Raw genomic sequence first — 72,089 nt, 5'->3', positions numbered from 1 at the left:
TCCAATTAAACAAGATTATTATATACACTCTCAAGGAAATGTGCTCAGAATTAAAGGTTGGAAGCTGCTGTTTTCTAAGTTTGAAGATGGATCATGTTTCATTAACACTTGTCTAAACTAAAAATTAGGCCAGAAATGAGTGTAGATATGTAGAGTGTCAATAATGCAATGTGTTGCATATGCATATATTCACATAAAGACAAACTTATTTTAATTATATTAGAAATGAGAATTGCAAGGTTTCAGGGATCAACTAGACAACTTAATAAAAGAATTATTCATAAATTTCAAGTAAGGTCCAAAATATTTTTAGAAGAATTTTGTTGAATAAGATTCTTCCCTAAAACATTGATGAAATCCATTTTTTTTTCCCAGCCACTAAAAATAAGACTGTTAAAATGTGCCTGTTTTTTAGACATGACATGAGACTTAGTGTTCATGGGAAGTATCCCATTTTGAATTCCTGACATGCCGCAATTATTTTAAGACATTTATCTTCTACTGTTGCTGCAGAGATTGACACCATTTTATCCTGTTGCCATCTTGCAAGTATCTTGATGTGACAAACATGTACATACACATTTGTCCCAGTGGACAACATTCTCAAAGAGGTCATGCTCCATCCAAGACAAGCTTTGTACAGTGTCACTAAGACTCAAGGTATCCTTTATGAGAACAGTTCTGCAGCCCCAAAGACAAATATTTTATCTGATTACTCTTTATGATACATATAACATTGAACAAAATGAAGCCAGACACTGTTCACAAAGGAACAGTGTTTGATATTGAAAAACAGTCTGGACCAGGATGGAGCTTGTGGGATTTTGTTGAACTTGATATTTTCCCACAAACGGAATTGCTGATTGGAGAATGACCCTAGTTTGATTTTACGTTGTAGATAGACCGTAGATATAGCTTCTTTAGATCCAATAGTTTTAGAGAATATAGTTTCTCTTACTACTAATACTTAGGGCTTCTGCTGGTAGAAATTGAAAAGCTGTTCATGGAGACTTGGGGTAGCTCGTGTGAGAGGTGGTTATAGAAAGTACCCTCTTAAGTTTCCTATTTCTTACAAGGACTTTTACTTTCTAGAATCAAATCTGTTTCCCCCTCCTTTTTCCAATCAAGATGGCAGCCCACGTGAAATGCAGTTTCCTATGGAAAAAAATACTAACACGCAGGATCCTTAATCTTTTTTATAGTGCCCCTTGAATACTGAAGTCTCTAAGAAAAGATAACTGCTTCACTGTGGTCATAGCTCTAGGACAAGACACCTTCATTTCATTAAATATCCTATGTTGTCATCATCTATGTGGAATCCTACCTTTCCACCCTAAAGTGTGAAGATGTCTTGAAGCAGATGGTTGATGCAAATGGCTTGAAGGATTTTGAGCCAATTAGTTTCCTTAAGGTGTTTTGAAAGTAGGAGAAAGTCCCAAAGCTTCTTTTCTGTCCTCCCATGATAAAAAAAAAGAGAACTTTCCCTCCTACTTTCCAGTAACAGAAACATATGTTTAATTTCAGCTGCTTCATTGTTAATATCTCTCATTGGAGGGTCTCCCCTCCTTACCCCCACTCTACATGGCTCATCAAGCTGACTGGGGATAAACAGCAGAGTCACAGCAGGAATGCAGTCCTAAACCCCTTCAAGCTGTGATTAAACAAAAACAAGGCTCAATAAATCAAATGTATTTCCCTTGGGTTCCCTTCATCATATTACTTGATTTTCTGCAGTGATAATAATAATACTGGAATTACACCAAAGAATAATTTGTATTGTCTGCAGCCAATCAGAAATTTTCAAATTTCCTTTCCTCTTACACCAGAAACAAAATAAAACCCCCCAAAATCAGGGTGCTTCCCTGCTCCTTAATTTAAGAGACACATATAAATAAATAAAACAAATAGTGTTCCATTTTTGATCTGTTTCTGATAGGTGTTTTTCCCATTAATTTTAATTTAGGTTTATTTATTCTGAAATGAGTCCTGAATTGCATATATTTGCATAACTATCCTTGACTATATCACTGCAGAAAATCCACTGAATTGTAAAATGAGGAAAGAGCCAACTCGAAATATCTGAGGGAGCTTTTCTCACTTTGTTAGTCTCAAATCATTTCCTGAGGGCTGTGAATACTGCGACGTGGTAACAGTGCGCCCATCTCCTCCCCATCAACTTGCTTGTGCACAGCCCCTCATGACGGACATGCACCATACAGGCTCTCACCTTTAGAAGGACCGCAGGTGCAGAGTGAGGTGAGGAAACCAGCCTCGGGAAGTTAAAAATAAAGGGAAAGAAGAGAAAAGGACAAGGGCAAACCACCATTGTTGTGTGTTTATCACCCTCAAGTGAAGAATTCCCGTGAGCTCAAGGCTCTCTGGTCGCAATCGCTGCCACTTAAAAAAAAAAAAAAAAATTAACCCTAGAATCTGTCTCCTCTGTTTGCCTCCCATCTGATTATTTATCCCAAGTGAACAGCCTTTCCATTCACTAACCCCATGTGGCGAGTGGGTTTGGGAAATATTGAGATTATCTTCCAAGTTCAGGCACTGCATTGGTTTGTTCACAGCTGCTTGCCATTCCGTTCCTGTTTTTCCATTGATAAAACACATTGCACATGGCTGGGTTTGCATGATTAATACAGCTGTCTAAAGCTTGCTCTGAAAACAAAACAACCCCCCCTCCCAAATTAAAGTTTGAAAAAAATTAAAATCCTGCCCACAAACAAACCAGGCTTGTAGAAATCTGCAGTCCGCCTGGCCTGCTTCCTCCCACAGGGAGACCGGTGTTGCTAAGGGCAGGCCTGGCATCAGAACAGCCAGATTCTATATCCAGAAAGAGGAAGAGACGGACCTACCCTCACCTGGCACTCCCAGAATGGGTTCTCAAGTCAGACCACTGGCGTGGAAGGAAAACTGGGGGAAAAATCCTCCAAAGATCCTAGGCTGTGAGGGTGCCTGGACCACCTCTACAGCTTCATTTATTTTCTGTAGGATATTTTCCCAGGTATTGAAGAGAGAATGTTTCTTTTCAGCTCCTTATTATAACAGCAGTGTCACCTTGTCTAGTAATAACAGTAATAATAATAATCATTAACATAGATAGTGGATTTCTCATGTAACAATAGCGTTCTAAGAGCTTTTGCATGTACTAATCCAATTAATCCCCACACCCCTAAGAAACTTACATGCACCTTCTCCCACACTTTTAACCATCAAATTCCACCCAAATTTCAGTCTACTCCTTGTTGCACCCAGGCACATATATAAACTCTAACACATTATAAATAGCCATTACATATGCATTCATGTTCATTAGATATGTATTAGATATATCTGTCTAATGAATTTTAAATACTCATCTAATTTATTTTATGTATTATAATGCTTATAATAAACAATACAGTTGCCTTAATATCCATACACCTTTACAAAGTTCATTTCCAGACCCACTCAACACACAGAGATTTGAAAGCTTCATCTTTAAAAAACATGAGCAGAGCTATCTGGCATCAGGACATCTAATTTCACACACTTATTCAGGCTAATTTACATATACACCTCTATTAATCATGGATAATTACTAGCATTGTTCTCTTTAATTCAGTTTTTCCAACTGTGAAATGGGAAAGAAATTATATTTTTCATGCCTACAAACTCAAAGTGGTGTTTTAAATAATATGTAAAAGAGAGCTTCAAGTTCCTCAAAAGAATGCTTATTGAATTCAAAGTAATCCTATTCAGATACACATTTGTCTTATAATTTTTAAAGATATACTTGTATCGAGTATTATGTTGCCTAGATATTAATTTGATAAAAATTTGGTTTGGCTTCATTATGTGCTTGTGCATAGTCACTCAATTGTGTCCAACTCTTTGCAATTCCATGGACTGTAGCCCTCCAGGCTCCTCTGTTCATGGGATTCTCTGGGCAAGAATACTGGAGTGGGCAGCCATTCTCTTCTCCAGGGGATCTTCCTGACTCAGGGATTGACCCCAGGTCTACTTCATTGCAGGATTCTTTACCATCTGAGCCACCAGGGAAACCCTTGGCTTTGTTATAGATGGCTGTATTTTGGATTCTAGGGGTGTCTGAAATACCCACACTGTTAACAATTTAAATACAGAAGTTTCCTAAGGCCAAACAAAGTATACTTTTCATTATTTTTCGCCACTGTCGTAATGTTCCACTTTAGAGGAGCCGCGGCTACACAGTTCTCTACTGTGAGGCACACACTTGCGGTAGATGCCTGATTGGGCATTAGCACCTGTCAGACTAGTCTATAATGATCAATCTGAAAAACCTGCCCATTTTTTCTGGTCAAAGGTGTAAAGCATGTCCTAGGAAAAGCTTCAGTGTTTAAGTGCATTGCTCCTTTCCCACTAGCCAATGGAAATAAGGGCCTTGATTTTATGGACAGAACTTAGGTAGCCATGTCAACACGAATTTACAGTAGAATCAGGAGCCCTGATTAATTCACATGAAGATAACTGAGAGTTGACATGAATATCTGACAACCATTCCCTGGCTCCTTTCATGGGAACAAAAGTCTAACTTCCTCCTGGTTTATCCCAAGGGGGATAGTTGGGCCTATACTTCACCTAGAATCAATACTTCACCCACCAATTCAATGATTTAGACTCAACTGTAACAGGTGGGCCACACTACCAATTTGGACCCAATTGTAACAAGCACTTCTCTCTGTTGAATCCACTTCTTGTTTTGCTCTTCTACCTTTTCTTTCTTCCTTTTGCCTTGTTTCCTAAGCAATTCTTATTCTCTCCCCGTTAAAGTTTTCTAGCCAGAATAATTCTGAAATTTATTCATACTCTTATTTAAGTGTGCAAAAGAAGCTTGGAAATCTTAACCTCTCTTAGAATTTACATTTAGCTTCAAGTGAAATGGCTAAAATTCCTATAGCATCAATTTAAAGGCAGGAGAATTTTTAGTCCTCGGACTCTTTCCTAATGCTTTTTCCTGTTTTCTTAGTCTGGATCTGCCTGTATCAGGCAGCCTTTCATGGTGATCCCCGTACATAAACTTTGCTGTGCTATTTAGATTTCTATAGCCAGCAGGGACTTAAAGATGAATATATATATTTTTTGAAAATGCAAGCTCCCACTAAATTTTAATTAGATGGAAATATTTCTCTTCTATGAGCTTTACGAGAAAAAATATCTTTCAAAGTAACAATTACATGTGGGGATTAAGTTTAAGTAATTGACAGTCTTGTCTTTTTAATTAAAAGGAATAAAGCTGCCTAAGAAGAGCTCAAAGAGATTTGCAGCAGAAAATACTGGCTTGCTGCCCCAAAGTGTGACAAGACCAGGATCTTGAATGGACAGAAAATGCTCATACAGGTCCCTTTGGTCTTTGGAGAGCACCCCCAGGGGTGCTCACCCTGGTGTTTGCATCAAGTGTGACATTTAGCAGGGGGGTAGCTCAGACAATAAAGAATTTGCCTGCAATGTAGGAGACCTGGGTTCAATCCCTCAGCTGAAGGTTAAATAGCCATGTACTATGAGGAGAGTTGCTGAGTGTAGATGGTCCTTTCTTTGGAAGTTTTGCTCTAGGGTCAGAGAAAAGATCAAGAGTCCTTAAAGGAAGTGGCACTATTTAAGAGTCAAAAAGATGTATGTATATGTATAATTGATTCCATTATACAATATAAACACAACATTGCAAAGCAACTATGCAACAATAAAAATGAAAAAAAAAAAAGTAGAAAGTTTCAAAGGAAAAAAAGTCAAGAAAGAACACATAGTCTTCCAAGAATTCAATCATCAGTGCAGTCTTGGCTCCTGACAAATTTCATAGTATAGCCCTGCAAAACTATAATCTCTCATTTCAGTCTGCCCCTTGGCTCCCTCTCTTTCTTTTTCACCTGAAATTCTTATTTTTGTTATCTGTATTTCTTGATCTTCTTTTTTTCTACATTTTCCACCATATTCACCTTGCATTTTGTATGCACTCTGTCTTTGACATCCTTCAAACAAAACGAAAGAAAAGGTTTTGATGGTGTTAGTATTCAGGTCTAAACACTGGATACCACCTAGGGAAGCACCACAAAGCCATTATCCCATTTATCTGGAGAGGCTAGATACAAATGAACCTTCACAACAACCTCCCTTATACAGTCACTCTGTCCCCACAATGGTCTTTAATCATCACAAGTCATTTGTAGGCATTAAATTAAACAAGCACTGCCATAGGGGAAAAATCCCCAGCTTAAGGAGTCCCACCTTACATCTCCCCTTGTACACTGCTGTGAAGAAACACACCTGCCAAGTCAGGACACAGCGTGGCATAATGAGTTTGGAATTCCAATTTAAGGTGTTCATTTGTACCCAGATATATGATAGGAGTAGGCAGACCACTCACTAGGACTCCACCGAGAATCGTCAGCTTATATCCACTGCAAATCAGTAGGAGGAGAGACCTTACAAGTCATTTATCATGCTTCCTAATTGGACCCTGGGGAACTGAGCACTGCCATAGTTTATTGCACTATTTTACTCATCACAATGCTGGTTGTAAAAGAAAACGCTTCCCACATTTCTGTAACACATATGTATGTTTTAATACCTAGACATTACCACTAACAGAGTATCTTTGCTATAAATCACAGCTATCAGTCCACTCTACTTTATCTGCCCCATACTCACACTGGAGATTCTATTTTAACCACTTACCTTCCAAACCTTGTAGTTCCAGTATGACTTTTCTTTTTTAACTACTTAAGAGAATCTTGCTTGGGGCAACAGTAGCATCCTGTGGTTTAAAAAAAAACAAAACAAAATGGATAACTTTGCCTTGACTGAGTACCCATCCTGTGTACCATCCCATCCTCTTTAGCCCTCAGGATACTGAGCATCCCCACCCATGTGCTATGTTGGAAAGTTGCTTGGCCATTCTAAAGTGCTTTCTTAATTGTTCATGTGAATGTTTGGAGGGCAGAAATGACTAAGGAAAAAAAGGAAAGCAAGAAAAGCAGTAGCTTTCACTTCTCTTTGTTGAATCACAACTTAGAGAGTAACTTGGGAGATGTGTTCTTGTACCTGGAGTTCCTGAACACAGGTAAGTTCGTTGTGGAAGATTGTTTACTTCATGTCACAGTGCTGAAACAGACGGCATGCTCTCACCCACTGGAGGTTGGTCTTCTTTAAGGATCAACCTTCCCTTTCTATTCTGCGTTTAAATGTACTCTCCACTTGCCTTTGCTCTGTAAAGTTCCTTTTTTTTCTGTTGATGTTTTCTTTTCATCTGATTTTCAACCATTAGGAACACCAGAAAGAAACTTCATTCTCGATGGACAGTGAAAACTAGTTTCTGGCCCAGACGAAGTTTATTTGACAATACACAGTATTGTGGTTACACTATTCATTCTCTCAAAAAAAAAAAAGTACCATCCTAGTATTTTCTATGTGTCAAGCTCTAGCTCTGAGCTAAGTACTTGGGAAGGGCTGTGAAAAGAAGCCAGACACGACCTCCACAATAATAGACCTTACAGACCTGCCAGGGCAGTAGTTGTTGATGAGCAGTTATGAGAAACTATGCTAAGTTGAGGAGACCTGTGTGGTCTGTGGAGAACTCAGCACAGGGACATCTTAGCTAACCTGGACCAGTCAGTTCTCTGACCAGTGAAAGTCAAGTTTAAAATTAAGGCAGAAAGAAGAGAAGAGAGAAAGGAGCAGAACATCCCAGGATTGCAGAGGATTAGAATCCAGAGACAGCTCAAAAATATGGGGGAAAAACCCACATTTTTTTCCTAATAGTTTCTTACTTTTCCTCATTTGCATCTAGCCTGTTTAAAAACAAAAGAAATGTGATAAACCAGTGGAGTTAAAAGAGAAGAGATGGGCATTACTACCTGTTACACATTTAAGATAAGAAAGAGCAGCTGTCAACTTGACTACAGACATGTGTGGATAGTGTATACTATGTGGTAGGTGTTACAGAGGTGAGTTTTCTGGAAGATGCTGAGAGCCATTCTCTATCAGAGTATCTAGAAAAAGCTTTCAGCCTCTCAACAAGGAGGTTTGACGGTAGGCTTTTAAGTTAGTTGTAGGGATGGTCAGGTCAGTTGGAGCCATCTGTGTTTTCCAGGAGCTGCTTGCTCTAGAACCTGGAGGTATATGATATTTCAGGTCAGTGACACAGCAGGAATTACAGATAAACCCCTGAGGGGTCCTGGCACTGCCAAGGTCCCAAAGCAGAACCGCCCTCACCAAGTTCTCTGCCCTGCGGTGGTCAGTGCTACAGACGCAGGCTCCAGGGTAACTCTGAGCATGCCACTGTTTTTTAATCCCTTATCTTCTTATTTGTGAGAGCCTTAAAATCCCAGGAAATCTCACAAATTCACTTATTTCCGCATTCAAATTCCACAGCGAGTTACCTTGTTTCATGGTATTTGAATGTTTTTAGTTTCAAAACATATGAAATGAAAACACATATTACACGGATTAAGGACAGTCTTGAATCCCTTAGAATTTAAATCTAAAATGTATTCTGAAACGGATCTGCAATTCACAATTTAGAGCATGGAAACAGAGGAAGAAAACCAGACAGGAGGCGAATCTCTAGAGACCTACACAAACCTGTACTTTTTAAATCCTTTTTTAGCAAGTCAAATACATGAAGGCACAGAAGGCTTCAAAATATACATAAAATTATGTTTTTTCAACTATAATCTACTTTACCCCAACAATAAGTAGATTCAGGGCTAGGAAGTAGCTCTTTATGAAATTAGATGACTGTTCTTTCATTCCAATGAGGGCCAAATACCAGGATTTTACCCACAGGTGCAATAGGTGTGTTATGGGCACAGGAGCATAAGCATTTGTTTCTTCTTTAAGGCAAAGAGTTTGTGTCTAGCCCTAATAACTTACTGATTCAAAAAAATTTACTTCTGGAGTTTTTCTATCTTATATGTATTTTTAGGTGGAGTGGCCCAGGGAAATTCCTTTATTAAACTTACCCCATTGGGCATTCTCTAACATTTTAATTCACTGATTATTAAAAATTAAACCTCTCAGGCTAAATAAGAAACCTGCAGGATTTGAGCAGGCTGGCTTGCTGTAAGAGACTTAATGAAACCCTCTCTTTATGCTGGGAATGCTTAGTGAGCCTGTACTTTCTGGAACAGTCCGTATCACCATTGAGCAGAGCCTGTAGCACTTAAAGTCAATTCATGTACCTGTACTTACTCCACAGGGCAATTACTTCAAGTGTGCAGTCAGAAGGACCTCATAAACCCATATAATACATATTTTATTACATTGTCATTTCATGCTGTAAAGACAATGTTCCTTATAGAAATTAGACCTCACCTATCTTAGCTTCTCTTTAGTTTCACTGTATAATACTAGCCAACTAAAAAGTGGGGGGGGGAGGAATTCAGTTTCCTTGTAATGATGTCAACTCAAAGCTAAAGAATCAGAAAATTATTATTTTCTTTTCCCCAGATTTAGGGGATTATTTTCTTTACCCCAGATTTGTTTTTATAAATAGCTTTCCATTCTGATAATAAATGTTATGTGTTTTCATTATGGAAGAATTTGAAAATATATGAAACTATAAAGAAGAAAATAAAGATTATATATAATCTCTCTCCTCAGAGATAACACCATTAATATGATAGAAACAAATGTTTTGTCTGAATCTTTGAGTTGTTGTTGTATTATAACATATTCGAGTGAAAACACCTGACCCGTTCTCTGCGTTCTGCCCCTCTGAGGCTGGCCTAGCCCTGTGTCTTGCTCAAGGTCACAGAACAATCAGGTCCTGGAGTCCTGCCCCCAGGCCCCTGCCCGCTCCACAGGGACCGGCACACCCTTAGCTCTTCCAGGTCCAGAGTCAAACCTGACTCACCCTACAAGACATTTCCATTGAGTCACCTCCAGGGTTTCCAGTAAGAGTCCCCCTTACTGAACCTCCTACTTTCTCTCTCTAAATTGGGGTATAAGACAAAGTTGTCTTCTTTTTAATGAAATGAACTTTTATTTTAAAAATATTTTCTCTGATTCTCTCTAGTATAGAACATAGTGGAGGGTTGGTCCACTAATTGATGAGAATAAGGAATGATTCTCAATTATTTTATTATATAATGAGACATTATATCAACATTCATTTTGATTTGGATATACTCATTCATTCAACACTGAATTATCACTAGAATATCCAAGGTGGCAAAAAGCTTGATACATCATTCATGTCTCTGACTCACTTTGAAACAGCATCAAACTATATGAAGTTCATTCCTGGCCATGGTCAATGATCAGAAGCCCCTAGGAGTATTTGAAAGTAAAGTGTAAGAGTCCTTTCTGACCCAAATCTAGCTAAAGGGGAGGCCAACTTGCCTTCTCAAATATTGATGACATGCTGAGCTAAGACTTATTTAGTTTCCCCAGCCAGTTTGACATATTTCCCTAGTAGTCAGGATAGCGATTGGCCTATGAACTAGGTAAGAAAACTGCTATAACCTTAAGGTTGAGGATTAGACCTATTTCTCTATGTTGGCTTTTCCCCAGAACCAGACCCAGAATGATCACTGATATTCTCAGAGAACATTACTCTATAAATATTAGGCATTAGAGTTTACCCAACATGGATATAGTACAAGAGAGAAAATTAAAACTCTAACAATCCAAATAGAAATCACAGGCATGTTTTTTTCTATGACAAAAGGAAAAATAATAATAATTCTTGTAAGTAGAAGCTGCTAATCCCTAAAGCCTCCAAGTGGAGAGGAGAAACCATTGAGAAAGAAATTAACAACTTTCAGAGTGTGGCTTTGAAAATTGAATTAAAAAAATATCCCCCCTTTAAGCCAATAGAATAGGAAAGGTTTTATTTTTCAAAATCTTGGCAAAAAAAAAAAAAAAAAAATCACAAAAACACATAAATTTCCACGGAGGACACTTACAATGTTATGCTTCAGGTCCTCAGCATCAGTGAAGGAGGAAGTGGCACAGGGAATATTCTTATATGTTTATTTTATTAAACTTCTTACTGATTTTAACTCCATCCCTCTCTCACTTTCACCAGACAATTGGAGGATAAAACTCCTGTTGAATTCAGACCTTCCCTTTCTGCTGAACATACATTCTTATTCACTTTGATATAGGAAACAAACAAAAAAAAAAGTCCAGTTAGTTAAATCCACTAATATGTTATTTTCAAAATTCCGGGCTCATCAGAAAGCTTAAAAAGAGTTGTGCCATAATGCAACAGAGAACGTTCGTTGTTCCAATGACTGTGGCAGGTTGAAAAGTGAGCCGTTTATGTTCAAGTAAATACCCTGGAATTAGAACAAAGGTGCAAACAATATAAACCCTCAAACTCTATATATCCTACCCGTGAACTGGAATGAATGCCTATAAGCAGACGATCAGAGGTAAGTTGTCAGAGTACTAAAAATCAATTCTTCTCCTCATGGGTTTGTTGTACCCTCACCTCCTCTCCCAGATAGAATTCAAAGAAGGCAAAATGCGGTAATTCTTCATAAATATAGATACAGAAATTTCCTCAGGTAGTGAGGGAGTCGGACACGACTGAGCGATTTCACTTTCACTTTTCACTTTCATGCATTGGAGAAGGAAATGGCAACCCACTCCAGTGTTCTTGCCTGGAGAATCCCAGGGATGGGGGAGCCTGGTGGGCTGCCATCTGTGGGGTCGCACAGAGTCGGACACGACTGAAGCGACTTAGCAGCAGCAGCAGCAGCAGTGAGGGAGTTACCAAACTGTAAACTCTAGAGCTTCCACGAAGCATCTCTTGCCTTCACAACACTCACTTTAATGGCAAGAGGCCTAGTCATATCACATAGTGACAGATGAAAGGTAAGAAGAAATCTTCTGGACTTTGAAACAAACCAAAAAAAAAAAGCTTGGGTTTTTATTTTCTAGGGTTTAAATTTCATGAGGATATTCATAAATAAAGCTCAGTCCTCCAGAAAATGTTCTACCTGCCAGGGATTTGGAGACTAACGAAAGAACCTCCTGCTGCTGCTAAGTCACTTCAGTCGTGTCCGACTCTGTGCGACCCCATAGACGGCAGCCCACCAGGCTCCCCCGTCCCTGGGATTCTCCAGGCAAGAACACTAGAGTGGGTTGCCATTTCCTTCCCCAATGCATGAAAGTGAAAAGTGAAAGTGAAGTCGCTCAGTCCTGTCCGACTCTTAGCGACCTCATGGACTGCAGCCCACCAGGCTCCTCCATCCATGGGATTTTCCAGGCAAGAGTACTGGAGTGGGGTGCCATTGCCTTCTCCCAAGAACCTCCTAGCCCCTTATTATTCTTTCAATGACTGTGAATTCCCAACAGTCATTTTGCCTTTGTGTTAAGGCATGGTGGTTTCAAAGAATAATATTTCCACCTACCTAGAATTTTAGAGAGGGAAGTTCTTGAGGTATTGATGGATTAATTCACTCAGTTACTCATTCATTTATTCATTTATGTATTCAGACACTTATTCACCCAATCTATTGAATAGAGACTCTGTACTGAAGAAATAATGAGGCGGAGGCTACAGTAGTGAACAAGGAAGACGTCCTGCCAAAGAGCAAGGCCCACTCAGCTCTTTTTGATGCTGTGTGTGCTGTGTGCTAAGTCTCTTCAGTAGTGTCCGACTCTGTGTGACCCTATGGATCATCACCCGCCAGGGTCCTCTGTCCATGAGATTCTCCAGGCAAGAGTGCTGGAACGGGTTGCCATGCCCTCCTCCAGGGGATCTTCCCCACCCAGGAACTGAACCTGTGTCTCTCTTGTCTCCTGAATTGGCAGGCAGGTTCTTCATGACTAGTACCACCTGGGACATTTGTCTAACACAGCTGGTTGCAAAGAATCTGAAAGCTGGAAGTCAAAGACATATTGACATAAATAAATTTATCAAGGCACTTGCCTTTTCTAGTATTAAATTCTTTTCCCCATTGCTGCCTCCTACACCCTCATCAGGAACTGAAATCTAAGCATATGACAATAATGCATTCACAGAATTTTAGAACTTTCTTTGTACTTGAACCCCCTAAAGTTTTGTCCATTGAACTGCTGCTGTAGATTTATCCTTTTATTTCATTGTTTAGACTGGCACTACCATGCTTACTTGTTAAGTCTATTTGCTGAAGCAAAATTGACGTGTGGAGAGAAGTCTTCAGGAGAGGCATAAAAATGGTAGGTGTCAAGTATATTCTAATGAGTATATCCAGGAATCCCTACAGAATTGGTGTCCCTGGCAAGGAAATTTTACTCAAGAACTTGAGAGCGTCTTCTTGTTGGAAAAGAAAGAATTATTGTCAGTTGTTAAGGACCAAAACTTTTTTTTTTTTTTTTGGTCTGTAATAGGAAAGACTCCTTTTGAAAATAACAAAAATAACTTTTTTCACTACTGCCACCTGACGGACAAAGGTTAATTACTTTAGACAGCGCAGAGGAACATGTCTTAGTATTACCACCAGATGGCAGCACACAACCAACTTTTCAAAGAGTCCTCCTCCTCAAAAGTATTCAAAATTTTGCTCCTCAAAAGAGAACGGTCTATTCCAACAGAAGTGGACGAATAAGACATAGTAATACAAAATTAAAATTCCATTCTCTTTTTTCTAAATACAAGTGGAATTCCAAGTCTTAAGATCGTTAGTATTTCACAAACTGTCATTCATTGCCATAGGGAAGACTTCCTAAACTTTAACTGGCAGTTTGCTTTTTAAAGATAATTTAAACAAGAGTATATTTTTTATCTGATTTTTAAAAATAGTTTCTCCATAGAGTGTAAAGTTTGAGCAATGTTTTTAAATTCTTTTGTTAAATTATTTTTAATCTGTGTGTCTGTTTAAGGCAGTGTCTGTTCCCATTTAGGACACTCAGACTTTTGCTCAAGTCTCTTCCCTTTACTGGTTAACTTATTGCTAGTTTTCTCCTGACCAAAATGCTCCCTAATCAGTCTGCTTCATTATCACTTCAGTGTGCTAGCATCTTGTTTTGTTCATCCGTAGTGCTGTAGATTTTTTTTAAAAAAACTTTTTTGAAACAGTACTGCCATGGCTGACTTTGAAGATCTGTTTTTCTCTTTTTCCACAAAACTTTTCCTGACAGTCTCCTCTGTAAGGGATTTTTATCATAAATCTGACAACAACAACTCTTATTTATTAAGCAATTAGCATGTGTCTGGCAGCATTCCAAGCAGAGTATGATAACTATCTAAGTGATCGAACAAAGCTGTTGTTGTTTAGTCACTAAATCTTATTGATCTCTTTTTTGACCCATGGACTGTAGCCTGACAGGCTCCTCTGTCCATGGGATTTCCCAGGCAAGAATACTGGAGTGAGTTGCCATTTTCTTCTCCAGGGGATCTTGCCAACCCAGGGATTGAATCTTAAAGACAGATTCTTTATCACTGAGCCACCAGGGAAGCCCCAGAACAAACTTAGAGGAAGTATTTCATTAAACTTACTTTACAGTTGATGAAACTGAGGCAAAAAGAAATGAAGTGATAATTTCTAGTTAAGCAGAACTGTTGGTTTCCCTGCCTGCCCAGGTTCTTGAACAATTGCTTGAAATTATTCTATGAGACCTGGGATGGACCATGGGAAACCTCAGGGGTTCTTTACATGGAGATGATCCCATCAGGGAATCTAAACCGCTTAGGGTGAAGAGCATCACTCTGTGACCCTGATCTACTGCTGCTTCTGTGTTCAGTCATGTCTGACTCTTGCAACCCCGTGGGCTATATAACCCACCAGGCTCCTCTGTCCATGGGATTTCCCAGGCAAGAATACTGTGGTGGGTTGTCATTTCCTTCTCCAGGGTAGAAGAGACCAAACTTACATCTCTTGCGTCTCCTTCATTGGCAGTTGGATTCTTTACCACTGCACCACTTGGAACCTTGAGAGGTCCTTATAAATTCTAAAGAATGATAAACCAAAGAATTTGAGTAAAGAAAGAGGAGAAGTTGTACTTTGCACAGGAGCAGAGCCAAACTTTCCCCAGTCAATATTGAATCATATGAATGTCTTAGTGATAAGCCTAGAGTTAATGTAGGCTATACTTACTCAGCCTTGCTATCATAAAAATTCCAGAGGGGTATTATGAATAATGGACAGAGTTCTGCCTGGAGAAGTGGAGCCCTGAATTTCAGTCTCAGCTCTGCCTCTTGCTGTCTGTGTGACCTTGGGGAACTGATTAACCTGTCTGGGCCTCAGCTTCCTCATATTTTGATGAGCAGTTCTCTACAGAGACTTTGCAATATTTGAAGGCAATATGCTGATGTTAAAGAAAAGTTGTGAGAACAGGTATTATGAAAGAAAACTAGTGCCAACATGTTTCATACACAAACGAAACATTGCCGGTCAGGTGATCTGTGTGGTCAACAGGTGGACACCAGCATTTTAAGTCTTAAGAGAATCTGACTTCACTTCTAAGGTGACAGTGACCTCAGTAGCTGACTTCTGCTAGAAGAGGAGCAGAAATCATGCTCCAATCTTCTGAATGGACCTCCATCCTTCTGCAAGTAATGGACTAGCTCTTCAGGGACAGAAGGGCAGGTACTGACGGCTTTGAGTGTCTTCAGAAGTGCACCAGCAATCACGGCATAAAAGAACATTCACATACCCCCACCTGCCCCACCCCACATCTGTCCTCACTTGTGGACACAGTTCGCTCTATGAACAGTCCAGCAGATGCTGAATAGTAGCCATTTTCAAGACTTTGGATGCTAGGGCAATGGTGCCCTTCTTATAGCCATCATGAGAATGCTAGAAAACATCAGGCTGTTTGAGATTTCTCCTTGTGATCTCCTTAGATCATAAAAGCAAAAGGAAAATCTGTGAGGGAGAGGATTCATAGATTGCACTGAACCTCAAAAACTTTGCAGACCTGATTCTGAAGCTCTACCCCTTTGTGCTAAATCAGAGGATGATGATTTTAGCTACTCAGATTCTCTGTTGTTTTAACAGAGTCTCAGCTCCTCTGTTAGGAGGATGCCTGGCATATCTTTATTCTTCTCATATTTCAGAGATTTGGCCCATTCTGCTTTGATCCATTGTGTACTTAGAATGCCGTCATTCACTTGCTGTGCCAACAAGGAAGCAGTAACAGACACAGTTCCTGCTTCCATGGAACTAATAGTCCAGTAGTGAAATAAGCATTCATCAAAACACCAGACAAATACATTTGAAATTAAATATAATTATATATATATATATTTCAAATTATATTGTTTATAATATATATATAAACAATATAATTTGAAATTAAAACTGAGATGAGTGTTATGAAGGAGAACAGAGCTTATAATAGAGGGACTTCATTTTACCAAGGAGACTAAGGAAGACTTCTGTGTGGAATTTGTAACTAAATTTTGATGGGTGAGTGGGATTCCTAGTAGAGATATCATTAGGCCATAGACCCCACAGCAAAGAAAACGGGGTACCATGGAGCATCAGGAAGGTTTGTGGGCTGGGATGCAGAGATAATAAACATCTCCACATGAGATGAGGCTGGAAAGGTGAAAGGGCAGAGCCATGAATGTCATGCTAGGTATTCTGGTCTTTATTCTGGAAGTCATGAGAAAGCATAAGCCAGTTTCAAGCAGGACGGTGAAGTGACTGGGTTCCAAATCCGAAGCTTCTTTTTCACTTCAGAGTCCAGGTCACTTTATGCCCTTAGTGAAAGCATGACACTCAGGGATGCAGGGCTGCGTCCTGATCCTCACAGGGAAGAAAACCTATGTCCAGCTCCCATGGTTCGGGCTCTACATCTGATCAGTCATCCAGTTGGTCCTGAGATTCAAAGTATCCTATGGAAATTTTCCATATTTACTTCTAAATACCGAGGAGTACTGTGCTTTAATTAATCAAGATACTTAAAAGGGAATCCAAGCATTTTACCTATAGAAGCTCTCTCAACACTGAGAGTTATTAATACACTCAACAAGTATTTATTGTATACCTGCTACATGCTGGGCTCTGATCTAGGCACCAGGGTACCATGGTTGACAAGATATGCACTGTGACTGCCTTCATGGAGGAGAGAAACTGAACAAGCAAATGTGTTAACATGGTGAAAAGTAGGGATCAGGACTATTAATATTTGCAAACCAGGGTAAGATAACAGGAAGTCAGAGAGGATACCGTTTTTGAGAAGATGATGGGGGAAATCCTTCCTGACATTTCAGCAGAAATCTGAACTAAGTGACTGAGCTGGCCAGGCAGAGGCCTGGGGAGGGGTATTCCAAGCAGGTGTGAGGGTAAAGGTTGTAATGTTGGAAGGGATTTAGTGTATTAGAAAATAAAAAGGTAGAAAGGAAAAGGAAGAAAGGTAATCGGTGTGAGTAGAGCAGACCAGATGCAAAACGGTAGAATGAGGTTGAGGGTGGGGAGGCAGACACAACCTCTCCGTGGCTACATTGCAGTCAAGAGTCCTTTCATCTGCCACACTCAGAGTTCTCGTACTTGTCTGCGCTCATCACATGTTACATCAAGTATCTGAAGCTGCAAATTGTTTTTGCCGCCTCCAACTGCACATTTGTTCCAACAAAGCAGTCTCTTTCTATGTATGTTTCTTTCAATCTCTACCGGTATATGTTCCTATGAGCATGTTCTTCTCACCTTTCCTCTCATTCTCCTTTCAGTGGAGAGTACCAGACTACCTTTGTGCTTACTCTCAATTGATTCAGAATTTTTTACTTGTTTTTGTTTTGCTAAATGTTTCCTTTTTAGAAATTGGCACCACCGTGCACTTCAAGCAAAAAGGTATGGTTCTCATTTCTGATTCCCTTCTGTATGTTAAAATTAAGAGTCCACAGCAATACATTGGAGCTTTCTACACACGATTATTCCCTATTGATAATTTGTGATAATAATTTCCATGACACATTTGCCACTATTTTTCCCAAACTGTGAACTTTCTCATTTACAAAAAGCCTCTGATCCAACAAAGACCCCTCTATTGCTTTTGACTTATTCATTTTTGAATCTCTGGAACTGAGCAAGTTATTCCCTCTCCCATTGTCCTTAAGTTCCCTTGGTTAACTCCTGCAGAGCTGCACTTTTGGAAATGTCCACTTCCCAGTGACAGGACTCAGCTGAGACAGAGAGTCCACTTCATCACCCCTCGTTGGCTGTTGAAGCAGATATATTGCTCAAGGAGATAGAGTAGGGGCTCCAACAATGAAGCACTTGAGCATTCCCTATGCCTTCCTGCCAGAACCTTCTCCCAGGTCTTCATATACCACCACCCTACCACCCTATACCCAGGCTGCAGGGACATCTGGCAACTGCCTTTTCGTGCCGTCAAACTGCCTCATGTAGCTCTGTCAGCCACGTGGCATGTGATTCACACACTTTGCCCTACAAAGACAGTATAGTCAGGTCAACACTTCATGACATGGACCCTAAGATTCAAACAATTGCCAATTCTGATGTGTTATCTTTACAAGACCAACAGAAATCCCTAACAGTGTCTGTTCACATACCAGAGTCATAGAAAAATCTGTGTGGCAGGCACCACCCTGCATAAATTTTCATGGCCACCCACTTGGATTGATGAGTATCTCCTATGAAGATATCTTCTTGTCTGAGTGTCAAAGGGGCTGAAGCTATCAAGATAACTCTCAAGAGCTAAAACCTATTCTTATGGTCCTTAGACCCAACCAGGCAATGAGCCTCAGAGACGGTGGACCAGCTTTGTTGGTTATACCCAGGAAAGGGCCAGCACCTAGTTTATGACCAGTGCTAGCAAGCCCTCACAGAATGCAGCAGGGAAGACGTGACCAGAAATATGTATATAGGATCAAGATTATTTGGGACAAGAAGTGTAAACTGCTGTCCTCTTCATACCTTCTCTCTGCATGCCACGATTGTCCGTTATATTTGAATCTTAAGTAACTGGTGTTGTTAGAACACAATGATACCACAGAGCTTTGGAATGGAGGGGAAAATAGAGCACGTGATTTTTTTTTTTTAATTTCAAAGATCAACGAGAAAATTCCTAGTGTCACTCAAATGAAACTAATGGCCTAATGTTTCAAGATTTTGCAAGTCAAAATATTTGATGTTGTTTTGATGGAAAAGGTGTGATAATTCCAACTTCATTGTGAGAATACTTCAGACTTACCCAAGACAGTCTTTACAGAAAGGGGAGATAATGCATAAAGAATTATGGAGATGGAACCCAAATTTATTTCCAAGACACACTGCTCAAAGAAAACATCAGTATACCCACCTCTTACAATTTGCTCCAGCCTGAAAATTACAGGCTCTCCTCTCCAGCAGATTCCTTCACACAGAGGAAGCTGTACTGGCAGAAAATGGTCAGCAGGTGGCACCAAAGTCAGTCTTTTTCCCTTTTCAATCTGGCTCCAGGCCACTGAGGGGGCCTCAGTCTGGGCATCTAGATAATATCTAGGAGACATTTAGTAGATTATTTTTCTCCTTTGTTTAACAATTGCTTTGCATATTGTTTATGTTTTTATTTTAGTCATTTTGTCAATCCTTATTAATTCTAAGAAGAGTTTGAGCTTAAATTCACCTGGCCCTTCTTTTCTTGTATGGCTGAACTATGTATAGGAATAAAATGATAAATGATCTGGATTCCTTAATGACTAGAAGGAATTCCCAAGGATTGCTGAGGGTGTGGTTAATTATTATTTTGAATAAATCTGATCCCAAATCCTGCAAAAGAGTCCGAAGTACTCAGCAGGAACAACAGAAATGTGTTGGTCACATTGAATCACAAAGTGTCTCCAAGGACACACTCTTTAAAGCAGGGGCTGAACAATCACCTTGTCCTTTTGTTGAGATTTTACTGAAAGACAAATCAATTGGCTTAGCATCGTGCATCTGATTTGTAGTGTAGAAACGTGCCCCCAAATTCTCAGATCTCAGAATTTCAGGATGCTCTATCAATCTTGCCCTTAATAACCAATTCCCTTGGATAAGCATTGTCCTGGCAGAGCGCTGTCCAGTGTTCACCGTAATACAGAGTCTCAACCATCTTTGGAGTTGAAAACCTTGACCTGGAGTGTTGACTCAAGATTCCCACTCCCGCTGCAGCTAAAGTTTGCACTTTTCATGTCAAACATTAAAAGCCTTGACCCAGTTCACAAACCAGTGTCTTTGATCCAGAGGTATTTCATGCCATCCTATAACACAGACTTCCAGAGTTAATAACAATAATGACAATCTTGTTGCTGTTGTTCAGTCACTAAGTCATGTCTGACTCTTTGGACTATAGCAAGCCAGGCTTCCCTGTCTCCCAAACTTCGCTCAAACTCATATCCATTGAGTTGGTGATGCCATACAACCACCTAATCCTCTGTTGCTACCTCTTATTAAAAGTTTACTAGATAAAAACACATACACACATATACATATATATATAGGATGTGGCTAAATACCAAAATATGATTTTTTTCTGTTATGTGAAAAACATGTAGCAATTTTTGAATTGTGGTTCTATTTGCCCATCTATTCTTAAGGCTAATTTATGTTTGCAGACTCTTGCTTTCATTATATCTGTCAGTGTATAAAAGCACTTGCTGAGTGTGGCCATCTGGTGTGGGAAATAAGATTTATCATTTGCATTTCCACAAATAAGCAGAAATTTCGTAACTATGAACTAAAATATAATTAATGATTTTGCTGATGATTCTTCCATGAAATAGCCATTAACTGAAGTAGTCTCCTATGTGGTCATATATACATGTATCTGTAACTGTATACACACTTGTCTTGATTCCCCAGCTACCACCCATTTACCCTTGTATTTCTTCAAGCCCATTTATTTACTCTCAAAACCAATTATGAAAAGAGCAAGTCATATAAGCACATCAAATAGCTATATGAGAGCACTTAATGCACTTAATAAATAATAATTGATAGAGATGAAAATATCATTCAGAGAGCCACAAAATATATTTCAAACATGTAATAATGATTATATTAGAGATAAAATTAAAGATTATTAAAAGAGGCATACTAAGATTCCCTATGTATAACATAGAATAGCATGTAAGAGTAATAGCTAATTGTCAATTTTGTGTGTTAAAAGAACTTTAACGTGTGTATATCATATGTGTATATGAGTATGCATATAACAAATATACTTCTCTTGGTATCTCCATATATATGTGTACATACATTAGCAAGAATGTTATATGTGAACATGTGTATCTAGGTTCATATATGCATATATCATATTTTTCAGTGATGGCATTTTTGTTTTTTCAAATATTTACTATCCTTCAAGTAAAATGGTTTAAGACTAGACTTTTTAGGTTCCCCCAGGTACCACTCAACTCCAAGATGTCTGAAAGATAATTCAACCTGTCCCAGCACTAAAAATGAGATTAAGGAAATAGGCAGAATTGAGTCTGAAAACCTGTTTTCAAAGGATCCCTGGGGCAAAACAAAAATCATCCTTGCTTAACCCCGTCTGGCCTCAATTTGTGTGTAGTCTTTCTCTGTTTGGGAAGCATCACTGACACACTAATCCAAACAAATGTGCCACAGAACTCATGACATCTAAAGCTTAGAGAGAAATTAAAATGATAGGGAATTGTATTGCCATCAGGCTGGAGGCCCTGAGGAGGGGCCATTACAGGAGCTTAAAGGTCCCCAAAGGCCAAAAACAATGGTGTGTGTGTGGGGGGTGTGAATTAGGAAAAACATTGACTTAATACCTAGACTCTAGTGCCTGGTCACCATTACTAATCAGGTGCTTTATGCAGAATGCATAATCTTCTTGAACCTTAATTCCTCATGTAAGGCATGAACCTGAAAGTAGCTAAAGTGTCTTATTAATATAATCTTACAGTCATTTAGAAAACTTAAAGAATTGACTGGATATTTAAATCGTTTATTCTGTGTTTCCACAGCTCAACACATAATAACACTCAAACACTCATTTTATACTGTAACTATGCTATTCAAACTTTATATATAGATTATATATTAAGTAGCATTTTTAATATTCTCAATAAGACATTTCAGTTACAAAAAAAAAGATCTATTGAAAATCATTTTTTCAAAAATAATGGATACCTTCCTGTTGCTTTGTTTGTTTTGGGCTACTGTTTTCAGCAAACCCAGACCTCATTTGCCAAATGTTTGGCAGGAGGCTCAGGGCACCACTTCACTTCATAACCGCGCTGAGCAGCAGTGGCAGGCACAGACTCCAGAGTCGGTCGCTGGGGAAAGCCCAGCTCTCTGCTTACTGTGTAAACTCTGTGGTGAACTTAGCCTCTCTGTGGCTTCCTTATCTCCCTGGAAAGCAGGGTTCACTAGAGGACCTGCCTTGTAACATGGTTGTGTGCTTATCTTTGTGAAGCATTTTTAACAGGACTTGTAGTAAGTGCCATGTAGTTGTTTCTTGGTTGTCTTTGGTTGCTGTTGTTCCTATAATATTATTTTTATTGATATGTGAAACATAGATGGGAGAATATTTTTATATTCAACATTTTCCCAGTTATTTTATATCTGACCTGGTATGTTTGTAGACAATTTTGGAAATGTTCACATGCCAGAGGATGCCTCCATTGCACTTGCACAAGTACAAACACCCACACTCACATACACACTCATTCACACATACTGATCTCCTTAAGTGCCCTCAAAACTTCCAAGTGACCCATAGTTACAATGACACCATTTTTTCCTTTTGAATGTCATGTCTAAGCATACAGTCTTAAATCCAAAAGTCTCTGTTGTGAAAACTTGTTTTCCTCTTGTAATGAATCTAAATGAATAGAATTATACAACAGGAAAAAATGCAACAAGCAAAGCATAAGAGGCAAGCTCTAGACCTACACTCACTGCCTCAATTCTTTCTGTGTAAATACACAAATCCCTTACCCACTCTCTTCTCCATTTGCACACCCACATCCCCCAAATTCTGTCTATGTTGGGAAAACTCAGGTTGGCAGTGGGAAACACATAGATAGCCCCTCAGGATGAATTCTGGGCAAGTGCAAGTCTCAGCTCTGCTCCAGTTTGGACCTGCCTGGCTAGGTTTGTTTGTTTTTGTTGTCATCATTAGTTTTTAAAGTGTCAAATGAAGGGTTTGGACCAGATGACCCACTGCTGCTGCTTAAAATCCCACCATGAGTTGACTTATTTTCTGCCTTGCAGCTAAGGTGCCACCCAGCCAAAAACGTTAGTTTAAAACAATTCCTCTTCCCATTAACAAATAAATAGCTACTGCTAGCACCACCACCCCTCCCCCGCCCCCTTGAGAAGAGAGCGTCACAGACTGGTTCCACGTTTTGTTGATGGAGACGCTGTGGTGAGTCAGCTGGAGGAGCCCGGGTCTGGCTGCTGAAGGACCCTCAGCAATGCTTAGAATCTCAATGGGTGCTGACATCCTACTGCTCTGCAGAGCAGAGAGTTCAGGATAAACTTGGGCGGAGAGGAGACTGATCCAGCATCACAAAAGACACCCCTTAAGATACTTATAGCTCAACCAGAAGGATTTAGAAAAGATGGTGAGTCCTTCTTAGACTGTATATAAGTGCCCTCCCTGACTTTGAGATGCTGGTACATGGCCCAGTTTGGGGCCATGAGATAAAGAGATAAAGAGCTTTTACCTTTGAGATAAAGAGCTGTCAGTTGTGACATAGAGTGGACCGAGGGATGTATTAATTACTTTCTTTTCTCTCTTTTGCACTGCAGGACCTGGGTCGGTGAGAGGAATAAATGGATCCATCAGTCTGGCCGTACCACTGTGGCTGCTGGCAGCATCTCTGCTCTGCCTTCTCAGCAAATGTTAATAGAATAAAAGTTTAAAAATAATTAAAAAAAAACACACAAAAATGCGTTACACAGGATACAGAGCGAGAGAGAGAGCGAAATGGGGGGAGACTGTTTCTTTCACATCTTTGTGTGTTTATAAATGAAGGGGAAAATAAGAAAATGAAGAAGAAAATACAACATTTAAAACAATTTTAACGTCCATCAATAAAAATTGAAGTATAATTCCAGGTGGGAAAAGTTCCACCAAGAAATGTGTATATCTAAGCAAATGTAGACTGTGTAAAGACTCCATCATATAAGGAGATTTGATGTTATGAAAAAATGACAAGTGAAGAAGTACCAGATGGGTATTAACCCCCCACCACATGCACACACACACACACACACACACACACACTTTATCCTTCCTTCATCCTTTTTCATCTGCGGGGAAAGAAAAAAATACGGTCTTGCCTCGGTGTTTATACTCCCAACATCATTTTATTCTGTTTTTTACTTTGAGCTGACGCATAGCCATTCAGACTATCAATGGAATCCATGCTGGAGTCCTACCCTGACCATTTATCTGGCTTTCCTGCCTCCACCCTCCCTCCAACTTTTAAGACTATCTCCGTGTTCGATCTCCCCCGCATCCGTGCGGGATATCTGCTCTTCATCCTCACCTTGGTCGCCTCCCTTCACTCCCACCCCCTAACCCCCACCTCCCAGCACTCGTCATGCCGCAGATGCTAGAAAGTGCCATTTAAAATCTCTCCACTGTGCGCGCGTGCTGTCTCTCTCTCTCTCTCTCTCTCTCTCAACGTGGATGTACGTGTGTGGGCGTGTGAGCCTCTCTCTAAAGCATGCCGAGGGAATGGGCCAAGTGTACATAGACTCATTGTGCTGTAGATACTGTCCCTCATTGTAATCTTGAGATGCGGCTGTGACGAGGTGCTGGGGGCCATGGGAGGGGAAGGAGGCAAGGAGCAGAGCCGCTCCCTCATCCATGGCTGTCGCTGGACCTCAGCGTGTATTTCAGACCAAGCTGTACCCCACCTATGGGCAGAACCTCATCTTTCTCCCAGTCCAGTCATCAGAACCCAGTCCAGAGTCACTCAGATTATCACTGTCAATGAAAGTGCCTACTATTGATGGGGTGAGCAAACAGTAGAGAGAATCAGTGATGCGGATGAGGTGACCTAGGACAGAAGTTTCTGATTTCACTCTTGTTTCACGAGTGAGTCTGAAGGATTCATGTGTTTCCCAGCTTTGTGCAGACTTGGTTCTGCTCTGCCGCAGGAGTAAGCAGGTATGGAGCAAATCCCCAGCAGTGGGAAGCTCTCCGAGGGTTAAGTCCTAGTGAGAGGATGCTGAGCCACGCGGAGATCCTTAGCAGCCCTGTTTTGCCCCCTCTCCAATCTTCAGTTAACACTGCATTTGCTCCCATGGATTTCCCTGAGCAGAGATTTTTCCATATTTCAGGTAAAATACAGTGAGCTGTGAGCAAGGCAAGAGAGGTACAGAGACCCAGGTCCCTACTCATGTGGTAGAAATACTGTGACAGCCCCAATACAAAGCCTTGGCCATAACAAAGGGGACATCTATTATTTGTGCTCCTTTGCAACTCTGTCCTGGTGTTCTAGGCTAAGACTTGATTTGATTGCTCACGTCATCTCCCTTCTCATCCACGGACGGTGTTTGTAGCACTGCTGTTGATAATACTCCATCCTTATCCTACAACAGGCCACTAGTAACAGCACTGTATTCCATCTTTCCTACTTACTCTTGGCTTCTAGTCTCCTGAAAAAGATACAGTGGGAGATATGATGTTTAAGTTTACATATACAAGAGACATTGTTAACACTGAAATATGAGTTAGTTCTCCACCAGAGGAGCTGAGAAACTTGTAATCATTTAGGCAAAAACTATATATGTGCCACAAAACTTGACATCACCTCCACACCAGAAGGATTTTCTTAGGAAAAGCCTTACAGAGAGAGCTCCCCGTGTGTAGATATCTTTGTCAGGAAACCAGCCGTTGCTTTTACTTAGACTAATAGGCATTGGAAATGGCTCATTAGTGAGAAGACATAGGATTGTTATTGAGGTCATAATGGAATGTATTGCAGCAGAGCCAAATATGGTACCTCACCAAGTCTTAGAACTTGTAAAATGGCTGCTATATGATGTAAAACAGGAAGCTTCATAACTGCAAATCAGAAAAGGAAGGAAGGGAAGAAAGAAGGAAGGGAGGAAGAACTAGAAAGAAAGGGAGTGAGGAAGAGAAATAGGAAGAAAGGAAAGGAGTACAGAAGGAGAGTGAGGAGAAGGAAGGAAAATAATAAACCAAATTTATCTTGATAGATTTTATTAATTGAAGGCTCTGCAATGGGTCTTGTCTTTAAAGGCAATGATCTCCTGATGAGTTGTACTTGTAATCTCTTCTAGGGGATTCTATTGTTTTAAAAGCCTATCACCAGACTTCTTTTATGATTTTGCAGTTTAGACATGAAACAGAAGGACAAATTGGACTTGGGAGTGGGTAAAAGTATTTGTGGCAGATCCTGGCATAGGACCAAAATTCTTATCCAAGATGGTAGCTACTTAAACATAGGGAAGGTGAGCCTTCTTCCTAGGCAGCGTCAATTTATTGACAATCAGGGATTTCTCTAACAATTTAGTCTTCTTAGTACAGGAATAAAAGCTTATCATCCTTGATGATCAATATTTCCCATATATTGAAGAGTCAACCACATCCTTAAGTGGAAGCTTTAGTGGAGTGCATGCTAATTTAAAGATACATAAGAAAAGAAAAGTAATAGGAGTTAATTCAGTTTAGTATCAATTTCAGAAACAGATCCCCATGGCATGTCACAGATTTTTCATCACACACCTAGATTTCTTACTGCCTCTACCCTATCCTAAGGACAAGGTCTTGGCTTTATGGAAGGAGATTTTCCTTCCAGGAAAGGAATGTCTTTGCCTGTCAGCACCATTTGTTCCCTGAGTTTTATTAAAATGGTCCGTATATTAAACGTAATTAAACATGTATTGCATATTGTGCATATTGTGGTGTTTGCATATATCTCTGGTAGGATCTGGGAATTTTGTCCTGTCTCCCATTTCAGAGTCATCATTGACTCCAGAAATTTCATAGGTTTGAGGATGATTTTAAGCAATGTGAAAAATGGAAGAGAACATAGTTTGGAAAAGGGTCAGGTAAAAGGTAGAAGCCAGAGTACTGACATCGAGATAATAAGTTTAAACATGGGACTTCTTGGAATTTAGTTCATCACAATGCGATAACTCTCTTCAAGACGTTTGTCCATTGGTAATCAAAGCATGAAACCCTGCAATGAAAAGAATCAACTGGCTGGAAACAATATACTGAGAGGAGTGAAATACATCAATTAATCTGAATGGCTAACACATTTAATGTCCTTTGTATGCAAACTGAAACTCCACTCTTCATAAAATAAAATCCTCAGACCTGAATTACAGTTAACCAAAGCAGAAATGACCTTGATGAAGGGTACTTCCTGAAGAATGAAAACTATCCTAGGTTTTACAACTGCAGAATTCTTTCCTCTGTGCAGTTGTTCATCAGAAGGTTTTGCCCTGTTGGAGGAACAGCCTTCTAGTTTGGACACAAAACATCCCTCTGCCCTGAAAGAACCAAGGCTTAGGGAGAGGTCCTTGCTTTTTCTGTTGGGAAGAATTGTCCCACTGACCTTTGCCTTCTCTTCCAAGTCAGACATCACCCTTGCCCTGGGCCTTTTTTTTTTTTTTCTACTACATCTTCAGACAATTTGGGCTATTCATAGAGACCTTGTAAAAGTACTCGTGATTTTCATGTTCTTGGAGGACAGAAACAAAAATCTGTTTCTCCTCCAAAAGTGGACTTACCTCCTTTGCACACAAAAACTAAACTCCTCAGCATGAAAATATTTCTGAGTTATTACCTACTGAGTTATTAGCTTCTTAACTGTTCCAGAATCACAGATTCCATCCCCAGGTTGGTTGTGGTTTGAATGTGTCTATTGGCTTGCATCCCAGAATTTCCCATTTTGTTTTTTGCAGGTCTTGAATTATTTGTGGAAATATATATATATGTGTGTATGTATTTTTTTTAAACATTATCTTTACAGATGCTATATTTGCAATATTGTATGTATTATAAAGCAAATCTAGAATAATGATTTAAACTTAAAAGGAAGAAAAGTATACTGAATTTGGTTTTTAAAAAGAGTTATACTTCATTTTGAAAGATGTGGAACCCCATTTTTCCACACTGTAATGATTTGTTTGAAAGGAATTTGCTTATGGATCATGTTCCATGGGAATAACCATGACCTTATTTTAGCTCTTTGACTTCATAACTTTTCAACCTGTATTTAGTCTTGATTTCTAATAAGTATCATTTTTATAGATATAGAACTGCAATGCTCTATCTGACCTACAATTAATATTTTGAAGACAAATATTAAATATACCACTGAAACAGTTAGCTAAGACCCTGAGTTAAAAAATGTAAATCCAATTTAGGAAGTCTCCTTCTTTCTTAAATGCTTAAAATATTTATTCTCTAGTGCATTTGCTCTAGTGGAGTAAATTTTCTATAGCAACTAGCATAATATCTGTAAATATCTCACTAAATGCAAAGTGAAGTTTACATTTATGTGCATACAGTGGAAGAGAAGTAAACTGTTCTCATTTGCAGCTATGTTGTTAAATGTGGCCAAGTGATATGCAAGAAAGAATTTATCTTCACCCAGCAACCAGTGCATAACTAACCCGTTGACAAGCAAGCTGGTGTTAACATTAGGTGTTGGTTTAACATTTACACCAGCATAAATGTTTATGGATATTATGGAAAACTTATTTTAAAACCTTGATTTCCTTTCAACGCATTTACATTCTGTGTGCTGATTAATAAATTAGGCACCAATCATGTGTAAATCAATGTAAATCAGTAGTTTATGTACATAATATAAACTATGTAAACTTCATTTTTCATGCAATGCCCAAGTTCAACTAAACATATGAATCTGAAAGGGAAAAAAATCAAATAAAAATAAATAAAAACCAAAGCCTGTCACAGGTCAGAATGGGATGAAAGATGACTAATGGCCCAAACATAAGGTTGTCTCAGCAAAAGGAAGCAGACCCACAGAACTGTTATAGGCTCGAATCCTACTCTGTTCCCAAGAGGTCACCTCTTTGTTCCTTCAGGACTTAAGTGCTGACTTAGGACTTAGGAAGTCAGGACTTCCGCCCAACACTTACCACAGCTGTCCCACCTGACCCCAGAGCAAGGGGAATGAAGAGACAGGGAGGACAGAGTTTGAAGGGCTCATGTGTTTGTTACATCAACTGTCAAGTGTTTTTTTCTTGTTGTTACTTCTTACTTACAACCTAAAAAGTCTCATTTCAATTGCTCCATGGAGAGTAAGTCACCTTGATGAGCACAGTATTACTTAGTCTTTATTTTCCATTCAACAGAAACATTGGGATAGTTTCTTTATCATTTCAATCCTAAGAAATTAAGGGATATTGAAAAATGTTCTTGAGAAATATCTTGCTAAATCACTCTAGGAAAGAATTATTCTTGCTTAATCTGGTGGATCTATTTCCTATATTTCTATACTGACTATTGCAAATGAGGACAGAATCATTTTCATTGGGAGTATCTCTCTCAGCGTGTTCTCTTGAAGTCTTTTTGAAGTGTCTGATGTGTTTAACAGAATGACATATATAAGTCTTCTGTGATCAGCACAGCTGGTACATAAGGAGTCATCAAAGAGATCTCTTTAGGGACCACATGAATTTTCTGCAAAGATTGTTATCGAAAGAAATTTGGGTCAAATTAATATTATGCTTAAAGTATACTCCTCTACCCAAGACAAATGACAACTTTATAAAGCAAAGTAGGTGGAAAGCGGATTGGGAGTCAGGAGAAATGAGTTCTAGCCCCAGGTCTGGCCTATGAGCAAGTCATACGACCTTAGGCAAATTAGTTAAACTTTCTGAGTTTTGGTTTTCTCACCCTGAAAGTGAGAAATTTGAATGGTTTCTCTAAAACCTCTGCTATCTCCAAACTCTCTGATTCTGAATAAGAATTGAATCTTCATGTAGCACCATGCCCATCTTATCATTCTAAGCAGCTATTTGTCATTTCTGGTGTGATCTCTTTGATTTAGTTTGATCTTCACTTCTTGAAACCATCCTTCCATCATCTCCATGTCAAAATCCAAAACTTTCCAGAATACAAGGTCCCTGGACTGGTTCTATAATTCTCTCCTGATCAAAATTTCTTAGAAATGTAGAGAAGGGACACATTCAAATTATACTGATGGCATTGAGAGAGCTGGAGTTGTTTCTTTAATCGAAATGTTATAAAATCTAACTGTTGGACTATATTCTAATAATCTTTCATAGGGAGAAAATAGCCAGACTAGGTATTGGTCACATAAGAGGAAGTTGTTCATGTGATGGGAAAGGAAACATCAGTCTTCTCCTGGGCCAAGTGCCTCGTGATAGTAAATTTGTCCTTGAAACCTCTTTGCTTGTGCAGGTGGCCATAAGCAAGTGATCCCAGATAGGTTCAAAAGTCTATTCTAGGAGCAATGAGCAAGATAAGACACTGTTTTGGAAGAAACATCTAATGGCATAAGTTTCTCTAAATTTGACTTATAGGCTATGTAGTCAAGTAAATGGATGGAGAGAAAACAAACCTCATGTTTGCAAAATACAAGTCAATACAATTTTAAAGAAACACGTTGAAAACAAGACAAAAATAAACACATTTTAGCAGGTTACAGAGCTGAATGCAATGTGAGTTGTGAAGGTCAAAATCAAATGTGAAAGTTAAATACTCCAAGCAGAGGGTAAATAAGATGGTTTCTCAGGCGGTTAATGAGGAATTACCATCATGCACCATGTTCTGGATGGCCTGAGCCCAGGTGCACTTGTCTTGACCCATCAAAGTATAGCACCACACTATCCTGGATACTCAATTTAGCATCTGTCCAATGGTAGCTTTTCATGCATTGCTTAAGAGAACAGAAATCATATAAGTCTCCAGTGCACTGAAAAGCAAGGATTATTCATAACTTCCCGGCATTAGTATCACTTTATATAGATGATAATTTGCAATGTGCTTAGAGTAGGTCTGAAACTCTCTTTAAGTGGGAAAGTGACCTGCCCATGGACAACTCCCCACTTCCAGGGTGATTTCAGAGGTGTGTTTGAGTGATGTTCCTGGACCAACTCCTACAGCTATGTTCTTCTCTGCATAAGCTTTCTCTATGTAAATCCAGGCACAGAGTGAAAATCTGTTTCTTGCAAACAAAGAAAACGCTTGGGACCACTAGCTTTCTGGCACGCGGCAGTAATTCTAAGCTATTTGGAGCCTTTACAAAAAACAAAAACTCCCTTATTTAGTCTTTGTTCTTCACTAGAGAATGTTAAAGGTTCATCCTGATGAATTACCACCAAGTTTTGTTCCCTAACTATTTACTGGGAGTGGGAGAAGGGTGAAGCGGAAATTACAGAAGGAGAGAAGCATGGGAGAAAACCTCCAACTTCCTCCCCCGGCACTGGTTCACCCCTTCCTTCTCACTGCTCTACTGAAGGTCCTTCTCACTGCTCTACTGAAGGGTGTATAAATCCTACTGTTGGTTAGAATTCTCCTTATTAACAGTGTTATATACATATAAATATATATATATATATGAATATATTCCTTTTTTCATCCCTGTAGACATAAGCAAAACTTTCCTTGATGACAAAAACTCATGGCCATTTTTTGTTTGGGTTTTTTGTTGTTCAAGGTTTTTTTTTTTTTTAAATATTTGTTTATTGGGGGGAGGGGCGGTTTCCCTGGATACTAGCTCTGTGAAGGAAAATAAAAAGCGCAAGTGTGTGTTTAAAAAAAATTAAAATTAAAAAAGCTTTTTTCCTTTTCTTTTTAAATGTATTTGAATTCAGTTTCTCTTTTCTGTTACTTTACATGTATGAATGCTCTGCTCTTCTGTGATCTTAAAACAAAATGAAATAAACGTGAAAAGGAGATGTGTCTTCATTGACCTGAGTCAGTGATCTTGTGGTTGACTGCACTGCTTCTTGGAAGTTTTTCATGAATAAGACAGGAAATGAAGCCAATGATAATGAAAAATATGTGAAGAAGGGATAGACCAGACACTGAAGAATCACTTGAAGGCCCTCTATCTGTGTCTTTTCTGTCACAGAAGGGAATGTGGTATTTACAATAATTGTCTTCATCTCAGCAAAGAGAGTTTCTGAAAGTTTTTCTTTTCCTCCCTTAAGGGATAATAAGAAATAAGGAGAAATTACCATTGGGAAGCTACAGATAAAGCATTAAGACTCTATGAGTTTTAGACTTGAGTGAGACCTTTGGATATGATACCAAAAATCATTAGGGGGTATACGCCTTTAAAATCTCCGTAATAAAGGTCATCCTTTAAGGTTTGGTTTTAATAAGATCCAACCCGATAGCAGTAGGAGGAAATAAATTATCTTCTAAAGTCACTTTTTTTTAACTTATGAAATAAGCTGCTCTCTGTTCTTGGTGAGAGCTGTTATTACCTTCACAAAATGTCTTCAAAATCTCCATAGAGCCCCAGCAGCATTACACAGGACAGACAGGAGATGGTGGCAGAAAATGAGAAATGAGCAATCCAAACCGGTGAGGCTGATTAATTGTGCATCAGAAGTGATCTGGAGGGTCTGAGGTTTGACCCTAACCTGCCAAATTGGGTAAAAAAAAAAAAAACCTGAAAGAACTGATCCCAAATTGGGGTGGGTGGCTGGGGTGAAGGAGTTGAGCACTAATGATTGCTTTCAACAATCAGCAGAGGGTCTCACACAGAAGCAAAACCTCTGCTCCCCTCCAGTTCAAAGAGACAGTTTATGGGCTCATTGCCCCAATCTGAATTTTATGTAAAACTCCTTATAATGCCCTTCTTCGATGAGTTTGCCAAACTCAAGCTTAAGACAATTCTCAAGAAAGATTGCCCTCACAGCAGGTGTCAAACACAAATTCAGCATCCTCAGGCTGACTATAATTTCAGGAGTTCTCATTAGCCTCTCAGGCTTGATAATTTCTAGAATAACAGAAAACTCAGGAAAGTGTTATACTTATGATCACAGTTTTATTATACAGAAGGATACAAATCAGAGTCAGCCACTTCCCTGGCCGTCCAGTGGTTAGGACTCTGAGCTCCCAGTGCAGGGGGCAAAGTTCAATCCCTGGTGGGGAACTAAGACCCTAAATGCCATGTGGCCAAGAAAAAGTATTTGATGACCACTAGGAATATATTGTCTGAACATTTGTCACAGTAAAAATGTTTACAAAAAGAAAAGAATCAGACAAAGGGAGAGATGTGCAGGGCGAAGTCTGAGAGAGCCCCAAGCATGAGTCCATTGTCCCAGCACGTTGATGGGTGACAATGCACAGTGTCGCCAGCTGAAGTTCTCCCAAGCTGAGGTGCCCAGTTTTTATTGGACTTTCATTGCTTTTAGTCATGATTGATTGATTCACTGGCTACACAGTTGACCTCTGTCTTCCAGGTCCCCTCTCCTGCCCCAGTGCTCTAATCACGTAGTGGGTGGGTCTTTCTGGCATAGCCAACCCCACCTTGAGTCATCTTGTTAGCATAAACCACCTAGGATCCCACCATGAATCCCCTCATCAACAAAAACTATCAAGTGTGGTCCAAGAGAGCCCAACAGGAACTGACAAAGAAACACCTATAGCTTAGAAAAATTCCAAGGATTTAGAGGTTACCTCCCAGGAACTAGGGACAAAGTTTAGCTAAGTCTTTATTATACACCTCCCTTTACTGAACTTGTGAAAAACCACTTGTGTCTCAATGAGCATTGTCCCCCAGCTGATTTCCTTTAAGTTCTATTCTATTTCCTTTAAGTCACAGAAGTTTCATGTTAAAAAGTTAACACCAGCTGAAGGCTTTGCTATCAAATCAGAAGTTTCTTAGTAACCCAGAAGAAATTCCTTCTTATACACTCCCATTTTCTACCCCCTTTATACCCATCCATTTAAAAATATATTCAAAGCAGTAGGTGAGATTGGGAAAAAGGTGAGTCTGTGATCTCTTAAGGAAAGGACCATGTCTTTTCCACTCTTGTGATTCTTTCAGACCTGGCATGGTAAAAGGCCCCAGTGGCTTAGCAAACATTTGTCAAAATAGAATTGAAGCATGTTCAATGCAACCAACAAATTTAGTCCATATGGAATTATTTTTTACCAATCACTATAACCTCACCACAGCTGTGGAAGATGCCCAAATTTAAAACTTGGGAACAAAAGGCAGATCCCTCCCTTACACATACACAAAAATTGTTACACAAATATGGAAACTTGGCTGCCTAGAGTCCCAAGACTGAAGTTGAAATGGTCTTTGTTGTGAAGAGGAAAAGGTCCTCTTTCCACTTCCTACCTAAGTTGTTCTCTTCTACTCCCTAGACTGGCAGCTGAACAGTTAGGGTAGATTTCCATCAGTCAAAGCTATTTTCTGACCAAACAATCTCAAACTATTGAGGAGGTATAGTGAACCCTGGGAGCTGTATGTGAGAACATGCATGGAAACGATGCACCATCTAACTGAACAATCTCTCATAGACCCAACAATTCTCAGTGAGAAGGTGCTAGCTGATTTGGCATGTATTTTAAAACAAGACATTAAGTTTTCACTCCATAAGATAGTGTGAAATTTTCACTGGCCATGTTATCTTTACTTTGTATCATTCTATCTGCTCACCCTGCCCTATTGAATCTCCCAAATCAGACTAGACATCCACTGATCAGGTAGCAAAGGTTCCTATTTCCCAAAGAACCTCTACCTCAGGTTCTGCATGCCAGGAGAAGATGTTCCTACTAATGGGAGCAAATCCAGAGGTGGACATGATCAAAAACCTCAAAATCAGAAAGGATGCTGGTCTGGTTAAGAGAAATGGTGCAGTTGTAGCTCCAAGCAGCTCCATCTTAAAAGCCTTCAAAACTCCTGGGCAACTGTCAATGAAAAAAATGTGGCAGCAACCACAGTCTCCATCCATAGACCTCTATTCTGTAGACACTTTGACTCCAAATCCTCAGACTATGAACGTGCCTTTCTGTCCTTTCATTATTTTCTGGCTACCAGATAATTAGCCTAACTTGCTCTACTGAGTTTTTACCTTAATATATAAGCTCCCAAGCTCTGAACCAACAATCCTGAGATTACATTGCCTTCAAGTAGCATCAGTTCTCCCCCAGATACATTATTATTTTCATAAATTCTGAAAGAAAAAGAGAAAACAAAAGCTCCTAGAACCAAGAGGACTCACCAAGGGAAGGAATGAGAATTCCTACTGGATGGAGTCACTTCCTACAAACAAGAGAGTTAGATTGCACACTTGAAAAAGCTCCTTATAAACATGCTTACTGCATCTGGCTAATCCCTCCCCCCATAGCCCTTCGCACCATGTACTAGCTACCCTGCTCTGAACTGATTTAGCCTGGAGAGGTATGTAGCTCAGCCAAGAAACTAGAAGGTCTAGGAGGCCTGGGTCATAACCATTAAATACACATGGGCTCTCCCAACACACAGACATCCCTTGACCCTATCCTGGTTACCATGCAGCCACATTCAGAGACCTGGAGAATATGTTTTAGGTGCAGGAAAGAAAGATACAGAGCTCTCCCTGGGCATCTATTAATCCTTCATTAGACAAACTCCATCTTCCCATGGGAAAGCCCAAACTAGGCCTCTTGATGTTTAGGAAGGATCAGGTATTCATTCCTAAGTAGCAACATCCTGGTATTTTTCCCTCTTTGATCCTAATCTGTGATAGAATAATAGTACTTTCACAAAGACCATATTTGGATATTAACCAGTTGAACTACCAATAACTCAAACTGCTCAATTTTGCTCAATTAATTTAACTCAAACTGCTCAATTTTGACTCACATCCTAAATGAACACTGAAAAGAAACAAGCGATGCCAACCACAGGAGAGTCAGTTTCCAAGTATGGTCAGCATTAACAAGGCAGGCCTGCAGTCCCTGAGCTGCAGTGACATTGACCTTCACTGTGAATCCCTTTTTCTTGACTTTGCCTACAGACACTACATGTGAACTGCAATGAACTGAACTGTTCTTTTTCTGTTTAAAGCATCTTAAGTAGACAAAAGGCTTCTCCTCTTCCCAAAGTCCTTTTGAAAACAAGAAGTAGTAAAACCAGAGGTTAAAACAAAATTCCTGATAGATACAGTCTCTGTTTTCATTAGCATTTTAAATGGTTATTTTTAATGGTACATTTAACTAAAGCTAACTTATCCATGGGAAGAGAATGTAGCCATTAAAATCGGCATCTGTTGAACAAACTGAGGCTCAACATCCGGTAATGCATGATTATAAAACCAAGAATATTACATGCTAACAGCAGACTCATTAGCATTAATTGCTACATTTAGTCCCACTTAAAACCTCCTGCATATATAACATTTGCTAAGTACACCCTTTTTGAAATGAATACACCCTAAAATATCATCACATAAATAACAAAAGAACTAACTGGAGATCAACACGTGTGATGTAGTGGGGAGAAGGAAGGAAAGCTGAAGACATCCATGGCCAGTCGAGGCAGAGAGAGAAAACCACCATTTGTTGACATGGTGCAAAATTCAACCTGGAAAGGGAGGCTCGTGCAGAAGAATGTGGCAGCTGCAGGTGCAAGGTTATGGCTTAGTAATTAACAAGTGGTTCAGTGAGAGTGGTGGAAAAACACTCTGGAGAAACACGAAGACCACTCTGGAGAAATACAAAGATACCAACCACTGTGGTCTTTGTTCTTCATGAAAAGGCTGTAGTGGACTGGGCACCATGCTCAGTTAGTCACTTGTTCCTAAAGGCAAGCTTGGATCGACTTGGATCGAGTTCAAATCTGGCTGGAAAGACAGGTATTTGACAATGGTTTATAAGTCAATTCTTTCATGATGCAGATATGCCATTTTAATGACCCTTTCAGAGCCCTGCTGTCAGGACAGACTATGAATGCCTAGAGCTGGGTTCAAGTTAAACTGGGATCCCTAAGAGATGAGGCTGTGAACGTGGTTTATGAAGAGAAGATGCAGCTCTTCAGAACTCTTTATCATGTGCTGTGTCCTGATTCTTCCTTTTCCTTTTAAACTATTTGATTCTTAGAGAGAGGGAAGGGGAGGGGCAGTGTATGGGTAGGAGAAGAAATGGGTTGTTAAAGGTTTACATGAAATCATGTGTGTGAAATGTTGTAAAACATTGTAAATTATAAAAATCGTTCATTCAATTAAAAAAAAAAAAGACTATTTGATTCCGAACTATACTTCCTGCTCCATTCCCTCTTTCATATACACACAACGTTTCCTTAACTCTAAGCTTCATGCTGCCCTCCATCATCATCCCCTCTGGAACTTTCCCCATTTATTATCTGTCACTGAAAAGACAGGTTTAGTGTTTTGGCTACTCTCTTGTCAACACACCATTTGTGTAATCATTCATTACCCAAGTATTTGTTGGTTCTTACTACTTGCTGGGTGCTCTGCTAGGTACTGGGAGGCCCTTGTGAGTGAAGAGGAATACTGTTGTTTATTTTTTTTAATCCTCATCTCCAGCTGCTTCCTCAAGCTTCAGGTTCAGGTTGAGAGAGATGTTTTGAAAGATGCTAAGTGAGATGCCATTGTATCTGTAAATCAGCATTGCATAGCAGAAGAACTGCATACAACGCTCATGCGGGATGTGACATGAGATTGCTTTAAGGAACTGGAGATGATGTTGTCTGAAAGGAAATTTCTTTAGTGTTTTTTCCATCTTTACAAAGGCGCAGAGCTTCATCCCACTGAAAGCTGGTTAGGGAAAAGGAGAGAGATCTTACTGAAAAATAAATAGCTATCATTGGCACAGAAGGGTGTCATAAAGATTATTCAGGAACCCCAAATCAAGAATAGGACTGAATTCCATTTGGAGGTGAACATAGTGTGGGAAAGGGAAAGATTTTAAGGAAATACATTGCTGACAGTGGTGATAAATAAACCATCTTCAAGCCCACACATTTTACATACATTATTTTCTTGAATTGTCCTATGAATTCTATATGACTATTTCCATGGTATATAGAAAGAAACTGAATCTTTCATGGGTAAATGATAGCCTAAAGGCAGTGAAGAGACTGGAATCCAAACTCAGATTGTACACCTCCGCAGGCACTGCTCTTTAACCACAATATTATCTCCGAGCACAAGGGAAAGTTACCATTCGGAAGATTCACTATAAAATACCATATATTGAAGCAGCACATGTAATTTCACAGAACTTCTTTACATAATTATCTCAGGGCATCAAATAGTAATAATGCAATAATAATTAAAGGTGGGATAATAAGAGTTAGTACATGTTTCATAGATAAGGAAACCAAGCCTCAGAAAATTAACTGCCTGGCCAACATCACAGAGCTGGCACAACAGTGGTACCCCAGGTCCTGGTCTCTATGCCTTTTGGTCTAATATTAGACCTCTCTCCCTGTGGAACCTGGAAGAGAACACTTAATGGCCTGCTTTACTAGCCCATGTGAATTTGCTTGGAGGGAGTTATGGGCTGAATAGTGTCCCCTCAAAATTCACAGTTGAAGTTCTAAACACAAACCACACCACCCCCCCACCACCAACCCCAGGACCTTGGAATATGACTGTATTTGGTGATAGGACCTTTAAAGAGACAATCAAAGTTAACTGGGAGTCATAAGTGTGGGGCCTGAATCCAATATGAATGGTTTCCTTATTTAAAAAAAAAAGAGACAGCAGGGATGCAAACACACAGGAAAAAGACCATATGAGGACAAAGCAAGTATGTGGCCATTTGAGAGCCACAGAAAGTCCTTAGGAGAAACCAACCCAGCTGGCACTTTGATCTTAGACTTCCAGCCTCCAGAACTACAAGAAAATTAATTTTTGTTGACTAAGTCACCCAGTCTTTGGGATTTTGTTTCAGTAGTCTCAGCAATCTAGTACAGAAAGCAGGCTTACTCATCCATGTGAGATTTTTGCTAAATGTTTTTACATTTCAACCCTAGGGTGACAATTACTATGTGTGCTAAGTCACTTTAATCATGTCAAACTCTCTGTAGTCCCATGAACTGTAGCCCGCCAAGCTTTTCTGTCCATGAGATTCTCCAGGCAAGAATACTGGAGTGGGCTGCCATGCCCTCCTCCAGGGGATCTTCCCGACCCAGGGATCTGATCCACATCTCTTATGTCTCCTACATTGGCAGGAGAATCCATATGTGTAGAATCTAGAAAAATTGTACAAATGAACCTATTTGCAAAGAAGAAATAGAGACACAGAAGTAGAGAACAAACAAACGTATGGACACCAAGGGGAGAATGGGGAGGTAGGATGAATCAGGAGATTGGGATTGACATATATACACTATTGATACTGTGTATAAAATAGATAACTGAGAGAATACTGTGTAGCACAGAGAATGCTACTCAATGCTCTGTAGTGACCAAAATAGGAAGGAAGTCCAAAAAAGAGAAGATATATGTATAAGTACAACAGATTCATTTTTCTGTAGAGCACAAACTAATACAATATTGTAAAGCAACTATACTTCAATAAAAATAAAAAAAGAAGAAATATTAGTATGCATGTGTGTGTGTGAACTGCTGTGTGCTGTGTCGCTGTCATGTCTGACTCTTTGCAATGCCAAGAACTGTAGCCTGCCAGGCTGCTCTGCCCATGGGTATTCTCCAGGCAAGAATACTGCACTGGGTTGCCATGCCCTCCTCCAGAGGATCTTCCCAACCCAGGGATCGAACCCAGGTCTTCCATATTGCAGGCAGATTCTTTACTGTCTGAGCCACTAGGGAAGGGTGGTTAATAAACATATTGTGAGACTACACACACACACACACACACACACACACACACCACATTTCCACTCTCAATAGACTATAGTTAAGAGAGTGTCCCACCCCAGCTCCACAGCATAGATCCATTGATTCATCTGAATTCTGTGAGAAGAGCTCTCATCATGGCCCAGCACTGAGCATGGAACTGCTAGAACTCACTGACCACTCAGTAAATTGTCAATAGATTCAGCCTGTCACAGCTTCAATGAAACCCAACTAAAGTATGGCTTCCATGGTTGAACCTCTAATGGAGGATGGTAAGAAAATGTATTTCCCCTAAACTCAGGAACAAGACAGGCATGCCCACTCTCACCACTACTATTCAACATAGTTTTAGAAGTTTTAGTCACAGCAATCAGAGAAGAATTTAGAAGTTTTAGCCACAGCAATCAGAGAAGAAAAAGAAATAAAAGGAATCCAGATTGGAAAAGAAGAAGTAAAACTCTCACTGTTTGCAGATGACATGATCCTCTACACAGAAAACCCTAAGGACACCACTAGAAAATTACTAGAGCTAGTCAATGAATATAGTAAAGTTTCAGGATATAAAACTAGTTCACAGAAATCCCTTGCATTCCTATACACTAACAATGAGGAAACAGAAAGAGAAATTAAGGAAACAATCCCATTCACCATTGCAATGAAAAGAATAAAATACTTAGGAATAAATCTACCTAAAGAAACAAAAGACCTATATATAGAAAACTATAAAACACTGATGAAAGAAACCAAAGATGACATATATAGATGGAGAAATATACCATGTCCATGGATCAGAAGAATCAATATAGTGAAAATGAGCATACTATCCAAAGCAATCAATAGATTCAATGCAATCCCTATCAAGCTACCAACGGTATTTTTCACAGAACTAGAACATATAATTTCACAAGCTGTATGGAAACACAAAAAACCTCAAATAGCCAAAGCAATCTTGTGAAAGAAGAATGTAACTGGAGGAATCAACCTGCTTGAGACTATACTACAAAGCTACAGTCATCAAGACAGTTTGGCACAAAGATAGAAATATAAATCAATGGAACAAAGCAGAAAGCCCAGAGATAAATCCATGCACTTATGGACACCTTATCTTTGACAAAGGAGGCAAAAATATACAGTGGAGAAAAGACAATCTCTTTAACAAATGGTGCTGGGAAAATTGGTCAACTACATGTAACAGAATGAAACTATACACTTTCTAACACCATGCATAAAAATAAACTCAAAATGAATTAAAGATCTAAATGTAAGACCAGAAACTATAAAACTCCTAGAGGAAAACATAAGCAAAATACTCTCTGACATAAATCACAGCAAGATCCTCTATGACCCACCTCCCAGAGTAATGGAAATAAAAGCAAAAATAAACAAATGGGACCTAACTAAACTTAAAAGCTTTTGTTTTGGCTGTGCCTCACGGCATATGGGATTTTAGTTTTCCAAACAGGGATTGAACCTGTGCCCCCCATGCATTGGAAGCACAGAGTCTTAACCACTAGACCATCAAGGAAGTCCCAACTTAAAAGCTTTTGCACAATGAAGGAAACTATAAGCAAGGTAAAAAGATATCCTTCAGAATGGGAGAAAATAATAGCAAATGAAGCAACTGACAAAGAATTAATCTCAAAAATATATAAGCAGCTCATTTAGCTCAATGCCAGAAAAATAAATGCCCAATCAAAAAATGGGCCAAAAAACTAAACAGACATTTCTCCAAAGAAGACATACAGATGGCTAACAAACACATGAAAAGATGCTCAACAACACTCATTATCAGAGAAATGCAAATCAAAACCACAGTGAGGTACCATCTCACGCCAGTCAGAATGGCTGCTATCAAAAAGTCTACAAACAACAAATGAGGGAGAGGGTGTGGAGAAATGGAACTCTCTTACACTGTTGGTGGGAATGCAAACTAATGGAGCCACTATGGAGAACAGTGTGGAGATTCTTTCAAAAACTGGAAATAGAGCTGCCATATGACCCAGCAATCCCACTGCTGGGCTTACACACTGAGCAAAGAATTGAAAGAGGTGGATAAAACTGGAGCACATTATACAGAGTGAAGTAAGTGAGAAAGATAAACACCAATATAGTATATTAAAGGCATATATATGGAATTTAGAAAGATGGTAACGATGACCCTATATGCGAGACAGCAAAAGAGACACAGATGTAAAGAACAGACTTTTGGACTCTGGGAGAAGGTGAGGGTGAGATGATTTGAGAGAATAGCATTGAAACATGTATATTACCATATGTGAAACAGGTGACCAGTCCAAGCTCAATGCATGAAACAGGGCACTCAAAGCTGGTGTGAGGTGGGAAGGGGTTTTGGGATGGGGGACACATGTACATCCATGGCTGATTCACATCAATGTATGGCAAAAACCACCACAATATTGTAAAGTAAGTAGCCTTCAATTAATATAAATAATTTTTAAGAAAAGAAAATGCACTAAGCAGATTCAAGCAGAAAGAGCTGTCAAAAAAGAGGAAGTGAAATGTAAATGTTCAAACATTAGGAAGATAATTAAACAAATATTTAACAATGGGAATTTAGATTGTTGAATGTTTCTGAAAAGCCTATGGCAAAAACCTATGCTTCTCCTCCATAGTGTTGTCCTACCCTGGCCCTGGGGAGCATCTTTTGACTCTCACACACTGACAAGAATAATGTGTCTCCCCACTTGATAATAGAAACCATATTATAAAAAGGCTTTGCATTTTGAGGGCCCAACATGTTTTTCTCTTCCTATTTCTTATCTGCATCACAATCCATTCACCTCAATGAGAAATATTTTATCTCCAAACTGCATTCCTAGAATATCCCAGAATGTTCCAGAATAAGGGTCAAACACCAAGAGGACCACTCTGCTGAGAGCGAGCCCCCTCCAAGTGACTCATGAGATGCCCATCCCACCCCCATTCACTCATGCAGATAGGCAACTGCTCCTCATATAGCAAAATTAGTTGTATTGACCAAAACATTTTCATGAGACCATTTGTTGTGGTGGATGAGTTTGGGCATCACTGCCCACGCCCATATGCATTGATTTATCTCCTGCCAAAACAGTTTTTATCATCCTATCCAGGCTTTCTAAATGTGACCCCCCTCCCTCAAATCTGGAACCAGACTGGGTAATGTTGACAAAATAGTAACAGAGACTGGGATAGGGAAAATCCCTTTCAACCTTCTCAGGGCTTGTATGAGCTACAGCTAGCAGAGACCTTGCAAAACCTCTCTCCTTCTGTTGTACTTCTACAGAAGATGAAAAGGATTAGGTCAGAAGCTACAGATGTGATTCAAAAGAACTCATTTTTGAAGCTCTATGTTGCTGGTGGGCGTTGCTTGGTTTGTTGGTGGAAAACTAGGTGGCAAAAGCCTTTGTGAACCTGATTGTCATGTACATTTTGATTCTGAGCAGCTACTGGTCTATTTCCCAAAGGACAAGCTAGCCCATAGAGGTCAGTGGAGAGAGAGTGAGCATGAAATCTGGATCAGACAACAAAAGCAGATGTGGCTGGCAGCGGCTGGGCAAGGCCAGGCATTAATAAGCCTGTGTGCATCCTGGGTTCTGTCAGACAGGAATGTATGGCATAATTGTTTCTGCCTCTAATGATCTAGTGATGTGGGAGATATAAGAATATTAAAACAAGACAGAAAAATGGAAACTCATTTCGAGCAGCTGCCAAACAAAATGGAATGTAAAATAGGAGAGGTATATTGAAATGTTCACAAGGTTCACTTCACCGAAATGAAACTTTCCCTCTCACAGATGTCAAATCCTCACCCCTTTTTCATGAGTAAGTCTCCTCCCATTTCCCATCAAACTGTTGCTCCCCAAATTCTTTACGCATCCTTTGCTGTCATTCCATTCCCTCATCACTGTCACTTTGCCTCTCCCGCTTCTTAATTTTCTTCCTTTTTCCTACTCCTCTCTCTCCTCTCCATTATCCCGTCACAAATACGCTCTTAGAGTTTCTTCCTCTTCTGCACACACACACACACACACACACACACACACACACAACCTTCTCATTCACTAGTAAGTAATCTGAGAACCACATCTCCTATCCGCAGCAGCTGAATGGAACTGTAAAAATGCTCCCTTTGAAAAACACCCAGAGGTGACGCTGCGGGGAGCTGCAGGTGGGCTGTGGGGTGGGCGCTGTTGCGATGCTCACATCAGCCACCAGGGGGCAGAGGTGAGCGCCGACCGGCGAGTTCCACCGCCAGGCACGCCCGGGATTGCCTGGGAGGCGGGCTCGGAGGGTCGCTAGTTCGGTGTCACCCATCACTGCGTCTGTCAGCCCGCGTAAGAATTCAGCCCGCGTAAGAATTCTGCCCGCGTCTCGGGCGAGCACGGCTGGGCCCAGCGAATAAGCAAGCGATTCCTAATGAGTGCGGGAGGGGTGAATTCCGCCTCGGGCTAGTACAGATACCTCTTTTCCAGAAACAAAGGAGTGAGTCATGCTGCCTCTGATTAGGGAAGGAAAAGAGGCGGAGCTGGGCGAGTCCGCTGGGTCCCACCGCAGCCGTGCGTCTCCCCGACGTTCCTGTTCGTTCCTCTCAGTCTGGGTCCCTGGGGTCCCGGCGCCCGCAGGCGCTTCTCCTACTCCCCCGCTCCTGGTAGCTGGACCGGTCACCCGTGTCGCCAGGTCAGGAGAAATCCAAAAAGAGGAGTTCTATGTTTGGCCACCTTGGGGCCAGGCAGGCAGGGACGGAGTCTGCCTGCCGTGTGTGTGTGTGTGTGTGTGTGTGTGTGTGTGTGTGTGTGTGTAGGAATCTAAAAGTGTGTGTGTGTGTGTGTGTGTGTGTGTGTGTGTAGGAATCTAAAAGCCCTTTGGCCACCTTGGGGCCAGGCAGGCAGGGACGGAGTCTGCCTGCCGTGTGTGTGTGTGTGTGTGTGTGTGTGTGTGTGTAGGAATCTAAAAGCCGGCAGGGACGGAGTCTGCCTGCCGTGTGTGTGTGTGTGTGTGTGTGTGTAGGAATCTAAAAGCCGGCAGGGACGGAGTCTGCCTGCCGTGTGTGTGTGTGTGTGTGTGTGTGTGTGTGTAGGAATCTAAAAGCCGGCTGGAGACAACCTACAGAGTGTGTGTGGTGTGTGTGTGCGTGTGTGCCAGGCAGAGACGGAGAAACCTACAGAGAGAGAGAGAGAGAGGAGTGTGTGTGTGTGTGTGTGTGTGTGTGTGTGTGTGTGTCTGTTTGTGTTGCAGGGGAAGATGGATTTGCAGCCTCAAAGGGCCAGCCCAGCGAGCATCCCAGCCCTGCGGGCGCGTCTGTGAACCGTGATAGTTCTGCGAACTGGACGGCAGGTGGCGGTAACGGCACCTGTCAACCTGCTGGCTCTGGCTGGAATTGGAGCTCTGTGGCTGTGTTTGTAATAGGCCAGCCCCCAGACACACACATACACACACATATTCCTGGTGCCCCACTGGCATTCCACTCCTTCTAAAATATTCTAAAATGGGGGTAATACCATTAATAAAATAGTAATAATAAACATTTATTGAGAACTAACTGTGCCAGGCATGAACTGTTTTTACATAAATGATAGTAAAATAATAACTAATAGCAATATGCCAAAATAATGTTAACTGAGAATTTAATTCTAGCTTATCAATATTTCCATGGTTTCAGGTTGAGAGCAGGAGAGGTATTTTTCCCTGTTAAGAAGGCAGCTAGGTCTGGGGTCTTTCCACTTCTAGAGGAGTTAACAGCCTTATATTTATTTACTTTTAGAGAAGCTAGGGTTTCTGGCTAACTTTAGGCAAGATTCAGCCTGCAGAGAGTTATTGGAAATTTTCACATAACTACCCAGATTCATAGCTTCCCTTGAACAAACAGAACATCTGGAGATGCTGGCCCTAAATGGTGATGATGGGTCGGAACTGAGGAGCAGAGGCAAGTTTGCCACAGCATTTGCCTCCCCCTGTTGTCTTACACTCAGCTTTTTCATCTGCATGGCCTTGTGAGGCATCTGAATAGATGATTCCTGGTATACTCAGGGCTTATAGCGGTGGAGAACTGAGCTATCGAGAAGGAGGCTCCATGTGGAGGCTCCTTTCTCCACAAAGAGAAGGGAATGGCTGATCTGAGGACAGAGTTGGATTCAGGAGCCTGGGAAAAATGGCCCCATAAAGGGTGTCACAATGGATCAGAACTCTGCTTCCGCAGTGCCCAGAGGTGGCCAAAGCTTGGGAGGGAAGAGTGTTGTCATACCTGAGGCCCCAGGCGTGGGAGCTACGGGGAAGGTTCCATGGTCTCTTGTACTAGTGATGGATGAGGATTCACCGTCAGAGCTCCCTGCCTGGGGCCAGGCCCAGGCAGGGCCTGGGCTGGATCAAAGAAACAACAGGGATCACCTACAAGTGACCTCTTCAAGAATACTCTTGAGCCCCCAGGATTCTTGTATGATCCCAGTGGAGGTGGAAAGGATCCCCTCTAAAAAATGATGGAGGTAAGTTTACCTGTCAATCTTGATATGTGAGAGCTGGGCCATTATTTAATTTATCTTAGACAAATAAGGAGATGTAATTTTTTTTCAGCTCTCCATATATTTGTAACACTTAACATTTACAGGCCTCTTCCCTGGTGGCTTAGTGGTAAAGAATCTGCCTGCCAAAGCAGGAGATGTTTGATCCCTGGGTTGGGAAGATCCCCTGGAAATGGCGACCCACTCCAGTATTCTTGCCTGGAGAATCCCCATGGACAGAGGAGCCTTGTGGGCTATAGTCCATAGGGTCCCAAAAGAGTCAAGCACGACTGAGGGACTAAACAACAAAAAAACGTTTACAGACGGCTTCTTATGCTACATTTGATTCTTATAGTAACCCATTGAAGTGGACATCATTGTTATTCCCACTTTCTGTCTGAGGAAAATAAGACATGGGAAATTAGATAAAATGAGCACAGTCATACAACTAGTAAGAGGTGGTGCCAAGTCTTAAATGCAGGTGAGTGTATGACTCTCGTCCAGGAGTCAGCAAATTTTCCCAGCATGGATCAGATAGTAGATATCTTATAGACTTTGTGCCCATATAATCTCTGTTGCAACTACTCTATTATTGCATGAAATAATATATAAATGAAACAGCATATCTGTGTCCTAATAAAACTTTGTTTATGAGCTCTGGAATATGAATTTCTACTTGCCATAAAATATTACTCTTAAAATTTCTTCAACAGTTAAAAGATGTAAAACCCATTCTTAGCTTACCTCTCAGGCTGTACACAAACAGACAGGGGAAGGAAAGCAGTTAGCAGACTGGATTTGGCTTATGGGCTATAGTTTGTCAAGTCCTCCCTAGGGTCTATACTAATCTGTACACTTTGCAGGCACTTCCTGCCTGCCTACTGGAGAAAAAGCAAAGACATTTTCCCTACTCACATTTCAACAAGTGAGAAAAACTCTGTGCTCCCTGAAGGACTAGCTCTTCAACCCCAAGCCATCATTACATCAAGGCTGTAACCCATGAGGGAGTATGATATATTAGAAAGAGCAGTGGACTTGACGTCAGAAAGCTGGCTTCAAATTCCAAGCTATGTGATTTTGAGCAAATGACCTAAGTTGGCAGAGGTTCAGTGTTTTTATTTGACAGTTCCAATGTTTGCCTCAAAGCTTAACTATGGGCCTGGCTTTAAATAAGAAAATGCACCAGAAATACATAGTATCAACAGGCAAGTCCAGAATTTGGGGTTTCTAAACTTCATTCAGTTTAGAGAAGCTAGCTAAGAAAATGAATAATAAATTTTTACTAAAGAAGCTGCTGAAAGTAAATATTTAGAATTTGAGGTGGCCAATCATATTCAATTTAGAAGACCCTATCTCAGGACAAAAAAATATTGCTTAAAAAACTAGCTACTAAAAGTAAATGTTGACTCAGAATGAAAAAAGAATCTCAACAAATAATAGAAGCAGTCCACAATCAGGTTGTTTTCTTCTGAGATATTTTCAGGCAATTTACCAAAAATGCTTATATGCAAAATTGTGCTGATTATGACCTGACTTTCCCTTCCCATCAGGAAGGTGCTAGAACCCCAGCTTTCCTAGGTGTGCTGGCACGGGCATGAGATGCCCTGAAGCTTAGTGTCATGGTGTGGCCTTGGCTGTGGGAAAGTAGTAACACTGAGGGTAATTGACTAAAAACATTAAGTTATTGAGGATGATGGAAGCTATGCTTCTCATTGTCATAGAAGAAAGTGGGGATAGTGAAAATAGAATGAACTCTATTGTGATAGGATGGAATCAGAGGTACTGGTGTGAACTTACTTTTTTTTTTTTTACAGAGGCAGCTATAAATAGAGATGATAGATGATACCAGATAGGTGAGAGTAGATAACCGTAGGTTTAAATGTATACCATGTACCTGTGTGCACACAGACATAATCCTAGCACTGTCCCCTAAAAGCAGTAACACCCCAAAGTAATGAGCTCAGTTCTTGGAACCTGCTTACTAAATACCAATCTTCAATAAAAGGAACCAAGTCTCTTGGCTGAATCCTGGGTCAGAGCAGAGTTGTTGAGGTCCTTTAATGGACCGGAACCTGGTGGTACGGAGTCGACGATAAGAAAGTGAAAGAGAGAAAGAGGCTGATATCCCTTGGTTTACGCAGAGGACCAGTAAAGTCCTTGACACAGGACTTGCATCGCTCATGAAGGCACCAGGCACCCTCTCGAGGGGGTCTTAGAAGCCCGGGCAGAAAAGTGAGCAAGACGGGTCTCAACACTCCAGAGAGTCAGCCAGAAAAAGAGAGAGAGAGAGAGACAAAAAAGACCCGGGGACCTAAGCTCTGATGAAGCAAAGGTGCTTTAATGATTTTTCTATGAGTATATATAGGCTGCAGTATAAGAAACTTCTTTCGGGAATGATAGAGATCAGAAAACCAAATGTACAGCAACTGTTACCAAGGGAACAAGGGGTAATGTTAGTCACAAGGTCAGGAGACAATCCATATCTCAAGAAAGGGGAAGGAGACTAAGCAGTTTTGTCCTAAGGAGAATGTTTACTAAAGGAGACCCAAGCTTGCCTCACACAATGACCTCAGTCCCTGGGAGCAGCGTGCTGTTCCGCTTGAAGAAGGACAAAGGACTCATGAGAGACAGCATGTAGGAATCCTCCCGTCAAACATTCCCTGACAGCAGAGAAAATATAAAATAAACCTGGAGCATTTTACTGTGTCAAAAAGTTTTTTTGTTTTTTTTGTTTTTAAATGCTACGCAAGGGCTTTTCTGGTGACTCAGTGTTAAAAATCTGTCTGCCAGTGCAAGAGACATGGGTTCGATCTCCAATCCAGGAAGCTCCCCCATGCCTTGGAGCAATTAAGCCCGTGTGCCACAACTGTTGAGCCTGTGCTCTAGAGCCCAGGAGCTGCAAGTACAGAAGCCTGCAGACCCTAGTGCCCATGCTCTGCAACAAGTGAAGCCACCACAATGAGACGCCCATAACCAGTGACCCCTGATCTCCACAACTAGAGAAAAGCCCATGCAGCAACTAAGATCTAGCATAGCCAAAAAAAAAAAAAAAAAAAGCTCTGAGAATAAGAGAAGTATAGGAAAAGAATAGAAGCTTGAATGAATTGTCACTGGAAAAATCTGGGATAGTTTGAACATTAAAGTATGAGAGCAACAGATTACAAATCATTGAATAAAATAGATGAATCACACTGACATAAATAAATTAATAAGTTAAAAATCTAATGAGGAATGAGATATTTACATATTTTCAGGGTAAGCCCCATCCCACTCCTGTCACACACACACACACCATGAGTACTCACTAATTACAAAGGGAAAAGAGAAACTGTGCAGTAGTGAAGTCTAGAAGACACTGCTTTAATTAAGGAATTGAAGTGGACATCATCTGTAATCATGGGCTCCTGATAGGATGCAGTGAAGGAGTACAGCATCACTTCTGCGATGAGCATAACCAGGAGAAAATGTAGATAAGCCCAAACTGAGGGGTGTTCTACAAAATAATTGGCCTTCAGTCTTCAAAATTATCAAGATTATGAATCAGGAAAAACTGAGGAACTATTCCAGATTGAAGAAAACTTGAAGAGACGTAGCCACTAAATGCAACTCATGTCCTCTTTTTGTTATAAAAACCATTGTTAGGATAATTGGTGAAACTTGAATGGGATCTGAAGATAGGATAGGAGCAAAGTATCAAAGTTAATTTTTGATTTGATGATTATAGTGAAGTTGCATAGAAGACATATATATATATGCACACAATAAAGGACTCAGGGATTATGAAGCATTATATTGCTAACATTTTCTGTTGGTTCAGAGGAAAGAAATAGCTTTGTACTAAACTCCAGTTTTCTAGAAACTTACAATTGATGAAAAATAAAAAATTCATATTAAGCATAAAAATAAAACTATTGGATTATAAATTTCTTGAGACTAGGAACTGTGTCTTATATTTCTTTTGAATCCCTCATAGAAATTCGTAGATCTGGACGCATTGTAAGTATTCAATGATTGTTGTTGAATGGAAAATTATTGAATGAAATGGGCAATAGGACACTATTTAAAGCACTAGACTACTATAAAGGTGGCCTCTGTTGTTTTTTAAGGACTAAGAAATCATTCATGCAAGGCATACGATCTCTGCTATGCAGGCATGAGAGCCACATGCATGAGCCAGTGAATCAGCAGCAACCTGCGTGAGCTGTAACCACACCTGACCTGTGCTTCCCTTCAAGGAAGAAGGATAGCTGTGCTTCTCCTGCCTTCCAGATCTTATACAGAGTCTCTTGTGGCTGGCCCTAACCTGGAAACAAAGAATTCTTGGCAGTACGGTTCCATCTTAGCCAAGCAGACATAGCATAAAGCCACCAGATATATATAGACATCTTTATGATTGTAGCATAAAGGTCACTGTATTTACTACTTGGGAGAAACCAATGTATTTTGAATATTCAAAAGTAAATCACAGATCTATGGGCCCCAGCCCATACTCATAAGATTACTTTCCTAATCTGGGGGCTGTGTGTGTGGCTATGTGTGCTCAGTCACTCATCTGTCTCCGACTCTTTGTGACCTCATGGACTATAGACCGCTAGGCTCCTCTGTCCATGGGATTTTCCAGGCATGAATATTGAAGTACGTTGCCATTTCCTTCTCCAGGGGATCTTCCCAATTCAGGGATCAAACTCGTGTCTCTTACATCTCCTGCATTGGCAGTTGGATTCTTTACCACTAGCACCACTGATCCGGGGGCTGTAGAGATTCAGTGCGAGAAAGATCAGCAAAGAGGACAGTGCTATAAGTGATTTTAGCATATGAACTCCAGAGGAGAAGACACATCAACTCAGATAGAATCACACAGCCCAGACCATTCAACAGAAATTAAGACAAGGAGGATTCACTATGGTCTTATAAGATAAACAGGATATCAAGAATTACAAAAAAAGAAGAAGAAAAATTGCCTGTTCTCACCTGTCTGGCACAAGTAGCAAATTCAGAAAAGGTGAGCCACAAACAGTGATGCTGGGTGATATTTAGTATGTTAAAACTTGTACTTTTAATTCCATCCTTCACTCTAACCCTTCACAGTCTGTGCCACTTCCAAATGTCTCCTAAGTATTAAGTTTTTAATATCTATATTTATTAGTATGATCCTGGGTGTCAACATGAGGTTTCTGGAGCAGATCTAAATTACTGAGAGGAAAGGTGCCACAGCAGAGAGTCATGGGTTCAAATCTTAACACTACCACTGACTTGCAAGGTAATATTATCTCAGTGAGAAGCCTGAGGCTCTTAGGAAAGGAGCAACTTGTTTAATGACAATGACACCAATTTTATAGGATTTTGTAAGGGAAGTGCTCACCTAAGCATTAGGGCCTGTCCATTCTTCCTACACCCAGAGCCTTCTGTCTTTGTTCCGTTGTTCACCACTGAAATAGTGATCCTTGAGTCCTCTCAGATCTCAGCCCCACCCAGTTAAACAATCATTGACTATCTACATATAGTAAGAATTGTAATACATATGGAGGGACTATATGTTTGATTGTAGGACATAATGCATATATTAGTGCTAATGGAGTGGTCACACACACACTCACACAAAAACAGATGCCTAACTTTCTGGTTCCCTGTTTAAAACTTCACTGTTCTAACAAGGATCCCAAGGAACCCTGTAAATTGAGGAAAGCTGATACTCAGAGCTGGTCCTCACTCTGTATTAATCATGGACTATTTATTTCAAACTTTCTAATTCAAAATTAAACACATAAATAAATGACCATAACCCAATCTGTGTTTCATACAAAATAAACAGTGTTTCATAACAAATAAACATTTAAATAAATGGTGAGCGGTTTGAAAGCCTAATACACTGAATAATGTAATGTGCTATGGGTCCAAGTCCTTGTGAGGACCTTAGAGCCAGATGGGGCCACAGGCCCAAAATGGGAACTATTCATTTTTATCTAGATATAAAAACCATACTGTAAGGTCCATTCATTGAGAATTTGATGCCAGTAGGCTCCAAATTTTAGTTCATGTACTCAATCCAGAAAAAATAATTTTGAGCATACACCCTCAAATATGTATATTTTTTATAAAGTATGTAGCTGCATTTCTATACTGATGTTTCGTATGTGATTTAAAACATACAGAAATAATAAATCTTTTTAAAGGGTGAAATAAAAATAAATAGCAAATCTAATATTTTCTTTTTGCATTCTGTTGAATCATCTTGTACACATGCTACTTCATAGACCACTGATTAACTGAATAGACCTATCTGTCTTAAAATATTTTAATAGATAGAAAGGTTAATCCTAAATGCTAGAAAATGTGCAGTTAAGCAAGTAGCTCCTCTTGGATTTGAGTTTGATCAAGGAAAAGGGATGAGAAAAGAGCAGTGATCTGTGACCTTTGTCCCCTCCCCCACCTCTATCATGCACACCCCAGTTAATACAGAGGGAATGGGAAAGGGAAAGTCGCTTGGTTGTGTCTGACTTTTTTTGGTGACCCTATGGACTATAGAGTCCATGGAATTTTCCAGGCCAGAATACTGGAGTGGGTAGCCTGTCCCTTCTCTGGGGGATCTTCCCAACCCAGGGATTGAACCCAGGTAATACAGAGGGAAAGGAGAGCAAAAAGGGTAAGATGTGTGAAGACAGTACACAAATTCCCTTTGGTTATTAGGCACTTTCTCTTTACATAACTAGACAATGAATAGGGCATCTAGTTTGGGTAAATGGGCTAAGGATGGGCTTATGATAAAAACGTGTGTCAGTTAGGACTATGGTTCCTCCCACTGCTTTTGGACTAAAATGAAGCTGTAGAGCATGGGAGCACCTGAGTGACCTAAACTGGAAGCACGCAGTAGCTACTACTTTATGGGGCCAATTTTAATTAAGGAGAAACAATATAGAAAGGATCCAGCAGATGATTCTCTCTCTCTTCTTCCCCGCAACAGATTTCTCTGAATTGATTTGGACCAGCTTGCCTTGTCTAGAAAATATCCCATCCTGCACGACAAAGCAATGGGCTGTTTTCTTAAGAAGTGTGGCTAGCCGGGTGGCTCGCCACATTGAGTGATGGTCCTGTCCTCACTTACAACTCTTATCCTGGAAGTGTCTAAGATCTGTACCAAGTGTCCCCACGCCTCTACACACACTTTTTGGACCAAGAAACACTTGATCAAAGATCATTTCTCTAATGCTCGACAGCTGCCTATGGTGGTCAAAAAGAAGAGCTGAGTCAGGTTCCTTTCCTGGGAATTTGGGTTTGGGCAATTCGAGCGAATGATGTTTATCATCCGTGGATGCTGAATTATTAATTCTGAGGGCTAAAGCAGATGCTTTGGGCTACGGTGGCAAAGCCTCTCTAGTGAGAAGAAAACATCAGATACAAAATGGTGGAGATGAAAGGGTAAGCCCAGAGAAAGAAACAGGTCAATCAGCCGCCTTTGTTTCTTTGTAGTTTCCGGATACATTTCCCATAAAACCCAGCTGTACTTTACTTCTCATTTAAATTGTGGGAGCCCTCTCTGTATACCTATATCCTTTTCGTGTGCTAATGATGTGGGTCTCTGTTCCCTCCAACTAACCATGTCCCTGACTATAGCATGATAGCTGCCCAGTAGCCCTCATGAGCTTAGCTGAGAGAACAGGTAAAGCCTGATAGTGTGCAGTACATCCATATCTCCAGATACTGTAAAACTCTGCCTCTGGATTAAATTAAGCCAGCAGAACTGCTAACTTGATGGATTTTGTATTACCAACCCCTTTCCAAGACTTCTAGAATAGCTTTTTCAGTTTGATACCATGAACATTTTCTTTTTTTGAGGTATTTTTTTAAAGAAGCAGCCCTACAATATGCATTGCCTTAAACATAAGAATGTTGTTGAAGAATTTGTTCCTGATAATGTGGCATGTTTTCATAAAAATCCTCAAAAGAAATGGTTTTAGAGTCTAAGAAATAAGTCTATTCCTCGCTGAGACAAACTTGTTTCTTAAGCCCTTATAGTCTTAGAATTTATATAAATGGATGCTAGAAAGCTTAGAATGGAAATCTGTTTTTGCATTAGTTTCATTTCTGATTCCAATTTACGTCCTGACCTGATGTTTAACTTTTCTCTTTCTCATTTGTTTCTAATTTATGTTATCTTGATATATGGCATGTACCCTTGAAGCCATCTTAAATCTTTCCTAGAGTAATGCAGTTGTAAAACAAAATATCCCTGATACTGATAACCCAGAAGGCAAAAACTGTGATGTTATTTGTGATAATATACTTGAACAAATTAGAATGGTTATACTCACACAGACTATTAGCTAGTTTTTAAAAAAGACGAGTGATTTAAGGTAACAAGTCCAGCAAATTGGCCAGGTTTCAAAATTGCTGTATATGTCTACACCAGGGAGCCATCAAAGACACCACCCAGTACACAGAGAGTCATTACAGAATAAGCTCACGGAGAATGTCAAGAACCTAGTGATGATCCATTATAGTTTGTCTCTCATTGATCTGGAATTTTAAGATCAGTCTGGGGCTCTCTGTTATAAAGCATAACAGCATTCAGTAATAAAAAGGAGGCAATGTAAAATTATTTTTATCAATATAGCCTGGCTACATAGCCACATTTGCTAATAGAATTGAGTGGATTTAGGAAACCCTATTAACTGCTGATCTGAGTACCCCTTTCTTTTTCTTCCCCAATGCCTAAGGGAAGAATCAAGGTGGTCTTTCTGGTGGGTCTCTAAATTCACGGCAGGACTAGTGCTTTTTACATTTCCTGCCAATTTATTGACATCCTGCCCTGCTTTTCCAATTATCCTTTGTCGTTTTTCTCCTCTTTTCCATCTACCACTATCGTGTGTGTGTGTGTGTGTGTGTGTGTGTGTGTGTGTGTGTGTGCAGTCATACCTGACTCTTTGTGACCCCATGGACTGTAGCCTGCCAGGCTACTCTGTCCATGGAATTCTCCAGGCAAGAGTACTGGAGGGGATAAGCCTTTCCTTTCTCCAGGGAATCTTCCTGACCCAGGGATCGAACCCAGTCTCCTGCATTGCAGGCAGGCTCTTTTCCCTCTGAGTCACCAGGGAAGCCCCCACTGCCATCTCAGAATTTTTTAAATTCATGATTCCAGGAGAAGGAACAGTTCTTGGTCTCTAATTGTATTGCCACCTACCCATGGAAGACCATACAGTAAAGCAAGGGGATCCTCACAGCTACCCCTACATTTTCTATCTGATTTTAAAAAATCCTATTATCTCATCAGTATAAATATGTCCAAACTTGAATTCATCGTTCTCCCTGATCAACCCTTTCCTTTCTTTTCCTATTTTTGATTGGAAGTAATGGTCGGGGGAAGGGGGGGAGAGTCTGGCTAGTAAGTTCCTGCATCCTCTTCAACTGAAACAACTCAGATTATGAGTAAGACTTCAGAGAGGAAAAGAGAAAGTGGCCTCATGGGATAGATTTTTTTTGAAAGCCACTAAGCTATGTAGGAAATGGCAACCCACTCCAGTACTCTTGCCTAGAAAAGCCCATGGACGGAGGAGCCTGGTGCAGGCTACTGTCCATGGGGTCGCGAAGAGTCGGATAACGACTGAGCGACTTCACTTCACTTCACTTCAAACTATATATACAATGGCATGGAAAGAATCAGAAAGTGAAAGTGAAAGCCAAAGTCACTCAATAGTGTCTGACTCTTTGCGACCCCATGGACTATAGCCTGCCAGGCCCCTCTGTACATGGAATTCTCCATGCCAAAATACTGGAGTGGGTTGCCATGTCCTCCTCCAGGGAATCTTCCCAACCCAGGGATCAAACTCAGGTCTCTCACATTGCAGGTGGATTCTTTACCAGGTGAGCCACCAGGGAAGCCCATGGAAAGAGTCAAATGTTACAAATTCATGGAATCATAAAACTTCATGAGTGAGAGGTGCCTTAGAGATTGTCTGAGGTCCTTTTATAGATAAAGATACAGACTCTAAAAAGTAGGACTTCTCCCCCTCCCCCTCCTCACCACCAAAATTGCAGTTTCTTGGAAACTGAAGAAGATGAAGTACTTGGAAAGTGGTCCAAATTCTTTGTCAGAGAATTCAAGGCATGGATGATCTATGCTCTGGTATCTTTTAAGTCTCATTTCTAAGCTTTACCACATACAGCCTACACACTAGTCTCACTGTCTGCAACATGCAAGTTCAGACGTCTGAGCCATTGCTGATTCTATCCCTTCAGCCAGGAACACTCTTCCCTCTTATTTCTGCTATGAAAATCTAGCTTCTGATTAAAATCAAATGCCCTCTTTTCTATTAATGCATTCCTAATTCCCCAATAAAATTACTTTCATTAGGGGAAATATAGAATGGTAGTTATGAGCAGACACTTTGTTGAGAGGAAAAAACATATTTACATAGCCTTGAAGTATATTTCCCAAGGTATCTATCAATTACAAAAGAAAAAAAAACACAGTAGTTTAATGCTTCAGTTCAGTTCAGTTCAGTTCAGTCACTCAGTCGTGTCCGACTATTTGCGACACCATGCACTGCAGCACACCAGGTCTCCCTGTCAATTACCAACTCCCGGAGTTTACTTAGACTCATGTCCATTGAGTCAGTGATGCCATCCAACCATCTCATTCTCTGTTGTCCCCTTCTCCTTTCACCTTCAATCTTTCCCAGCATCAGGGTATTTTCAAATGAGTCAGCTCTTCGCATCAGGTGGCCAAAATGTTGGAGTTTCAGCTTCCTCATCAGTCCTTCCAATGAATATTCAGGACTGATTTCCTTCAGGATGGACTGGTTGGATCTCCTTGCAGTCCAAGGGACTCTCAACAGTCTGCTACAACACCACAGTTCAAAAGCATCAATTCTTCGGTGCTCAGCTTTCTTTATAGTCCAACTCTCACATCCATACATGACTACTGAAAAAACCATAGCCTTGACTAGACAGACCTTTGTTGACAAAGTAATGTCTTTGCTTTTTAATATGCTGTCTAGATTGGTCATAGTTTTTCTTCCAAGGAGTAAGCGTTTTTAAATTTCATGGCTGCAGTCATCATCTGCAGTGTTTTTGGAGTCCCCCAAAATAAAGTCAGCCACTGTTTCCACTGTTTTCCCATGTATTTGCCAAAAATTGATGGGACCAGATGCCATGATCTTAGTTTTCTGAATGTTGAGCTTTAAGCCAACTTTTTCACTCTCCTCTTTCACTTTCATCAAGGGGCTCTTTAGTTCTTCTCTTTCTGCCATAAGGGTGGTGTCATCTGCATATCTGAGGTTATTGATATTTCTCCCGGCAATCTTGATTCCAGCTTGTGCTTCATCCAGCCCAGCATTTCTCATGGTGTACTCTGCATATAAGTTAAATAAGCAGGGTGACAATATACAGCCTTGACTTACTTCTTTTCCTATTTGGAACTAGTCTGTTGTTCCATGTCCAGTTCTAACTGTTGCTTCCTGGCCTGCATACAGATTTCGCAAGAGGCAGGTCATGAACTTCTTATTGTCAAATTCAGACTTAAATTGAGGAGAGTAGGGAAAATCCCTAGATCATTCAGGCATGACCTAAATCAAATCCCTAACGATTATACAGTGGAAGTGAGAAATAGATTTAAGGTACTAGATCTGATAGAGTGCCTGATGAACTGTGGACGGAGGTTCATGACATTGTACAGGAGACAGGGATCAAGACCATCCCCAAGAAAAAGAAATGTAAAAAAGCAAAATGGCTGTCAGAGGAGGTCTTACAAATAGCTGTGAAAGAAGAGAAGCGAAAGGCAAAGGAGAAAAGGAAAGATATACCCATTTGAATGCAGAGTTGCGAAGAATAGCAAGGAGAGATCAGAAAGCTTTTTCAGTGATCAGTGCAAAGAAATAGAAGAAAACAATAGAATGGGAAAGACTAGAGATCTCTTCAAGAAAATTAGAGAACCAAGGGAACATTTCATGCAGAGATGGGCTCAATAAAGGACAAAAATGGCATGGACCTAACAGAATCAGAAGATATTAAGAAGAGGTGGCAAGAATACACAGAAGAACTGTACAAAAAAGATCTTCACGACCCAGATAATCATGATGGTATGATCACTCACCTAGAGACAGACATCCTGGACTGTGAAGTCAAAAGGACCTTAGGAAGCATCACAATGAATAAAGCTAGTGGAGGTGATGGAATTCCAGTTGAGCTATTTCAAATCCTGAAAGATGATGCTGTGAAAGTGCTGCACACAATATGCCAGCAAATTTGGAAAACTCAGCAGTGGCCACAGGACTGGAAAAGGTCAGTTTTCTTTCCAATCCCAAAGAAAGGCAATGCCAAAGAACGTTCAAACTATCGCACAATTGCACTCATCTCACACACTAGTAAAGTAATGCTCACAATTCTCCAAGCCAGGCTTCATGAACTGTGAGCTTCCAGATGTTGAAGCTGGTTTTAGAAAAGGCAGAGGAACCGGAGATCAAATTGTCAACTTCTGCTGGATCATGGAAAAAGCAAGAGAGTTGCAGAAAAACATCTATTACTGCTTTATTGACTATGCCAAAGCCTTTGACTGTGTGGATCACAATAAACTGTGGAAAATTCTGAAAGAGATGGGAATACCAGACCACCTGACCTGCCTCTTTAGAAATCTGTATGCAGGTCAGGAAGCAACAGTTTTATGGTAAGGAAGTCTAACAAACACCACTTTAGCCAAGTGCTCAAGAGCAACATCACCAGTCATAACATATATGTATCTTTGTACCCCCTGAAATGATGTACTGAGAAGGACACACCATCACTTCTGTGATATTCATGCCCAAAGCCACAACATGAATTTAACTGTGAGAAAACACTAGACAGACAAAAATTAAGAAATTTTCTATGAAATAACTGACCAGGACTCTTCAAAAGCATCAAGTTTATTAAAGAAAAGGGAATAATGAGGATCTGTCACAGATTAGAGAAAACTAAAGAAACACCAAAACTAAAGGCAATAATGTGATCCTGGATTCACCCTGGACCAGGAAAAGGACATTGATGTAAACATTGCTTAAATTATAATAAAGTCTGTAGTTTAGTTAATAGTTTTGTATCGACATTCATGTCCTAGTTCTTAGGAGTGTTCTGGTTATGCAAGATTTTAACATTAGAGTAAGCTGAGTTAAGAGACTATGAAAACTCACTGTACTATTTCTGCCTCCTCTCTGTAATTCTAAAATTATTTATAAATGAAAAGGTTTTTGAAAAGTTTTTCAGAAAAAAGAGCACACCCCCTGGAGCCAATCTACCTGTGTGACCTTGGGCATGTTACAGTTCTAGGTCTTGATTTTCTCATCCTTATTGTTGTTGCTCAATTGCAAAGTTGTGTCTGATTCTTTGGAACCCCAGGGACTGCAGCACACCAGGATTCCCTGTCCTTTACCATCTCCTGGAGCTTGTTCAGACTCATGTCGGTTAAGTTGGTGATGCCACCCAACGATCTCATCCCTGTCGCCCCATTCTCCTCCTTTTGCCTTCAATCTTTCCCAGCATCAGGGTCTTTAAAACAAGGGTAATAATAGTATTTACTTCATTGAATGGTTAAAGATTAAATGAGTTGAAACATATTAGTGTCTTAAGACTGAGCCCAGTGATTATTGCATGGCTTCCCGGGTGACTCAGTGGTGAAGAATCTGCCTGCCAATGCAGGAGATGCCAGAGATGCAGGTTTGATCCCTGGGCCAGGAAGATCCCCTGCAGGAGGAAATGGCAACCCACTTCAGTATTCTTGCCTGGAGACTCCCACAGACTAAAGAGCATGAGGGACTAACAGTCCAGAGAGTCACAAAGAGTTGGACACAGTTGAGCAACTGAGCACATATTCCAGCAATTTATAAGCACAATAAGCTCTGGTTGTCTAATCATTTTGAGCTGCTGTTCCCCATCACTACTTTTAGATCATTCTCTGTTCCTTCTCCCTAAAACTCCCTCAACTTTGAATCCTATGACATTAGATTATAGCCTATATGACCCTTTACATCTACCAAGACCTAAGCCATTTTCCCCCTTTCTTCTTTCTTTTTAAAAATATTTATTTATTTGTTTTGCCACATGAGGTCTTAGTTTGGTACGCAGGATGTCTGCTGCAGTGTGTCACTTTAGTTGCCCCACGGCATGTGGAATCTTCATTCCCTGACCAGGGACTGCATTGAAAGGTGGATTCTTAACCACTGGACCACCATGGAAATTGCCCTCCCTTCCTTTCTTGACTTCGCACTTTTGGCTCATCTAATAATATGATTACCTTTATTCTTCATGACTTTTGTGTGCACTGAGATGATCCTTCCAGTACCCTCACCTCTCAGTTTTTTAAAACTCTTTCTCTGCAGGTATCTTGTTCTTCCCCAACCTCAGTCACTTACTCTCACATTATTTTTCATCCCCAGTAGCTGCAGATCCTCTAGAATCATATCTTCTTGCCTCCCATCCTCAGTCCATCACTTTCTCAATTTCTAGCTCAATTCCCTCTAGTATCCCAATCTGTACAATACTTTGATGCTAGGTGAATCTCCAAATTTTGGATCCTACCATTCTGTTATTTTTTCCTACCCCCTTGGTACCTGCACTCTTCTCTTTACCCATCTAAGTTCTTCAGTCATTTAAATCACTTTCTTAACTCTTTTTTTTTTTCCTTTCTTTTTTTGCTTTCTTGTACATGCTTAGCTAAATTTCATGCTGGAATCTGTCTTTGCTTCAAACTGCACCTGTGCCATTGAACATAATTGAAGAAAAATACACAACAACACTAACTTCAAATTTATGATCTTGACTCCCAAGTGGGCCCTCACCACTAGTAAGCAATCAATCTGTGTCTTTCACTTCCCTCTCCCAACCTCCTCTACAACCATCACAACTATTCAGATTTTTTTTCTTCTCTAACCTCCAACATCTCCTTGCCTCACCTCATGACTTATTTCCCACTTTCCTTGAAGTTGAAACAGTCAGTAGAAAATAACCAACTACACTATCATCTACCAGCATCTGTAACTATGTATATCTCTTCCCTCTTGTTATGATAGATGATTCCCGTACTCTTATCCAAAACTAATTTCTCCATTTGTGGACTAGATTCCATTGATTCTTGTCTACTCAAAGACATTGATCCAACTAGTTGCCTTTTCTCTCTACTAATTTATCAAATGTTTGCTCTCCACTAAATTGTTCCTATAGGCATTGAAACATGATGCTTCTACTTCTGTTCAAGCCTCCAAAAGAAAAAAGCATGAATGGTTGAGCTTGGATTGAATGTCCAGCTACAGTGAAGGGAGCAAGGCCATATCATAGAAATCTGGCTACCAGAATACTACAGAAGAAAGGTCTGCTTAGGTGTGACTAATGTATGTATTACACGATTATTTTTCAGAAAAGAATTTGGTTATTAACAGAGCACAGGAAATTTCAGGAACAAGATGATTAGAAGGAAGCATAAAAGGGAGCGCTGATAAAGAACAGAGACTAACAGGTGCCATGTGACTAGAAAGACAGGTTCCCAAGTCCAGAAAGTCAAGGAGAGGTGTTTAGGGATGACATAATTAGCTAATTGGCAAATGACAGGGTCTGTGAGGGCTGGAAAGAGCTCCCCAATAGAACAAGTGGTGGAATCATATCAGAAATCTTTAATATGATTTCCACAGAATTAAAACTTACCTTGAAGAGACTGAAAAAATTAAAACTTGAATTAACAAATGTGTGAGTGATTTTTTAAAAGTAAGTTCCAAATATAGTGACTCTTAGAATTCAAATAATATTTGCTATCAAATGAGACTTCGTCAATGGAGACCTCTGATGAAGGAGAAATTATCACAACAACCTGCTTCAAAACCAGTGCACATTTTAGCTGCAAAGTTGTCAGGGCAAAGTCAGGACCAAACGCTTGAAGCCCATAATTCATCAGGCTCCTCTAAAACACAAGATAAGAGAAAAAAACATTCTACAGTATAGTACAAAACAGAATCCATGAAAACAGGGGGAAGATGAGTTTCAGCATGAATCACTGGGGAAAAGAGCCAAAGCACTACATACTCAATGAAAAGGAGCCCATGGAACACTAATGCTAATGAAAGAGACCTTGAGGTGACTGTGAGTGGCAAATTCAGTGTCAGATGGCAGTCAGAAGTGGCCAGTTTGGGCTACACGACACAGGAGGAAAGGGAACAGGGTGGCCCCTTTAGTACACCCAGGGAGGTTATATCACCCACCATTAACCCGAGGTCATGGGACTGCATCATTAAAATAAGACAAAAATTGTTTCTTGGTAGAGAGGCAGGGGGTAAGGTCAAGGCACTGGCCAAATGGGCACTGAAGATGGAAGTTTTAACTCAGTGCCCCAAATATCTTTTAATTCATTGAACTGGTTTGTCCCTAAGTAGAAGTGAGACATAAATTTTTCCTTCTGAAACAAAACAGAAGACTGTCCTACTTTTTCTCTCTCTTGAACTATTTGCCCAAAGATCCAATAGATCAGAAGTTGTTTCCTGAAATTCTCCTGACACTTTGAGATTGCAGAATTGCTGCAAGTTGTTCTATCTTTGAGATGAGGGTGATCATGAAAGACAAAAGAAATGACATTGAAATAAATGCTCAAGAATGTAAGAAAATGAAAATTGAGGGCCTTTCTGACAGATGGTGTGAGAAATGGCAAGATGTAATTCAGGCCTGGCAGGAAGGCTAATCTGGTTGTCCCTGGGGAATATTTATTAGTCAGGGGCTGTTTAGTTACAAGAAGTAGAAATTCACTCAAACTAGCTTAAATTAATGAGGCTTTATTCTAAGTAGTAGAGTACTTCATGGAACCCAAGGGCAGGAAGACCAGTCAAACCTCATATTTGTGTAGAACTAAAAGCAGATACATCTTCAAGAACTGAGGCATCTACTTTTTAATAACTCTCTTTCAGGGCCTCTTATTTTTGCTGTTTTCTGGATTTTGGCTCCATTTACATGTTTTTCTCTTCAGAGTGCTCTCATCCAGTTCTTATCACCCCATAGGCTCCAAATAGCTGTGGCAAAATGACAGCCACTCACTCCCACATCCACATTTCCATCTAAGCCCAGTAATATTACATAATAAAAGCCCAGTAATATTACATAACCAGCTGAGCTGTTGCATCCTAAATCCAAATTCCTTGAAGAGAGAATCTGATTGGTCTAGTTGGGTCAAGTTGTCTACCCCTTGTTCAATCATATGTAGCCAGATGGGTGCAGCCACCGGGTTACTCAGGAAAATCTGACCTAGTGAACTCTTCAAAGAACTTTTCCAGAAGGAATTTTCCAGAGGCAGGTGGGAAAAGATGGATAAAGCAAAGGTTTGTTTTTTTTTTAAAAAAAGGTAATTTGGGCCTTTTACATGGAGGGCTATAAATGCTGGGCTGAAGGGCTTTTTTATATGACAAGTAATTTAATTCTTTTATTTAAGCCAATCATTTAAGCTATTGAAGCAAAAGGGAGTTAAACCAGAAATTGTTATTATAAGATTACTCTAACAGCAGGGGAAATTGAAGAAAAAAATAACTGAAGATACAAAACCCAGAATAAAGATGGCAATAACCTTCTCTTGGCATAATAAGATTTTTAAACTGGGTGATGGCAGTGGGAATAGAAAGAGAAAGAAGGATTTAAGAGAACCCTGATAGAATTTGTTACAGCCCAGTTATAGGAATTGAGATAATCTATTATATGAATTCACATTAAGAACAGAAAAGAACTGTATAAATGGAACAGTAAATGTATCTGAAAATAAAGGATGAGATACATAATGATGATATTTTACTATCAGACATGCATTTGAAGGAAATTTGTGTGATAAAGTCTGACAAACTACTGGAAAAGCAGGGTTAGCCAGCTGAGAAGCAAGTACAGAGGGAAGACAGGCACAAAGGACTATTCTTCCATACTTGAGTGTAACAGAAGTTCGGAATGTGGGAGGGTTCCCTTTAAAAGGGTTGGTTACAAAAGCACCTAAGGTGGTGGGGGGCGGGTAGAATTATTTTTATCTGCTTATAAAATAATTGTCAAACTACTTCCTCTTGCTTTATCTTCTAAAAGAATATAGAATCTCTTTCCAGACTTGATCATAAAAATTCAGCTGGGAAGTAAATACTATTTGGCTGGCCTTAAAGTGATTCCTCTCATCCGCACAAAAGAAGGAATAGGTATGACCTCATATAGCTGCCTTTCATGGAGCTTCGCTAAATTTTTGATTGTGTAATTTCCCTATTGCCAAATGATTATGCATGGCAGACTGATTCAGAGGCCATTGTCTGTCTTGAAATGAACCCCCAGAGTGCACTAATGGGATTTTATGCCATTAATGCTGCATAGAGTGGGATGAGAAAGCTCTTTTCTAATCTGCCTGCTCCTTGGTCTTGGGGCTCAGGGAGGGTACAAGTGGTGATTGTGAGAAAAAAAATCCTCTGAGATCTTGGCCCCCTCCATCCTGCAGTGTAGTAATGTGGCTTTACCTTCCTCATCTTTTGATCTTTTCTGGTTTACTTCAGGATAGCGAGTCATCAGCTCAGTTTGTCAGCATATGTGAGTCATCTGTCACCTTCTCTATAGCCCACTTCATCCAAAACAAAAGCCTTGTGCTACAGAGACATTTTAAATCACAGTTAATCAGTTTTGTAGATAGAGACATATATCTTTTTACATTATTTCAGAAGAATTTCCTTTGGAGATTTTTCCTTCTCTGGACCTTCTAAATCATTGAAGATTTGGTCATTTTTGTGCCCTGTAGTCAAGGAGGAAGGTTAGCTAAGCCATAGCCATATACTTATACTTCTTTAGTCTTACTACCATGAAAATCATCCTCCAGCCCTGTCCAAGGACAAACCTGAGAAAGGTTGACTCCCAGAGCTGGGATTGGATGCCTCCTTCTCTGTAGGACAGCTTTTCAATTGTTAATTCACAGCTAAATTCATGGCTGAGGACACACCTGCTGTTCCTCTCTTCCGGCTACAGTCTAGAGAGGGTTTGCTTTCAATGTGTCCACGTTAATAACACCCTTTTGCAACAAAAGAACCCCAATGCTTTGGTGAGTTTCTTACAAATTGGTTTTATCTGCATCATCTTTGTCTCCTGCTGTGGGGGATACCTGGAGAAAGTAAAAAGTTGCCGCTTCACCTTCATCCAAAATCATGCTTGAAAATGAGTAATCTACTGGGATCAGAGAGGAGGGGGCAGCTGCAGTGTTGGAGGGGTCAGTGCATGGGAGAGCTTCAGAGACTGGCAGAGGAGAGATTCTGAGCACTGCTAGGACCTGAAATATGTATGTACGTGTACATGCTCAGTTGTGTCCAACTCTTTGCGACCCCATGGACTATAGCCCACCGGGCTCCTCTGTCCATGGGATTTTCCAGGCAAGAACACTGGAGTGGGTTGCCATTTTCTCCTCTAGGGGAATCTTCCTGACTCAGGGATCGAATCCAAGTCTTCTGTGTCTCCTGCATTGCAGACCGATTCTTTTCCTCTGAGCTACTGGGGAAGCCCAGGACCTGAAGAACCCAGGCTGAATCCAACGACTGTTACTCAGAGTTCCTGCTTCATCTGCATGAAAGCCATCTCTTTCCCTCATAGTCTAGCCACACCAAACAGGATGAAGATTCATGTCACCCTCCCTCTGTGTCCTAGAGGAGGGAAGGGACTCAGAATTAACCTCTAAAAGGTGTTTAATCCTGAGACATAGGCATTGTTATTCCCAATGTACAGATATGAAATTGAAAGCCAAAAAGATGGTAAGTAACTTGACCAAGGTCACACAGTAACTAAATGCAAAAGAAATGTAAAATTCCAAGCATTGTGTGCCTCTTACTCTTTCTACTATGCTACACTGATTTCAAGCTTTTAAAATTAACGTAAAATTTTATAGGTAGCAATTGAAAGCCTGGTGAAGAGATAAGTTTTAATTATACACATATAACAAATGCAAATTCATGGAGATCTTTAATTATAGAATTCATACATGCATGTTTCTGAATTTTATAAAATAATAGTACTAATTAAGCCTTCAGTTGTATAGGCAATGATCCATGTTCAGGGGGAATTTGAAATAATACTAATATTAAGACAGTTCTATTTTAGGGTAGGAAGGTTGGCTTGATAAATTGAAGTGGGAAGTAGAAGTGAAAATTGTCCCTCTCCTTTATATGTTTTTCCATATTCAGAGTAAAACCAAGTTAATATATTTTATACCTATAGGAAATTGAATTTAGGAATATGCACCTCCACAGAGTAAAAATGAAAGTCTGACTCAGAATTAATACCCTCATAAAATATAAAAGTAAATCTATGTGCTAAATTCCACCTGGAAGTGAACATTTCCATCCCCGTGGACTAAAGCACTGTGGCAGCAGTGGGTGTTTACTCTGATCTCTACCAGGAAAGTACAGCCTTCTGCCTGCTCTCCACCATCTCTAGACAGCTGCTCCAAACAGGCGGCTTCTGGATGGCTCTGCGTCTGGGAAGGCAGGCAGACAGAGACTCCTCACTCAGTGCCATACCCCTGTAGAAAGATCTGTGGGAGGTGTATGAATACCTGGTAATTGGAATGATTCTGGGCACTTTAGGATGATTTCATAGCAGCATGGCACAGTCTGTGAACATTTTGATAAACATTTCATTCTTGGAAAGTGAGTAGGCGGTTGGATGAATATTTTCATGCTATGAATAAATATGTTGATGTTGTGGCCTCTACTCCCACCCCACCCAACTACCTTTCAATCATGCTATGAGAAGGGGATAATGTTTATTTATGTATATGTATGTGTATATGAATGTTTATTATGTATATAAATGTATATGTATGTATATCTGTATGTATAAATACATACTTCTGCATCCAGATAAATATATAGTTTGCCTAGGGAAAAAAATGAACAAAGAAAAGACTCTCATATCCTAAAATAGAGGTTCTAAAATAAAACTTTGAAGTGATGAGTTCTGGATTCTACTGGTAAGAGGGGCAGGCTAAGCCACTGGGCATCTCTGAAGTCTTGAATTAGTCTGCTTTGCTGTTAAATGCAGGGAGAGCAGTGATCCATTTCAGACAACTGGGGTGGAACTCCAGTATCTGCAATCATCACCATCCCCTCAAATGTTCTACATTGACTCATGTATCCCTAAACCTCAGAGAGGATGACATCTAGGTATACAGTAGGCAGTTTAAACTGTAAGACTGTAGCTCAGGAAAGGTATATTTTTAAAAAAAAATATCATTGGCACACAGGAAGTAGATGAAGCAATAGACAAGGAACAAGTTGCTAGGGAGGATGTATAGACTGGGAAGAGAAGAGAATGGAGACAAAATCTGAAAACATTAGCATTAAGGATCAGGTGAAGGAAAAGAAGACTTAAAGAACACTGAAAGTGATCTTTTCAGAGGTGGAGAGTAATCAGGAGAAGATAAGAAGAGTGAATTTTAAGACGGTGTGTATTTTTAAAATTCTGAATAATTAAAAAAGAGAGAAAGTATCTTGGTGAAAATGTCAAAGGGAGTATTAATATTAATATTTTTGAGTACCCACTGTGTACAAGGAACTGAGCTAATCATTTTGCATATATGTTAGAATATGAAAACATTCCTGGAACTTGTGTTTTATGCATAATAATTAAAATTTTAAGATTTTTTTTTTTAATGTGAAGGTATAAGAACATTTTCTGAGGAATCAGGGATTCTGATCTTATTGCTGCCAGAAACTTGCACCATGACCTGAAACAAATCACTTTATCTTTCTGAGATTTTATTTTTCAACCATGAAATAAAACAGAGGATTTGGAAATTTCTCTAAGTTTACACCCAACTCTTCACACACTGATTCTGGTGTCATTACAATACATTATATGCAACAATGCATTGCATGCCACATGTAACAATACAGTCTAGTGGTTGAGTCTGTCAGCCAAAGATCCAGTCTTGACTTCACTGCATTTATTTACTTACTCATTGAGGGACCTTTGTAGAGATTATTTAGCTCTTTTATTCTTTAGCTTCTTCTTATATAAAACACAAAGAAGCTAAAGAACAAAAAATTTAAATAATCTCCATAAAGTTCCCTTAACACAGGTAATGATAATAATAATAGCTCCTACCTTACAAGGCAACTTTAAGAATTAAATAAAAAAGCCAATGCTTATAAAGACCTTAGTACAATCTCTAGAATATAGTAAGTGTTCAATGCTTGTATTTGTTGGTTGTTGTATTGACATAATCATCACAGGTAAGACAATTATGAACACTGATTTCTTTAAATTCTTATTTCACAATCAAGACTCAGCAGGAAAAACCAGTCCAGTAGAAGAGCTGTTTCAGGCTATGCTTGATTGAGTAATTAAAATCATAGCTTTAAAAATGCTTAGTTACCAGACAACAAATCAACATAAATTTTAAGCATCAACCCATGTGCCATGCTTTTTCTCCTCCCATCCTTACTTATTTTAAGAAATTATATTAATCTGGATTTTAAGTAATAAGGGAAAGGGGTGGTATGGGACTGCATATCACATTAGTATCCTACATTAATGTTAGTATTGGCACTTTAATTAAACAAGGCATCTACTCATGATGATGTTTGTAGAGTTGGCCATTGTCAACCAAGACTAAAACCATCCAAGACTATGAAAGGATTGCTCTTTGTTCAAACTAAGATTCCTCACCAAATATGTGCTCCAGTTACAGTACTTGACAATACACTTAATGTACTGGGAGAAATACTCTTAGAATAAGTGCATATTTGTAAAAAAAAAAAAGTGTTGAATATCAATGGCCAAATCATCCAACCTCATGGGAGAATTTAATGTGCTAGCAATTTAAGAAGGATCTGGCCAGATTTCCATGTCCCAAGATTCCTTCCAGGTTGCTGATAAATGATGTCAACTGAGCTACAAGGCTTCCTGAAGAGTAGGTAATTTGGACCATCACAGGGAATGTTAATGGCCATGAGACCCACACCTGTTTTGTTTGATTTATTAGAATTTTTTTCTTATTTAACTGGAAATGGTGCTGCGTAGCGGAATTGAGAGTTGTGGTTCTCAAACTTGGCTGCACATTAGAGTTATCTGATTATGTTTAAAAAATTCCAGTGACCAGTCCATACCATATACCAATGAAACTAGAATTTCTGAGGCTGAGACTCAGCTCAGTTTTTAAGGCTCCCTGGGGTGATTCCAAAATGCAGCCAAGCTTTACAACAGGGCCTTTGAACCTTGCCACGCACTCTTGCCAAAGTCTGGTTCATGAAATTTTGTGTGTAAAGGTGTGTGTTTGTAAACTATTGCATAGTTTTAAAGGTTTTCCTCCATAACTCAGTTGAAAGAGATGTTAAATTTGAAGTTACAGGTCTATGACTCCAGATAGACAGAGAAAAGTCTATTAAAAGTGTGGCATGTACTTTTCAAGAGGGAAAAGGGCTGTCCTAGAGCATTTGTTCTTACTGGTGACTAAGAGTCATCTGAGGAGCTTGTTAAACATGCAAATCTCATGTCCCTTTACTTCTAATTTCTGATTTAAAACTGAGATAGATACTCGAAAAGTACATTTTTTAAACTAACATCCCAGGTGTGAAACTGGGATATTATGAAGTTGCAGAAGCCTGGGCTTCACTCCTGTGTCTTCTGACCCAGAGGATCAAGGTAAGGCTTAGGATATTGCTAATCTCCTGCTTCATAATAAATCATCCCCAAACCTAATGGCTTAAAACAGCAACCATTTATTTATTTATTTATTTATTTTGGCTGTGCTGCGCAGCATCCAGGATCTTAGTTCCCCAACCAGGAATCGAACCTGAGTCTCCTGAAGTGGAAGTGAGGAATCTTAACCACTGGACCATCAGGGGAGTCCGGCAAGCATTTATTATTGCCCTGGAGCCTATGGGTGCTTCCTCTGGTCTCAGCTGGGTTCAGTCATGCATCTGCAGTCATCTGGATAAAGGCTCTCCTGAAGTTGGATGGATTCCCTCAAGATTGGGGACTGGCTGTAGGCTCTCTCTTGTGTGGTTTAAGACAGCCTTGGTTCTTCTCCATGTTTCTGTGACATACCTCCAGCAGGGTCACCCACGCTTATTTACAGCAAAAGCCAGGGGACAATAAAGAGAACAAAAGCCTACAAGATGCACCATCTCTTCTGTTACATTCTATTAGCCAAAGCAAGTACATAGCCAGTTCAGATGCCCAGATTGGGAAATAGCCTCCACCTCTTATGGGAAGAAGCTCCAAAGTCATATTACAAAGGACACAGGCACATAAGGGGCTCAAAAACTGTAACCATTTTTGCAATAGACCAACCACATCCAGGTCACTATGTTGTTAACATTTTTCATGTTATTGTCACAGTAATCTAAGGAAGTATATAGTATTAGCTACATTTCACTGAAAACAAAGGACCAGAGAGATCCAGAGGATATAAAATGGTTGCAAATGATATATAGGGACAGGCTACAGGTACAGTTTGCCAATAAATATTTTAACTTAAGTGAGAGCAGAAAATGAGGTCATTACCAGTTTGTCAGTGAGACTGTATTGAAGCATAAATGTGCTGATTTTGTGAGATGGAGATATTTTATGGAAGAGGTTGGCATTCTGGATTCAGTTTTGTTTCACTCTCATGGCCCTCTTTTGGACCCTAATCCTGTTGTATTTTATCAGATTCTGACACAGTGGGGCACATGCAGAGGATGCTTGATGCTTATGTTCAGCTCCATCTCAGGCCTTAGAGATGGGGAAACTGGAGGGTTCTACTCGTTTGACCTTTGCAGAGAAATTGCCTGATGATCTACTTAATTGAGGTGGCAAGGAAGACTATCAAACCTCTATCCCAGCTGGGATGATTATGTAATATCATTTTATGTTTTAAAACCCCTGAAAAGAACCTTAACTTCTGTAAAGGGGAAAAAATCCATAGCAACGAGGGACAGGGACTTTGCCTCTGGCTCTGCACCAATTCCATCTAACCTGCTGTTTTATTTCTCATTTCTGCTTCTCTTATCTCAGTAGTTAAAGCAGGAGTCCTACCCGCTCCCTACAGAACTGAGTTGGGGGAAAGTTATATTTTTACATGGCCAGGCAGAACTGCATTTTCAGCATATTGGGACAAGCAGGCCAAATGGTTTCTCAGATAAAATCAAAGTTCAGTTTTAGACCGCATGTCAATTTTTACTTTTCTACGTCAGGAGGTGTGTTATAGGGGAATAGTGTAAAATACTCTAATGCTCTTTGATACTGATTTTGCATCTCTTACACAATTCTGTAACAGTTCAACATTAGCTTCTTTTTAGGATGTATTTTTTTCTGGGTTTCTGGGACCCTGCTGGACGTATTTTTTTCTGGGTTTCTGGGACCTGCCTTCACTGAAATCTCAACAGAATGTGGGATATCTGGGGGGCTTGGGTCAGAGGTCATGGGTGAGAAGTCTGATTCCATGTTTTTGTTTCCTTTGAGACTATGAGATCCTTAAGAGAGAGTTGTGTGTACCTTTGTCATCTAATGGCCTAGTTCAGTGCCTGACACCTGAGAAGTCATGAAGGATACTGGATTAGAGGTTGAGGTCTAGAAATGCATTTCCTACAAAAAGAAACATCTGTGAATGTGTTTGATTTCTGTTTCTGCCATGTGCTGAGAGACCTTGGGCAAGTTTCATAACCTTTGTGCCTTTCTGTGCTTTTCTATATATGGGAATAAAAGTAATGTGGGCTTCATATCATTGTGAGGGTTAAATGGGGCAATAAATAAAAAATACTTAGATCAGTGCTGAAACCAAATAAGTACTTAATAAATATTAGTTACCATTGCTCAATAAATGCTCAGTGAATACACAGAGATGTTATATATCATGTAACCTGATTATAGATTATGTTAAATGGAGAATTCCTAGGAGAAGGGAGGACAATTTTAAGGTCTAAAAAACAGTATTAATAAATAATCT

General features: G+C 40.0%; 1 protein-coding gene and 1 long non-coding RNA gene across 6 annotated transcripts in view; both read left to right on the top strand.

Annotated features, from left to right (window-relative positions):
• LOC122445571 (limbic system associated membrane protein) overlaps nucleotides 1-31,808 on the top strand; it is a 687,896-nt gene extending 656,088 nt beyond the window's left edge. For 2 of the 5 annotated variants that reach the window (XM_043474967.1, XM_043474965.1), the window contains 2 exons: nucleotides 13,083-13,170; nucleotides 23,664-31,808. In XM_043474967.1, the coding sequence (XP_043330902.1) occupies nucleotides 13,083-13,165 (83 nt within the window). In that variant the 3' untranslated portion in view covers nucleotides 13,166-13,170; nucleotides 23,664-31,808. Of the gene's footprint in view, nucleotides 1-7,030; nucleotides 7,079-13,082; nucleotides 13,171-17,714; nucleotides 17,748-23,663 lie in introns of all 5 variants that reach the window. The other 3 variants (XM_043474964.1, XM_043474963.1, XM_043474966.1) reach the window with 3 other exon arrangements.
• Nucleotides 31,809-63,353: 31,545 nt separating this feature from the next.
• On the top strand, nucleotides 63,354-70,584 carry LOC122445194. Its single transcript, XR_006270472.1, has 3 exons — nucleotides 63,354-63,483; nucleotides 65,631-65,910; nucleotides 69,918-70,584. It is a non-coding gene; the product is annotated as an uncharacterized LOC122445194 (long non-coding RNA).
• The last annotated feature ends 1,505 nt before the right edge of the window (nucleotides 70,585-72,089 follow it).

The sequence above is a fragment of the Cervus canadensis genome, chromosome 7 (assembly GCF_019320065.1).
Source record: "Cervus canadensis isolate Bull #8, Minnesota chromosome 7, ASM1932006v1, whole genome shotgun sequence".
Lineage (NCBI taxonomy): Eukaryota > Metazoa > Chordata > Mammalia > Artiodactyla > Cervidae > Cervus > Cervus canadensis.
The sequence above is the reverse complement of the archived record's forward strand: the minus strand, read 5'-3'. Positions and strand labels throughout refer to the sequence as shown.